The sequence below is a fragment of the Phragmites australis genome, chromosome 16 (genome assembly GCF_958298935.1).
Source record: "Phragmites australis chromosome 16, lpPhrAust1.1, whole genome shotgun sequence".
Classification (NCBI taxonomy): Eukaryota; Viridiplantae; Streptophyta; class Magnoliopsida; order Poales; family Poaceae; genus Phragmites; species Phragmites australis.
The window spans coordinates 13,804,049-13,876,137 of NC_084936.1; the positions used below are offsets into that span (position 1 = coordinate 13,804,049).

At 41.9% G+C, this 72,089-nt stretch overlaps 2 protein-coding genes and 1 long non-coding RNA gene across 5 annotated transcripts in view; all 3 read right to left on the bottom strand.

Annotated features, from left to right (window-relative positions):
* LOC133896095 (protein EMSY-LIKE 3-like) overlaps positions 1–4,769 on the bottom strand; it is a 7,828-nt gene extending 3,059 nt beyond the window's left edge. Inside the window, exons 1-4 of one of the 3 annotated variants that reach the window (XM_062336610.1) lie at positions 4,385–4,769; positions 606–817; positions 396–505; positions 57–306 (exon numbers count right to left, since the gene is read on the bottom strand). In XM_062336610.1, the coding sequence (XP_062192594.1) occupies positions 57–306; positions 396–505; positions 606–817; positions 4,385–4,418 (606 nt within the window). In that variant the 5' untranslated portion in view covers positions 4,419–4,769. Of the gene's footprint in view, positions 1–56; positions 307–395; positions 506–605; positions 924–4,384 lie in introns of all 3 variants that reach the window. The other 2 variants (XM_062336611.1, XM_062336612.1) reach the window with 2 other exon arrangements.
* A 7,097-nt stretch (positions 4,770–11,866) lies between these two features.
* On the bottom strand, positions 11,867–13,738 carry LOC133895073 (protein FAR1-RELATED SEQUENCE 5-like). The gene has a single exon (XM_062335273.1). It carries the CDS (start codon positions 13,736–13,738, stop codon positions 11,867–11,869), a length of 1,872 nt encoding a protein of 623 aa, XP_062191257.1.
* Positions 13,739–32,312: 18,574 nt separating this feature from the next.
* On the bottom strand, positions 32,313–35,798 carry LOC133895997 (uncharacterized). The gene is made up of 3 exons (XR_009905679.1): positions 35,562–35,798; positions 34,232–35,412; positions 32,313–32,696 (listed from the first exon to the last, which is right to left on the bottom strand). It is a non-coding gene; the product is annotated as an uncharacterized LOC133895997 (long non-coding RNA).
* Between the last annotated feature and the right edge of the window lie 36,291 nt (positions 35,799–72,089).

Genomic DNA, 72,089 nt, shown 5'->3' on the forward strand with positions numbered 1-72,089 from the left:
ACATTACAAACATTAAAACTGCGAAAATATCTGCAGATGTTTCAACCATCACTTACTGGTTTGGTCTTTTTCCCTTTCGTGCCAGGTGGAGCTGCCTTTTTTGCTCCTGAAGATGACGGTTGCATTGGCGCAGTTAAGGGTTGTGAATGCAAAACAGATGGTGCAGGTACAGATGCAGAAGGAATGGGTTGAGATATCTTCTGCCTCTTGCGAGCAGAGGTGGTCGGACTGGGCATGGGGTCATGCGAATGCTGAGCATTATTAACCAAATTCATTTGAAGCCCACCTGTTGACTCTCTCCATTCCCTTAATAGAAGACACCAGAGAGTGAGAGAGAAGGGGGGAGGGTGGTATATTGCATAGTTAAGATGTATTCAGATCTGTCCATATAATACCTTATTCTTTGGATAATATCATCATTATTCACCCTGTTTAGCAACTCCCGGTGTTCCTTGTCAGATACTCTTAGCTCCTTCCTAAGCTCAGTAATGAGACCTTCCTTTTCCTGAGACAATATATTCAAACTTTTCTAAGGTCAATTCTATGAAATGCAAGCCAGACAGTCAATTAATAATGTGAAGAGTGGCAGAGATAAGTGTGTATACCCATGTGATAGCATCAGACTGAGCCTTGAACGCTCGAAGAACTGAACAATATGCTTCTTGTTCAAGTTGATGTATTTGTGTTTCCATATCTGTCTGAGGTTGAACTCTAGTATATGGACCAGCACCAACTTCTCTTCCATTACCACTGATACGTCCACTACCTTTCATACCTCTGCTGTTCTGATATGGTGGTGGAAGATCATCATCGGTTCCTGTAACCAATGCCAAGTTTGTGAGCATAACACTTCAAATGTTGTTACCTGACTTGGTTCAAACCGGCCGGCAGGTACCAATTCCCAGCCTGTCACCGGCAGGAACCTGTGCGAAAAAATATATTCTCAACGTACGAAAAATTTTGTTCATAAAGGTAATCATCTGAAATAATAATGCGATAACAATATATTCTTGCTAATGCACAAAATCCTCAATTTTGATTTTTTATGCTCCACTCTCCTAGCAGAGTGACCAATCCACTTCCCAGCTTCAAAAACATAAGGAGGCTCATGACCAATATTGCAAAACTACCTACCAACAAATAATAATCCACATCGGCCTTTCTTCTCCTTTCACCAAGTGTGCAGACAGTAGTAACCGATTAATCCTATTTTAATGCTACCGCAACACTATTTTTTCAGGACAGCGCCATCTGATGTGCAGATCCAAGACCAGTTATATTTGCTGGCACCAATACTGCCATTACCATCGCCTATGGACACCACATGCGCAAATGCAACAACTATTCAGAATTAGATGTACATGGCCGAACTCCATGGTCTAGTTGAGCCACTAGCAGTAACACATGCTAAGAATACCTGATCATTCGAAGGTAATAGTGCATGTCTGAATTCTTTGGTTTGGTAGAGGCACTATAAAGTCTGCAAGTCCATCAAAGGCCAACAGACCAAGGAAGACCAGTGGAGCTAGCATCTTACACCTCAGAGATGTCCCACAGCAATGATATTGCAAGCTAGAGAGAGATGATGAGACAACACCATAGACATTTCAAGTTACTATCATGCGCGCTCTAAATCACCAATTGCAACCATTTGGGGGTAATCACCAAGCTCCAACTAACTCGATCCGCAACAACAGGTGAAACTATTCAGTCCATGAAAACAGTAGGGGAAGCGGTGGCAACCCAAGGGCTTGCAAACATGATATAAGATTCTTGAGATTTCAATAGTAGAGTTAATTATACATTTGTTATTTCTCTTAACCCCATGGATTCTGTCCTTGTTGCTAACAAATTCTAAAATTTACAAAGAAAGCAAGAGAATGCTACAATCCTTTGGGATCATGTAGCTTTTAAACTGCATAGTATTTTAAGTCACATGCTTTTTCAGTATGTGTATAATTTTACAAATTAGACCTGACAGTTGAATGGAATATTCAATTTTGAACTTGACAATACATAAATTAGTTGTATTAAACATACAAGTCCAAGTTTGAAGCATTATTGAGTTAAGGTAATTTCAAACATAGCAAATGCTGAAATCAGCTGGAAGAAAAAAAATCATATAGTGTTGATACACTATAAATTTGATTTGCATAAGGAGAAAGGAATGGAGACAAAACCACCTAAGTTTCACACAGTAAGGCTCGGTAAAATCCAGTGTTATAACAGCGTCGCCTAGTTGCCAAATAGGCATCCAGGCAGCTAGAGCGGGATGCTAGGCCTCCACACAGTAGCACTTAGGTGGGCACTTGGCATGTGTCACCTAGGTCACTTCCAGCAAGAAACTGGATGGGTGGGAACCCCTGATTAAGTAAGGGCCAGCGAAAATCGAGAGAGTGCTCACTTAGGAGTTCCACAGCCGAAATAGAGAAACGGAGAAAGGGGATGGACGTATCCTAGGTTCCTCCACGGCTACCAAATTTTGTTGTTGCCGCCACTACCTAGAGCACGAGCACCCCTCTCTGGTTCACCCCTCTTCTCCACTTGAGCTACAGATATACTGTCAGCTGCCTGCTTGGGGCAAGACAAGGATATGAGGTGGGGTCTGGGGTCCAATTTGGGCCAGATTGATCCACTTCTAAGGCCAACTAGTGAGGGGCGCATGAGGAACAGGTGAACCTAGCTACTAGCTGGAGTATGAGGTATATCTATTAAATTTCCTTCTATATGAGGTATAATCTACTTTTAATTCCATTGTCTAACTGTAGCTTAGGTGACCCATATTGGCACTATGAGGGCACATAGAACCAGCCGAAGTGCCACAATAACTGAGTAATAAGCTATAACTATAAAAACTATCTATTCTGCAATTTTTTCGCAGCCTAACCTGAAACCCTAAAACATCCACAAAACACCAAGAGGAAAGCTGTAAGGAGCAGTATGTGTGAAAACCTAAATATAATCTTTCAGTCAAATACACCATAGGTAACCCAAAAATACATAGTAATGACATCTCTCAAGAAAATGTATACAAGTACCGAGACATGACTCTGAGCTGATAGGCACTCATTTTCAACATCTTTTCAGTGTACTATCATAATAAAAAAGCCAAAGGCATACATGAGTAATCAGCATTCATTCCCTACCATAATGCAGCGGGAAATTTTAGGTATACCAGTTTTACATAACCTGATTTAGCATCTACTGACTAAAGCTAAAAAACTCTAATACTGTGAACATAAAATGAAAGAAAAAGTCCTAATATAAGGCTGTAGACCACCATATCTTATTTATAAGGCTGTAGGCCACCATATCTTAGCCACTTGCTCACAGTATCACTACATCTAGTACCTTTTAACCAAACCAAACTTTAATGACAGATTATGCTTTACATCACAATTCCAGCACAAAAAATCAACATGACAAAAAACCTTTTAAGTTATTAGGAAGTTAGACCAAGACTCGAGCGAAGGCCCCATCCCACAGGTTAGGTGCTATTGATCTGAGAGTGTTGACAGTGTTGGGCCATTACTGACTTACAAATTATCAATTTTCTCAATAACAACATCAACACAGAACAAGGTCACAAGGATACTGTAAGTTATCTTGTAGTAATTATTTTTTCTTGTTTGTTTCACCATTTATGTTTTCTTGGGGTAAGCACATGATTAATAATTGAGAGAACTTTTCCATATGCCTGCTCATGTTGCCTATGACCCTACTAGCAAGAGGGAAGTTTTCACGTTTCAAAGCTATTGCCCAAACTATAACTCACCTATGCAACCTTCCGCACAATAACTGACAAAAATTTGACAGATAAAGGCAGGAACCTTACATTTTACGTCAAACTTCTTAAAGAAATAACATATTTTTCCATCTCATACCTAGGATTCGACAGCAGCATTGCATCAAACTTCTAGAGAACAACAACGGCAGCTTTGTATATCTTGGACTTAATGTTCAATGCTTAAAAGATACAAAAGTAAGCACCGAACCTAAACCTTTACAGACATTTGACTTTGCATCCAACTGAAGGAATACCTCCAACACTTAAATAGAATCACAAACCCAATATGACAAAAGTTTGGGTTCGCTACCCGAACTAGCTGCATAACTTAAGGGTAACCCAAATTCGCGGCGAGAGAGAACTGCCATGACCAATCGAACCACTAATTTCAGCCAATTACGTGAACAAAGCAACACAAATCTAAAAGAAATGGCGTGCAAGGCCCTACATTAACCGAAATCTGAAAGAAACGATATCTTCGCTCCACAACTAACAAAAATTTCCAACCAGTTCCGCCGAAAATCTATATCCAATCCCCGAAAACCAACAAATTGCACAACAAACCCTAACCCTAGCGGTCGAATCAACCACACTCACCGCTACTGTCCGCGGTCCCGTACTCCATGTCCATCCCGCAGCTCGGCTCGGCAGACTACGAATCCCTTCGGAATCACACCTCCGAATCCCCGACCACCGCCACCACCAACGCGACGAGACGCTCCCCCGCCGACCCGCCTCCAAGGACCCTCCACAGATCCGCCGCCCCCCCGGACGGACCGACCCCTTCCTCCGATGGGAGCCTACGGAGCCACGGGCTCCGGGGGCGAATACAGGCGAGACGCGGCGGATTCCGGCGAGATCTGGGCGGATTCGGGAGGCGACAAAGGGGAGAGGAGGGGGGACGGTGGGAGAGGGGGAAGAGGCGTGCGTGCGAAGGCGAGACGACGACGGGTGGTGCGGAAATTATTGGAGGGGCAAAAAAGGTATTTCATTGGAACCATAAGGGGTTTTATAGGCGCCTGGTGTCTGCATCCAGCCGATCAGGTGCTTCCGGGCTCCGTCGAGGGCTGTCAAATAAAAAGCTGTCTCAAGAGCTACTCGAACTTATATTTTATTTATCCCAATGATTAAATTTCGAGCGTGCATACCCACATCGCTCAGCATACACGTTCGGATCGTCGTTCGTTCTTCATCTGAGCGTGCATGCACGACTCATACGACGACTGAGACACGCGCGTCTGTCTCGCCCCCGTATACCGGATCCACGCGTCAGCGAAGCTTAGTCGCGGAACCGTCGAGGCGAGTCCTTTTTCAAACATCGGGAACCGTGCTAGTTCATTTTGTCGCTCTCGTCGTCTATCTCCAGGTTCGTCGCTGTCGCAACCAAAAACACCAAGCTGCGTGCTGTCGTTTTTCTGATTCACACGTTTTTGTTGATCCAGTGCAAATCGGTAGCGCGGCGGAGATGAGGGTTGCACAGGAGGTGAGTTTTCCCCCAAATCTGTTTGAATGTGCTGTGTTTTTTGCTTCTCTCGTGCAATTTAGGGTTTTCTGATTCGCGTTTTTTGTTGATCCAGTGCAAATCAGTAGCGTGGCGGGGAGGAGGGTTGCACAGAAAGTGAGTTTCCCCCAAATCCGTCTGAATGTGCTGTGTTTTTCGCTTCTCGCACATATTTAGCTGTTCGGGAATACGTATGATCCAGTGCAAATCGCTTGTAGCCGCTCGTGGATTCTTTTGAGTGTGCACATATTTGGTTCTCTCGCATGCGATTTTTTCTCTCCAATCTTATGACCTAGAGTTTCTTGATTCATGATTTTGCATAGATCCATTGCAAATCAGTTGTGCAAAGGGACGGGGGGTTGAGGATTGCACATCAAGGTCAGGTTCTCCCCAAAATTCGTTCTACATTTTCTCTTCTATCACATATAATTTTTGCTCGGGGAACCTGTCTGATCCAGTGCAAATCGTTGATAGCCTCGCATGCATGCCTCTGAATGTGCACATTCGATTCTCTCAATGCAATTTTTCTCCCCAAATTAGTCTAACGTAAGGGGTGGGGTTTCCGATTCCTGTTTAGGGTTTAGGAAGTCTAGTTTCTTCGCGCGCAGAGCCTGTTTTTGCATTTTTTATTTCGTCTGCTGCTTCAAAATTGATTTGGGATTTTTTTTTTCGTATTTGTGCCCCCCTCTCTTCGAGTTTGATTTGGGGATTTATACGGTTTCAAAATATCATTTCAGGGTTTGATTCATTTTGGTGTCCTTCTTTAAAACGCAGCGGAGCGTGAAGCTGTGGTGGGGGGTTGATGCTCATGCATTGAGGTGAGCGCATGTTTTCGTCCTAGTTTTTTGAGTTGTTTATCTAATCGCGCACTGTGGTGGGGATGGCTAGGTCCTTAGCATTGCTTAAATTCTAAACGTTTTCGGCATTGAAATTCCTGAAATGCAAACTAGGCCATCCCAGGTGCTAAACTAAACTGCATACAAATGCTTGGAAAGTGTGCACAAAATTGCCTAAAACACAACATAGTTATAGCTTGATCCATTCACTCTTCATACAAGGGTTTTATGTTCACTTTTTTTTGCGCCTTTATGTTCACTTTTTTTTGCATACATATATACAAGGTTTTTTAAGGTCAACAAACATTGGATGAGTATTTTTTTTTCATCTTTCATTCTTTTTTTAGGCAAAAAATGGTTATGGATGAAATTCATATGACAAGGCATGTTATGCGCTAGTTGGGTATCTTGGCTACAAATATCCGGCGTAATAGTTTGTTCAATGCTTGTTTTGTAGCTAACTATGTCCTAGGGCACAACCTGTTCACAGTTACTATTGATATGAGTGGATTTACATTCATACATATATACAAGGTTTTTTTCTTTATGTCATTTATGTATTATTGTCGAATGGTTAAAAAAAACTTTGTTATGTATTTACTGGGTCATCACATATATATAATCCGTGTGGTTCCTTTTTTTATTCGACATCTCCCCTGATGCTATGTTTTATCATTGTTTTTTTAACACTTACTGCGAGGACAATTTATTTATGTATTATAAGCATTTTAATGCTTTTACTGTGTAGCCTAAATTGCTTATGGTATGATAAGCAAATTACTTTTTTTATTAGCAAATTTGTTTAAGCAGGTAAGTAACATTCCACACGGATACACGCTGATCTTCTTTTTTAATTATTCATCTTTTTTCTTCTTCTATTGTTTTTCACACAACTCCTCTGATCTCCATATGTCTATTTTTGTTTGTAATTTTTTCATAGGTAATGACAAGGGGAAAAACAAAAGAGGATGTGGCTTCTACATCATGTAGCAAGCATCGTCGGCAGTGTGGGGTGCGTATAACAAAATTCATTTTATTTTTTTGTTTTACTTCAGTAGGCCCATGGTCTCTATAATTTTGCGCTATGTGATCTGACTTTTTTGTTCATCTAGTTTTTGGTGTGATGGCGTCACACTCCATTTGTAAAGATTCACTTTTAGAGTAGTTCTATGATAAGCGTTGATGCTGATCAAGTACTGGTTCAAATAGGAAAAGCCTGAATTTCTATCTGAACAATGTTAACTTGCTTTTCTACTTTTGAAAGAGGATACAACATGGAAATCATGCCTATTTCGACTGCTATAAGTAATAATTTTTTAAGGGGAGTATTGTGTTGCAGTGTTTTTTTAGTTTTTCTATAGCGTGGCATTTTGTATAGCTTTTTTTTTTAAATGATGCCATGCCCCATACTCAGGGTGCCAGGAACAGAGCTTCACCATCAAGATTGGTTAAGTTGTACAAATGCATGTTAGATGTACAGTGTGACATGATTACAAAAGTTGGTTTTGGAGGGTTGCTCAGTATAGGGACAAGTACATTACCATCTGACCTTACCAAGTGGGTGATAAGGAATTTCAATGCTGAATCCAGTGAGATTGTGATCCCGGGGAGGAGGAGGATCAGTGTCACAGCTGAATCAGTTCATATGATTCTTGGCTTGTCAAAGAAGGGAGACAAGATGTTGTATGACTTCAATGTAAAAGCCATCAACTTTATACATGAGAAATATGATACTGAGAATGCACCGAAGATTGGTTCAATAGTGAAGAGACTGAAAGCTAACAAGAATGCTGATGAAGATTACCTAAGGACATGGCTTATGTTGGTTGTTTCATCATTTCTGTGCCCAACCACCTGCCTTGGCATCAGTCTGAAATGTTATCCTGCACTTGTCAACTTATCTAAGGTTAATAAGTTGAATTGGTGTCAGTTTATTGTAGATTCGTTGAGACAATCTGCACATCAAATACACAAAAGGAACTCTATGAAGGGTTGCTTATTTTTCCTTGTGGTAAGCCTATCCTGCAGTTTCTTTTTCTTTTCTTTTTTCATCTTTGAACTCCACAAGATAATTTCTTTTCTGTCAGTTTGTGATTTTTTAATTCCTTTTTATATGTAGAGCTCTTGTATCTAGACTCTTTGATCATTGACGGATATGAAATTCCTGATTGCATTCCAAGAATTGGGGCATGGAAGAGGACAATCATCGATAAAGTCATCAAGCTTGACAAAAACAGAAATGGGTCATTTGGAAGCTTAAGAGTGCGTGAACTTTATTCTCAAATCTTTTTTTAGTTCAGATTAATATGTACAAGTTTTTATCCTGCAAGAGGGTTCACAAAATCTCACTTTTCTTTCGTGTTGTTTTGTCTCCTTTTTTTTCAGCTTAAAAGTGCATGCCACTCAGTTATCCAGGAGTCACTTCTGGGACATATGGATGATATTGAAAGCTTTGTTTCATCTAAGGTCACTCCAGGTTTATCAACTGAGGTCTGTCCCATATTCTTGCTATGCACCTTATTAATTGAAAGCATTTCACTTTTGTCCTCTCAAGCACTTTAATGTTAAATCTCAAGCTACACCTACTCTTTTACAACAACCATGAATATGGCACTAGAAGTATTGGATCAAAGCTACATATCCGATGATAGGCAAAATCATAATGAAATTTTTTTGTCTCAATACTCCAATCTGCATCCAGCAATTTTGTAGTAACTGTAAAAGCAATTTACCAGGTGTATAAAAGCAATTTACCTTGATGGGAGCTCAACCTATACTTCTTTTTTCTATTTACCAGATGTAAAAAGTAATTTTGTTAGTAACTTTAAGCAATTTTAATGTGTTCTAAAAGCATTTACTAACTTTGGAGAAGCATTTTCTGGTGGTGTTGCTAAAAAGTTAAGTTTCAACTTTTGCTATTTGTTGGAATCGACATTGTTTCAAACCTTATCCTGTATTAGGGTGTAACAATCATGTCGAAGTTTTATGGTATTCTGTTATGGTGAATGAATGTCACATCAAAGTATACTCATTCTGTCACTTTTACGTTTTTTACCTGATAATCATCAAGTGATTTCTACACATTTTTAGTACAACATATCTTGCAATTTAGTCAGCCCTTCACTCATGCCTTGTGTTGAACTGATTGTTTAAGCAATTTTGTTAGTAACTTTAAGCAATTTTAATGTGTTTGAAAAATATTTTAGTAACTTGGAGAAGCTTTTTTACATGAATTCAATGCAGAAAAAGAGGAAGCTCTCTGAAACCGTCAGCAAAGTATGCATTGGCATCACACAAATGATGGGCACCTTTTTAGGAGTGGTATCTGAAATCATGGGGGAACACCAACCTGCTGTGTACCATGATCAACCAAGTCAAAGGAAATCCAACACGGTGTGCAGAGCCACTGGAAGGACTACAAGGTCAAGCCAAAGTTCCAATGAGACAGAGTATGTATTTCTCTATTGCTTATTCATCACCATTCTTTTTTCATACCCTGTTCTTTTTTATCAGCTGCTCAGCATTAATATTGCAATTTTGTATAAGCATTTCTTCTTTTTTTAGCATAAAAAGTAATTTACCAAACACAGAGAAAAAAAAACATGGTTAAACAAGTTATGATTAAACAAGTAATTAATTATGATTAAGCAAGTTTGTGATTATATTTTAAGCAAATTACTTATCATTATTATGCAAGTTAGTGATTAATTTTTACTAAGTTACTTATCTGTACTAGGTGTATAAAAGCAATTATTTTAGAAACTGTAAGCAATTGTAATGGGTTTGAAAAAGCAATTTTAGTAACTTGGAGAAGCATTTCTGTTGTCTATCTACAAGCTAATGCATGCATTTTGGACAAGCAAGTTTTTCATACTTGTACAACAAATTCTATACAAGTCAACACAAATTTTTGGAATTTTCAATTAATAAGCAAAATGACAATAAACTAAAAGCAAGTTGTTCCATGCTCATAAGCAAATCCATACAACTGATAAGTATTTTTGTCCATGTTCTTGAGCATCTGACCTTACCAAGTGGGTCTTTTTTTGACTAAGTTAAGCCTTTCTTCTTTTGTTCTAATGTTCATGCAGTGATATTATAATCAATGTATGGGACTTTTGGGTCACCTTAAATCATCTCTTAAAGTCAGTCAAACCAGGGGGGAAGTTAATCAACACTGTAGCTGAAATTGGGATTCATCTGTTGAACGAACCTGATAATACAAGCCCTGCTAAACGTGTACTGCCACTAAGGGTTGCTGTGAGTATTCTTTTTTTTTTTGCCTCTATACATACCCAGGAAAAGACACAACATGGGTTTCTAAATGTTTTTAAATTCCTCCCTGTATTCTTTTCTATGTGTAGCATCGACTCCTGAGGGGCGAAATGGATCATGGGGATATCAAAGAGGGCATTCATGAGAGGCTTGACCCATCTTGACAGATCTAAATTGGTAACATTCTTTCTTACTTTTTTCATTTTTTTCTTTTTTCCCTCACATTTTTGGCATTTCTTAGACACAATATGTTTTTCTCCATTTTTTCCAAGTAATGTTCCCTGTACTTCAAATGTGGGAGGTCGAGGGTCTCCACGAAGAAGTTGGGCACTACTTTCTATTGTCCTTGAACTTACGGGAACAACGGTTTGAGGTACTTTTCTAAAGTCATTATGTTCATTATCAATAAGGTCTTCTATTCATATTCAGCACAGGTAACTTGTATCATTTTTGTGCTTTTGAGGTACTTGACTCAATGAGGTCCCTACATGATAACAAGCTGAAAAGTTGCTGCAGTACTTTGGTATCTGCAATCAAGCATCTGTGGATCACATATTATACGCAATCGAAGAAGAAGATAGATAGCTATCGACTAATAGACATCGAGGTTCCGTTGCAGAGCAATATGTAAGTTATCATAATGCTTTTTGCAACTTTGTTTGATGTTTTTATTGGCAATGTGTAAATATTTTTTTCACAGATATGACTGCGGTTTTCATATGCTTATGCATTGTGAACACTGGGACGGTCGTAAGCTACCCATATTCAAGGAAAAAGATATGCCAAACATACGCAAACTACTGACATACAAATGGCTAAGTCACCCTGAAAACATGACGCGCTGGAAGACAAAGCTCAACATTATTTAGGTAACATCTATCTTCTTTTTTTCCTACCCGATGCTGAAATGTAGTTGACTCTGAAAATATATATTACCTGTTAAGAAAGCAAAATTGAAAATACATTTTACCTATGTGCTATTTTACCTATGTATCCAGCGAACTAGATGACTCTTGAGCTTGCTATATGTACTCATTTTGGTTGATTGATCTGAGTGATTGAGTGTTCTAGATTGTTGTGTTAACACAATAGTGCAATAAAAAAGAAGTAATATAATCCTCTAATAAAAGCACTTTAATAGTATGTAGAAAGCACTTTTAGTAGACTGCAGAAAGCAGTTTTACTACTCTAAAAAAACTGATTAACACAAACTTTTTTAAGCAAAGTCCACTGCATACATTCCTCCTACCATAAACCTAAACAAAAGTAGTTTACTAGTCTGAAAAAACAAATAAACATGACCTTTTTAATAAAAAAAAAAGTAACATAATCCTTTCATAAAAGCACTTTTACTAGACTGCAGAAAACAGTTTACTACTCTGCACAAAGCAGATTAACACAAACTTTTAAGAAAACTCCACTGCATACATTCCTCCTGCCATAAACCTAAAATGAAGCATACTAATGTCATGTGAATAGTTGCATCTCCTTGCTTGAAATTCTTTTAGTTATTTTTCCAGGACATTTTGCAGCATTGTGATTCTCAGAGTGACAAATGCTGCATTTGTTCTTTCTCTTTGGTTGCACATTCTTCCCATTAGACAACCTTTCTGACTTCTTCCTCCCTTTAGTTACTGATCTTGACAGATTCCTTACTAATCTTGAACTATCAGGATATGAAGCATCTTGAAAATCTGTAGGAGCAGGCACATTTGGGTTAGGAGTAGACATAGTAGCTATAGTGCCATGACCAGGAGGTGAAGTTGTCGTAGCTGCATTAGAAAGAGGCTGAGATAAATTTGCAACAGCAAAGTCATTGCTAGGAACAACAGTTGTCTTCTTCTTCTTACTCTTACTCTTCCTCTTCTTTAGATCTACAAGTTCAGATTGCATCATTTCGATGTGCTTAGTAACAATAGAATGAGCATCATCTGAGTTTGAACCTTCACGTGCAAATTTTGCAAGTGCAGAAGCAAGGTTGCTGAATCTCAGTGTTTTCTTGTTCTGCAAAGACATACCACTAGCCGCAATATCAACAGAAATGTTTGCATCAGCAGATATATCTGTGTCAATAGGAATTGCTTGTTGTGTCCATCTTTTCAATATGTATCTTTCAGGCAGGGTCTTCACACCAAATCTGATCAAAATCTTCATGATGTGGCAGCAAATTATCCCATCCCTATCAAACTTGCTGCACTCACAATAGTAACTTGTTTCTTCTTCAATTGCTGTCACAATATATGACCTAGTCCCATAATCTTCAACAAATTTGTCATTCGGTACTAGCTTGTATTGGTAGGGCACTTCATGCTCCTGCACATCATATTCTGCAGTCTTTTCAAATTCCTTTGAGAATTTATAGAAAATACCTTTTGTGTACACAATTGAAGCATATTTCTCAATAGGGTACTTTGACCATGTGTGCCATTCATTATCATCAGTCCTAAAGTCCTGACCATCCTGAGCAACAAGGTACTTTTGCTGAATTTTCTCATACTGTTTCACAAATAACAATATTGATAAGTTTGGATTCACATATCTCTTCAGCACTGCATTAAACCCTTCACTTCTCTGAGTTGATTGGAGGAAAGGATAGAAACAATGCATATAGTATGTTTGAACAAAACTCTTTCTGATGCTATACAAATGCTGAAAATGTTGTATGTCCCCCAGGCCATACTTATTAATCATAGCATCCCATTTCGCCTCAAATTCTTCAGGTGTTACACTGTAGTTAATACAATCTGTAAACTCATCCTTCAATTCTTGATTAAATGAAATGTATGGACCAATTGTTCCAGAAGCTTTATCCATTATATGCCACTGGTAGTTTCGATGATTTGTATTAGGGAAGACAAGCTCAATTGCCCGCCTCATAGCCCCATCCTGATTTGTTATTATATTAAGGGGAGCCTTGCCTTTCATCGTTTCAAGGCATGCTTTGAAAAGCCAAACAAAGCTATCTGTCTTCTCATCCCTTAGGAATGCGCATCCTAGCTGGAACGATTGAGCATGTCTATTTATTCCAATGAAGGGGGCAAAGGGCATGCCATACATATTAGTCATGTATGTCGTATCGAATGAAACACAGTCACCATATGCCTCATACGCCTTCCTTGCTGAACCATCCACCCAGAATAGGTTATGAATCTTATAATCTTTGTCCAACTTGAACTTGTAGAAGAAATTAGGGCCATCTTGCACTTTCAACTCTTCAAAGTAGTCTAGTGTTTCTTGCATGTCTTTGTACTTTTTAGTGGTACGAAGTGTGGACCGGAAGTTACTGACATCTTTGCCTATGTATGGTACTAGTTCAATGGAGCCATAGAACTCAGCCATTAGCTGCATAATACGCCCTGTGGTCATGTTACAGCCATGCAGCATAGTGATGAAAGCCTTTTCTTCCTTAGATATGCCTTTGTGTGATCTAAGCCATTTTGTTAGTGAGGGCTTCGTAATGAGTGGATGATTGTGCTCAGCTATGAAATAAATTACATGCCACCTAGCACCAATTAGCTTCACAGTCATCCTTGCTTTGCATTGCGTATACTTCATTTTCTCCCTTTTCCTTTTCTTGCCACCATGTCCCCCCACCCTGTTTAATGGCTCACTCATGCGGTAGATCAACATCATCTTGTTCAGAATCATCTTCATCTGAATCATCTGTAGGCTCCTCAGTATTTTCATCAGTTTTGCTTTTCTTCCCTTTCCCTTCTTTGTTGTAGACAAACTGGATTTTTTCCAGCACTTTTATAATTCCTGATCTGTGCGAGGTATTTGTCCTTATTGAGAAACCAATTCTCTTAGCATATGCATTGTAGTATCCCCTTGCTTCTACTACATTGCCAAATGTCATACCAGTATAGGGGACTTGCGGCGTAGACCACGCCTACCCTCTTCATGCAAAACTTGTCCAGTAATATCTGAAACAACAATATCCCCTACAGCAACCAATGTGTTATCGGCATTTTCTTGCTGAATATCTTGTAAATGTGTTTCTTCCAAAGAGAGTCTAACATCAGCAATGCTTGGGGAGTCTTGCTGGATAGGGGGAGGCTGAGTGCAATTTTTTGGATTGCTCTCAATTGCATCTTCAATATGTCTTGAGATGAAATCATAGTCAAAGTCAGGTGGCAGCTAGTTTAGATCCATCTCTTTGAAACCTATATAAATACATAAATGTTTTTTCAGTAGTGCACATCTTCATAAGCAAGAAAATCATGCATGGTTTTGCTTTTTTTTTTTACGTAGTACAATCATGCATGCTGAATCAGGTTTTGTGTTTTGCAGCACAAGTAAATTGTATCATTGGAGAATTCATATACATACATCTGGAAGCAGATCAGGAAGCAAATCTAGGGTATGTCCTTTTTTTGAAGTACAATTTTTGTTCTTTTTTCTACGGTCATTAACCATCTGAGAAGCAAATATGCACAAACTATATTGTGTTCATTCAGTGAAGCAAAACATGCAAAAAAAACCCTGACAGGGTTGAACAAATTTTAGAAGATATAACTTTTTAAGATAGATACAAGTTTCTTTAAGTAGATACAAGCTATTTTGATGACCTGTAAAGGCAGATCTAATGTCTTCAGTAACATTTAACCAGTTCAGAGAAGCAAAATAGCCAGATTCTTTTGAGCTTAAACTTTCTTCCTTTCTGTTTAATTTGTTTTGTAATTTACATCAAATAGGAACAGGGACAGCTCATTCTCATATGCAGTTTTTCCCCAATTTGTAGGTCTGTGTAGTCAGTTGCATCAGGTACAATAAGAAGGTACCAACAGGATGACAAAAGCAAGTTTGTGTGCTCTTTTTTTCCTTGTGCAGGCAAGTTATGATACAATTTCAATCATACAGGCTAAATGTTGTTTCCAGGAAGCAAACATGTAGATTTTAGGTAGAGGAAATCCATGCAAACTTTTCAGTGTCACAAGAATCCTCCGTCGGTTGAGACAATCTGTGTGTTCCCTTCTTTTTTTTTTTTGCAAAAACGATGTAAAGCTGATCAAAGATCACAGAATCTGGGAAAACATATATAGCTACTAAAGCATACCTGATTTTTTTAGGTAAATCTGTTTAGCTTGTGCTGCTCCAATGGAGATTTTTTTTCCTTTTTTCGCCGGAACCCTAGCTTTGCCTTCGCGATAGCTTTTTTTGCATGCTGGCGGCGGCGCGTGGTTTGGGCAAGCCAGGTCCCAGTTGCCTCCGATCGATTTCGGTGGGCCCAGCAGTTGTCAGGAGCGCTCCGTGCACAAATGCGCTCCCGCGCGGGAGGGAATAAAGGCCTGGGCCATACGCGCGCTCCGCGCGCGGCAAAAGAAAGCTTCCTTTTTTGTGTGTGCGGACAGGATGCTAATAGCATGCGCGGCCGTGCATTAGTCACGTCCTTTATTTATTTTAGTTTTTATGGTAAAAAGTAGTTTATAGATTATAGATAGTAAAACGTTGAATTATGAAAATTATACTGTAAAAATTGGTGAAAGATGGATTGCTGGATTGTTATAATCTGGAAGCAAATTATAAAATCTAGTTTTTACAATTTAACATGTTTATTTCAGCATATAGATTATAATCACAATCTATAATCTGAAAGCTGAAACAAATAGACTCTTACTCGCTATAGACTCGATTCGAGTTTGGTTTGAAACCTTAACAAGTCAAATTCAATCCTAGCCATAAGCACGTGAGTCTGTCGAGCTCGAGCTCGATAGGCTCATCAAAAGCACAGTTAACTCTAACTACTGTCTGTTGAGGCAAAGTTGGTGTCTATTCACTTTAGCCAAATTCATTTTTTAACTTCACCATACAACCCAAAGTCCAATCACAACCTCAAGCTACATGATTACATACATATGTGGTTCATAGATAGGGCTATTAAAAAACTCGAGTCTTATGTGCTACTCGAACTCAACTCGCTCTAAACTCAAAACTCTAACAAGCCAAGTTTAAGTTTGATTATAGGCTCGATCAGATCTTTAGCTCAGATCAAGTTCAGCTCGAGTTTCTATCAAATTCAAGCTTAAAACGACGAGCTAGCTCAGCTCGCTGACAGCCGTGCTCGAAGCTAAGGATGATGGTGTGAGTTTTTTTACTCTAAACTAAAACATCGAATCTTATCAAACCGAATGTTTCCATTGGAATTTTTCAGTTTCACAGAAATTTCCGAAAACCCGAACAGCCCAAATTAAGAATTTATTCAAGCCTAGGTAACCCAACCACCGGTGTAATGGCACAAATCACGTAAAGGCTCAATTAGCCTAAAGTCCATTACATTATTTATAAACTTTCATCTATTCAGATATCCTAGCCAATTAGTACATGTACAGAAATCAACCCTTGCTGCAAGTCAAGTGAGTGAATGGTAAGGATGAGTAGTGAGAACTGAATCAAGGAATAATGGGACAGAAAAAAAAAACCATAATGACATGACATATAAGAGTTTTGGCACTTGGTTAGGGCATTAGAGGAGGGGTAGCTGAGGGTGGGGGAGGAAGAGGCCAGAGGCTCCAATGGTGCGATACATGCACGAGTCATAAAGGAAGAAGGGGCTGCAAAGGCCAGGAGCAGGCCAAGAGTAACTTTGCGGTGGAGCTGGGGAGCAACACATCAGCCAACTCCAAGGTTGGATTGTTCTCGGTCTTGCAAACTAATTTGACCCAATTGCAATATATATATTTTGGCTAAATTAGTGATGAGTTTATAGATATCAAAATGTTTTGAACCCGAAAAATTGTACTCCATTCGATCAGAAATACATATTATTTTGAATAAGACACGGTCTCCAATGCATAGCTTTGACTATTATTTTCTATTATAATATATTTATAAAATCTATTGAATTTGTGATATAATAAAAATATTTTTTAAGACAAATATATACATATGATTTTTGTTGGTAATATGCACTAGAGGAGGCAATTATAGAGATGATTGTATCCGGTTTATGTTTATGTACTTTTAAATAATGTGTTATTATGTTCTATGGATAATTTTTATTTACATTGATTGACAAGTATGTGACTTGTTTTAAAGCTCTTTGTTTTATTATGATGTTATTCTAAATAATCTCTAGTCTTATATCATTATATGGGACAATAATAATTCACAGCCTAGCACATGTGTTGATTGATGATTATATTTAATGGAACATAGATATAGAGATATCAAATCAATAATGTGGACACATATTAAAGAATATGGTGTCGGATAGACCCACCTTAAGATATTGCTAGGATAGTTATATGATGTGTAATCAGTTGTAATATCAAATTGTGTACCTGTAAGATTCTTAGATCTGAGATTATCATTTATTCCTAGGATGTGTAATGGTATACTTTGGAGTTGTCATCTTCGTAACTAGATAGTCATAAAAGTAGATTTTAGGTTTGCTATTAAACATGTCATGAGTTGTGAGCAATCAAGATAGAATTGGTCCTTCCTATATAACGGGAGAGATATCTCTATACCCTTCAACGTGGTTGGATTAGAAAGTGCATGGGCATGCTTAATATGATTACAGAGTTAATCACGAGTTTAGAAATCCACTACAAGATTGAGTGAATGGTCGAGCTATCACAAGAATGGCACTTGTCTCGTCTTGACATTGATTGGTATCATGAGACAAAGGGATTGGTGCATGTGTATATCAAGGTTCAAACCGATATGATCTTTGTGTATACTCGGGAATCAATATGTTCTGCTAGGGGCCGCTGATGATTTTGGTTTAGAAAAAGGGTTTCCGAGTTGTGTCATTTATACGTGAACCTAATAGATCACGCACTTAATGAGTTGAAACAATATATACGGATTGAATTCGTTAGTGGGTTTAGTTAGATTGTGATCCATGAGAGATTAGAGTTCTAATGGGCCACCAACCTAGAAGCCCATTAGTGGCCTCTATATAAGCGGAGTTGTGAGGTAAGGGCGTGTATGGTTCAGCAACTCAAAACCCTAGCTGCGTCCCTCCACTCGACCTCCCAAAACCCTAGTCATGTGCGTGGTGTTAGCACACCGACGCACAACGTTTCACCTCAGGACATGTGGTTGCCATAGAGACGCTACTATAACTGCAACGCTAATCGGCTTGGTTACTAGAACTCGAAGCTACATCTGATTCGACTCCCGATCGTGTTCAACTCAAAAATCGGATCACTCCCGACTGGGAAGTCAAAACGCATTCGACTAGGAAATCGATTGCCCATATGTACTAGAAGATGGCATCGCATGGAAGGGACTATGACGTTGGATTGGTTTGGTCCAACTCTTTTTCTACTGCATTGCACGTCTAATAGTAATGATCCATGATTCCTTACTCGAATCATTAAATTGTCATGTCATTTGGATTCTATCATAGAGCTATCCTTATCTTGTTGCTTAACGCTTTAACTGGTTAAAATTTATTCTTTAACTTCTGACTCTTAAAAGTATTGGTGTGCTTTGAGAATAAGTGTTGCCATGGATCCACACTAATGCCTCTCATGCTCCTGGATTCTCAGGGTCATGGTTAGTTCCTCCTTCTCCTTATCTAGCTTGAAAGAGCATTGAGAAGACTGAACATGGGCGTCTACAAGCTTTTGGGTCACTTCTTGTTCTCAGAGGCTTCTGAAGTATAAGTTGTCATTAGCAGAGTGAGTAACCCCCCTCTCAAACAGCCAATGCTTCACATGTGTGACACCACTATTAGTTCTTCTTCATGTCTATCTTATTGTGATATCTTATTCAAGTACCCACATGTGCTGAGTATGTGGGGGTAAATGTTCTTATCTAAGTTGGACTTGTTTACCTCACTTAACTTCAGAGATTCCTCAGGGCGCCTTGTGATGTTCCTTTTTTTGGTGCATCTGGTTCTAGCGTAACCGATGGTCCCTTCTTCCCATCGTGCACCTGATTTTTGCACCACAAAATGACGTTTAGTACATGACAACTTTGACTACTTCATCCTTGGTATCACCCTCTTCCTAGATGACTAACCGATTGTGTCACCATCTTCTTATTGGCACATTTCCGTGCCCACGACTCCCTATGCGTCTGCAATCAACATCAGCTACCCTCACATTGCTCCCTCCTTCATGGCTATGATCATAATCACCTCGCTTTGGCTACTTCACCATTGGCAACAAAAGGCCTATCATCAGTTTGAGCAAATTTGTTTCCTTCCACTCCAGGCTGAGTGTACGCGATGCTCCTATTATGACTACGTGGATGTTAGAGTGTATGTTAGGATCTAAGTGTTATAATATGATACGATTTGTTAAGAATGAACGATTATGATCTCTTTGATATGATTACATCCTATGTCTTGGATTGCTTGTGATCCAAACTATTATTTACTCTATATAACTGTCCATGGGACTCAATACAAATCACCAACAATTATCACAATATATTTCATCCTCTCACACAACAACACTCTCCCTTAGGGGATATTTGGAACGGTCCAATCCACAAGGGTGGGCTGGGAATTTTGCCGAGATTGTTTGGAACAGTCCAAACAAGGCCTTTAAGGGAAAAATAATAACAGAAGCACATAAATATAGGCTTCTAGAGGGAAATAACAAAAATACTAGAGAGTGTGATGTCGTGATGGTCCAAAGTATAAGGTGTGTGACCAAAAGTAGGAACAAATTAATATGTTGATTGTATTGATGTATGATGAATATACCAGTCCTGAAAAAGGTTACTAGATCTTCAGCTATTTTCATTAGGTAATCCCACATTTATTTTTTAATGAAAAGATATAAAGGAGTCAAAAATACATGAGGACCAAAATAAGAGGATTTCTTTTAATACGTGTATGTTTATCAAAGACGAGTAAATTCTTTTATGCGTGATGTATATACATGAGTCATAACCAGAACCTGTGATTAGCTAGCTACATGTAGATCTTCTCTTTGTCAACCATGAGTCCATGATTGTTATTCCTAGTTGGTTAAGTTAAACATAATTTTCTTGTACATCGTTTTTATTTCACTTTCATTTTAGTTCAAATGAAGTTATTTATCTACATAGACAATTTATGTTCCAGGAGCCATCGAAACTATATGCTAGGGAGACATGAGTTTAACAAAATAAAACCATACATATTCGCATTAACAGTATTACATTTTTCGATGGAAAAATTAACATTGGATCACCGTCACGCGGACTCTTTATTACTTTTCAATACAATCAGTGCTATCATGAATAATCTAATATTCAGAAACGTGCAAACTCACATGGCTCGGTTGATAGCAGGTGCACTTGAGCGCCTCGTCCACTTGTACTAGGAACCACACATATGTTACACACGTGTCTTTATTAATTACATACGTGTTACACGTGTCTTGGATCTAGCGATTCCCATACTTTCTTCCACCTAGATCTTTCCTTTTCCGCTTCTGTCCAACACTCCTCCACTTAACACTGCCAAGGCCTCTCCACAACACCCTTGTCCCAAAGCATTGATGTGCCCAATGCCTCTCTACCGCACTGAGCCCAAAGCAGTGTTGATGTGCTTGTTCAGCATCAGGAAGTACACTACATATGAAATACGAGAATATGTGATAATTGCATATGGTCTTCTTAAAATAAGGATGCACCGCATCAGATCTTCTAAAAATAAAGATGCACTACATTAGCCAAGTATATGGGATGAATTTCTACTAAGTTGTTCTTCGACAATGGCTATTTCTCATGTGAATGATATTATGCCTCAAAATCAAATTGTTGCTAATTATGCTGGCAAGGTGCAGCCTCGAAAGAAATATGCTTTACTACATTAGCTAGTCAAAATAACTTACCAATAAGCATATCACTAGTTCACCAAACTAATCCAAAACTACACAACAAATCCAAAGCTTCCATAAAAAAAAGAAATTAAACGAAATATTTCTATCATTGGAAGATGAACATAACATTACGTACATATTTCAACAAACCTCGCAAGCTTGTTTAGGCATGCGTATTGCTAGAAAAGGTGAGCAACAATGAGCATGTGACTTTTTAAGGCCTTCCTAAAAAAAAAGCATTTCTTTCATGTGATCACAAAACCATCATGTTCGAATAGTACTGCCTGAGAAATGTTGCACATGTTTTAACATGGAGCAAAATGGTGTGATCTAATACCTAGTTGCATCCTGTAACCCGGCACTATACGCAAATAGTTTTGTGGTGTCCTTCCTTTTTGCCTCGTTGCTCTTCGCTCTGAGCAGTAAGCTCACCCTTACCAATCCTTTGCAACACGACTTCACCTAAACACGAACCAAACACAAATTAGATTGTTCAAAATTTTAGATGGAGATAAAAAAAGTCATGATTTTTAACTCCAAGATCAAAACCTCGGCTGCTTAAGGAAAAGCTTCCAAAGATATATTGAAGTCACCAAGTATCAACCTGCGTAATAGAATAGGAAATCAAACAGTGATATCAGTAAAACATATTTAAAAACTGAATTATAACATGATTCCTTTATACAAACAGAACTATAAATATCTCCTATTATATTAGTAAACACTTGATACTTGGATGAATAATCGTATGAAGCTGAAAATCAGACAGTGAACAAACAAATCAATAACCCCTCATCTCAAATGAGAAAAAAAGAAAACATTAGCAACAGTTCGCAGTTCAATCCGAAGAAAACACATTTTCTTCACTAGAAACTTTTGTCAAGTGCCTAGCATGCATACATAGAGGTGTTCCTTAAAGTGCGTGGTTCACCGGTGGCACCACCATGAGCACAACAGCATGGTGGTTCCAGAGATGATTGATGGCCGCAAGGCAATCCATCGTGTTGGACCAACGATGGTGTAAGGATGTGCCGACACACACAGCCATGAGGAATGCAATGGATGTGGTCGCGGTTGTGAGGAACCATCTAAATAATATTCTAATTAATCAACAGGAGGATCATTATTCATAATCACAACCTCGATAATTAACCAAAATATCATTCCGGTAGTCCCGGCACGTGTTTTATGCCTAAGATCGAAACACATGCCTTCCCAACATGTACATCACAACATAGCTTAATAAAGAGCAAGTAATAAATATTTATATTACAAATATTAAGCATGCAATAAGTTAGCACAATTTACAGCAAAAGAGAGCTAGGAGAAGACTAAAACCTGCTCAACTCCTAACCAGCAAAAGAACTAAGCAGCGGAATACTAAAAGCTATACAACAAAAGGATATGGAGCCACATGCCCTTAGGCTTCATACCAGAATACTGAGTTCGGAGTAGAGTGTGCTACTCCTGCCCGCCACCCTGATCAGCAGGCACAAAGTAGCCAAATACCGCCTCTTCCTCACCAGCAGCACCTAAAATACAGGCATGAGTACGAAGGGTACTCTTAAGACTTAAATCATATAGAGCACATAAACATAACTCGACTCCAAGGATTATGCATTGAGCCATTAACAAGGATAAAAGCCACATGGTTATGTTAAACAAAAGCGGTAAGCAATCTAGACATCTACGTGTGAGCAACTAACTTAACCAACAACATAACTCTACCCTGCATATACCAACTGAGCATAAAGGTAACCGTAACCAACATAAACATAATACTAGAACCAACATGAGCATATATGTAACCAAGAACCAACTCGTCCATCTCCCACATAACCAACCACAACCACAATCAAAACTCTACGACCGGGTGCAAATGAAATAATAGCATACTCATGATCGAGAGCTCGGCATTTCGAAATGTTTATACATCTTGCAGGGGATACTCCTGGACCCACATGACACGAGGACCATACGGCTTGTGCCACCCGCTAAAGTGCGCACAAGGGGGTACTCGTGACAACCTTTCCCAACTAGCCCCAACCGTGTGGGGCATGCATCGCTCAGCGTGGCGATACTAGAACTACTCCCGGAGCAAACTAGTACCGCTTACAAGTCTGCCCGCTCACACCATCGATGTCCACGCCCACAAAGCCACAACTGCGAAGGTATTCGGCTCGTCTTACCATTAGATCGGCATGTGGTGAGTAAGGTAAGTGCTAAAGCCAACTACCCCGATGATCGGTCTTAAATGATGCAAGCGGTATACGGTGTCTGGGTTCCCTTCCCGAACTACCCCTGGACTTTCCTTGAGGGCAGATGACACCCCTAACACCGCCCACATCTTGTCTCATACTCACCACCCAACCAACCATCATCAACCCATATCCAACATTGTGATCATAACAAAAGTAAATAACACCTATGCTCGCGAACGATGAAACCATTAACCGCTCAACTTTTACTGAAAAACCTATACATTGCTAAGTATTTCGATTAATTTGTAATCTAGACAACAACATATTCAAGGCGACAAGGGTATGGATAAACAACATCTCAAGGTAGAGGATATGCAATTCAACATAGGATTTACCCATTTATACCCAACAATGACTCACTAAACATGCAAACATACACAAGCATAATTTATCAATTTTAGACTTCATTCAATTCGATTAAACGGGTGCAATATGCAAACATAATAGGTTGCTTGCCTTGATGCACTGGTTCACAAATGTGCGGTGCCTCGGGATCGACCTCGGTCTCCGGGATCGATGGATTGGCGTGCTCTAAGAAGCATAACACGTGCAATGATAAGTATAAATGAAATGCAACAATGTAAGCCACAAGGTGCAAATGATGAAATACTATAAAAATATGCTCTAAAATATAGAAAACCATTTTTACTAGCTAGAACAAGTCATAAGAAGACTAGCAAAATTGGTTTCATCCATTGTGGACTTGTAAAGAATTAATGGTGAATTAATGAAGCTTAAGCCTAATTAATTAGCCTAAAAACGTTAATTAATTATTTTCAGGATGGAGATATTTTTAAAAGGTAGAGGATGTTACAATGAAACCAACAAAATTGGTTTCATGATTTTTGGAATTCGTATGAATTAATTATGAATTTTACAAGTCATCAGCAGAGGAGAAAAATCCTTTGATGAACAGTGCACCCGGATACTCCAGTCTAGGCCGGATACTCCGGCACCCGGAGACTCCGGGTGATTCTCCGGCAGTGCCTCTCTGTTAGTTCTGACTGGGGCTCGCTCGTAGACTCCGGACTAGTCCGGAAACTCCGGGTTAGGCCCAGAAACGCCCATTTTGAGCCAAAAAATGCCCAGTTTGATTTTTGATCTTCTCCAATCCAAAAGGGAACATGTTTGAGCTAGTTTAAGGGTTCTAGAACTCACTTAAAAACCTAGCAACTCCATTCCTAACTCAAATTCACCCAATTCTTCAATTTAGAGTTAAACTCACAAAAACTCATGAATTTCACTCTTTTGCGAAATCGATCAATCGAATCACGAATTCCTACCATATGGAGTCTAAGTGAATTACTCACGGCACTTGTGAAGGTTAGTGGCTGCCGGGTGATGAAGAAAATGGTGGAAAATCGAAGAATTCCGGCGTTCTTCACTTTTCAACCCTAACACCAAAAGACATCCAAATCGGCTCAAATCCTTCGGGAATGAGCAAACAAATTGGAGGAATGAAATGATTGTGAGCTTGTGATCGTAATGGTACCACATACTCACCTCGAATCCTTCTCTTGAGCTCGGATTTTGGGAGAGAACGAGAGAGGATGTGAGAGGGAGAGAAAGCTCTTGCTCCCTTTTCCTTGGCTAGTGGGGAGCACGGGTGGGAGTGAGGAGGAGAGAGAGAGAGGAGCAGGTGGGGCTGCTCCAAGGGAGTGAGTGGGGTGGTTGACCCACATGTGGGGCCCACGTATTAGGGAAGAAGTCCGTTTTGACTGCGAATTCAATTATTTTCTCTCCCGAATTCGATTTTCTTATCCGATTGACATGAAACGAATTGCGTTAGAGTTATAAAACAAAATTACACAAAATTAAACATAATGCTTAAGAAGCATAATTATACTTTTATACTTAATTATATGATTATGGAATTTGGGACGTGATAGCGGTCATGCCGGCATCGTTGCCCACACGGTCGAGGAAATCCATGTCTTCCTCGAGCGCAACACGCTTGTGCAGGTCTTCTTTGGGCTCGAGAGGGACTACCCTGTCACAGAGAACATCGCCGAGAAGCGGGGCAACCTGTGGGGAAGGTGCGGGGGCATTTGTCAAAGCTCTACAACGGCACAGGTCCTATGCGATCGCAGGACGACGGAGATGGAGGGGCCAACACAAGCAGTGGTGGAGGCACTCTCGACCGCAAAGGGAGCCGCCTCGGCGAGGATCTATGGAGGGATTTATATGTAGATAAAGCCTATTCCGGGAAAACTTTGCGATAAGAAAGCCAAATGAACGGAAAAACATACATCCATACAGGCATATAGGTGAAAGAAAGATGCACATGGTTTATTGCTTTTCCATTCACATTACTTTGCGAGTAATAATCTGTATCGTCAGATCGGATGCGCATATAGAGTACAATAACCGCAAGTAGTATAAGGTTGGAAAAGAGATTACGTAATAGTAATGGCCCTTAATACTGCTTATTCGTCTCTCAACAAAAGGAAAACCATTTTGGCTGCCTCTTGCAGGTTGCAATTGAACAACTCCTACTGATCAATTTTAGATCTGTAGCCACCGCTCCGCAAGATTTACATTACCGATCGGAGCTCAGTTACCAAGCTCCGGCGGTAACCGGAAAAGCGCGATTACCGCGGTAACCGCTCGATTTTTCAAAAAAAATTAGACAAAATTTATTTGAATAAATTTGAAATTTGGGGAGAAAATCGCAATTTTAGCCGCTCGGTAACCGAGCGGTTTTTGCGGTAAATCGCGTGTTTTCTTCGGTAACCGAGAGCCCAAAAACCGACCGATTTGCTACGAAAACCGAACTATTTTGAACGATTACCGAGCGGTATGGATGCGTTATCAATAATTGTATAGGAATCATTAAAAACAAAAAAAATCACCAATAAATCATGGAAAAAATACTATAATATCATGGTATGTTTTGTAACATCAGTAATTTTTTTGACATGACCTTTGCTATATTTTGGAAGTTTCCAAGGCAACAAACATATAGTAATAGCAATATGAGCACGAACATATAATTGTTACTTCGAATATATGTGTACATTACATATGCAGCGCCTGAAATTAATAAATATATATCGAATTGTCCGTAGTAAAGCTAAAAATGCAATTACATCCCATCCATCAGTACTTACCATGGTATCCACGCTACGTGCAACCTACGAGATGGAAAAAATTAGTATAATAACATAGTATGGAAATAAAGTAGTTGCAAAAAGTAAATTTTCATCACCTTTAGAACCACCAGCTTAGGGGGCGATTAAATTCGGTCATATTGTACTCCTCGGTGGACATTAGCATTATCCATTGTGTCGATAGCAACTCTGCCTTAAACTCAGCCCATGTTTGCCCTGTCCATGCAGAAGTGGTTGACCATTGTCCTTGCAAAATGGCATAAAACTCAGGATCTTGCCATTCATAGACCCACTGAATAGGAGACTCTGACTGAGCATCGGGGACATGATAGTGGTACGGATACGATCCAGAACTACTCTCCATGCCATAGCTGCTGGAATAGCTCCCACTATCTTGTGGTCCATCGTGGCCACCCTGTATTATATGCCTTGGTGAGGATGGGGCACCGTGGTCCTGATCCTGTGTGGCATGCGAAAACTGACTATCACCAGTGAATTGCACGAGAGGAACAAGAGAGGATTGGCATGGAGGAACATCACCGCCCTGACCATCATCATCACCGCTGTCTGTCTTTGAGTTGCTGTCATTCAATTCTTGGTAAGTTGGGCTCTTTGGGTCACTATCCGTACTCTCATCGCTTTGCATTTGTCTTTTGCCCTTACCCTTAGTCTTCTTGCTCTTCTTTGTATGCGTCATTTGCTTCTTCCTCTATCCCATGTGTGTGTGTCACCAACCACTGTAGCCATCTACAGACTTGTGAAAAAACATACGACCATTGCAATATAAGAGAAAATTAATAATACTTATGTGTGTCGGTCCCGTCCACGAATCGCACATTATGGTAACACCATACTCTGGCCATTTTAGCTTCCACTTGTCAAATATTTTCTTCAATGCACTTTCATTCTCGTTCAGATACTTACCATCTATATCCTGACCAGTTGGAGATGGTACACCCTCCCCTGTTACGGAACAAAGGGTCAGACATCAAAAAGAAAGAAATATGACAACAATAAATTCATTACAAACTTAATCACTCACCCCATTTCTGTGTTTCTTTCACTGCAACGACAAAGAATGCCCTTCTACCAGGAATGCCTGAAGTGTGGAAAAATTTGGACCATACCAAACCAATAGCTTCCTTCGCTTTCTTTCCCTTCACACTCCATGACCCGGTGTTAATCCTCGGCTACACAGGGGCTTTTGCTAAAGCAACATTGTAATCTCTAACACTTGGTGGTGGCTCCCTTGTTGAAGATGCTCTCCTAAGCATCATCTTTAACACAGAGCCCCCTCTGTCACTACCACTACCACCTCCATGCTCGTAGGACTCGCCTGCCCTCCTCCTGAACTCTTCCTCGTCCCTCGACTGAGCCATGGCACACTGCACCTATTCCTCTTCTGTGTCCTCATTGTCGCTCGTCAAATCTACTTGAACTCTTGCTGATTCTTGCCTCCGAACCCTCTCCTCACATTTACCTTCCTCTTATCTCTTGTCCTATCTAGCTCACATATGAAATAATTACGCACATCTAGAGGCACCCTATCACAATGTATAACATTCGATCTGCGCCTTGCCAAATGTTCTTTCAACCTTGTGGCACCATCGCCTCTCTTTTTCTTATTGCAGTAATTGCACCTAAACCCTGGGGCCAAATTGTCCCTGTGCTGCCACACCAAACTTTTATCCGTCATCGATTAATTTGCAATTTCTCTGTTGGAAGAAGAAAACTCAATGGTTAGCCTACTAATAAATATCTTCATACATGTTCAAATCGTTAGTCAACTCAATTGAACGAAAATTATCAATGATTAGCCTACTAATAAACTTAATTGAACGAATATTAGCAACATTTGCACCTAAAATCGATAGTAAATGACCGATTATCTTGCACGAATATTACCAACATTCTCATGTATACGGACAATTCGATGTAATAAGGTCCATAACCGAGTGAATCAACTGCTACACGTTCCTAATAGACTACACAATGAAATGCTGCCCTTCTAACACCGCTTACCGACCATAATACACGAAAGAACACTACTAAACGCTTACCGACCGAGAAACATGCAAAATCGAAGAATTTTAGCGGTTACTGAAGCTTCTTCGTCAGTTACCAAATTGCGGCGGTGAGGTTCGATGAGCACAGTGCAGACGGTCGGTTACCGCTCAGATGCGGTCGGCAACCGAGCTCCACCACTTGATAACCGCGCCTGCGACGCCAGATTTCCTCCGGAGAGCGCCGGGTTCGATCAGGCGGTCGCCGGCACTGCGTCTGCGGCTACGAAAAATGGGGTGGGGATTTTCTATAGTGCACAGCACCCTCCATATCGACGCAAGCTTATCAATTGAACGTGGGCCGAAACGGGCCGCACAGTACTGTTCATTTGGCCCAATTAACAAAACAACCCATTTAAATGAATTTCGAACTTTGCTCGCCAATTTGGAGCTATAAACGAGATTTGTTTCGAATTTTGTTTGCACATATACTCTTAAAATTAGCTCTAGTTTTTTATCGATTTTTTTTATTTTTTGAATTTTTTTAAAATCGGTTTGAATTTTTTAATTCAAATTCGGTTACCACTCGACTTTTGAAACCGAGCCGGAGCGAGAAGGCCGGTAATCGCGATTTTTGCTCGGTTACTGTCGGTGAATCAGGAACCAGGGGTCCCCGAATCCCGAGGCCAGGTCAGCAATTCGCCACGTGGCACCTTCCCGCAGGGTTCACCTCCGCGAGGTACGAAAAGACTAAAGTCCCGGGAGAGAGCGCTCGGGGCCACAAACAGTGGTCCCCGAGTACCCGGGTTCCCTGATGATCTGCGAAGACTAAGTAACCAGGAAGAGAGTGCTCGGGGAGGTGAACAGTGACCCTCGAGCACCCAAGTCCCCCGACGACCAGGAAAGCCAAATACCGGGAAGGGTGTGCCCGGGGCTGCGAACAGTGGCCCCCGGACACCCGAGTACCCCGAGGACCCAAGGAAGGTAGTTCCGGGAGAGAGTGCTCGGGGCTGCGAACAGTGGCCTCTGAGCACTCGGTTCCCCGAAGACCCGAACAGTCAATTCCGGGAGAGAGTGCTCGGGGCCGTAGACAGTGGTCCCCTAGCACTCGGTACCCCGATGACCAAGAAAGGGCGTTCCCGGGAGAGAGTGCTCGGGGAGGTGAACAGTGACCCTCGAGCACTCGGTTCCCGACGGCCCAAGGAGTCTTCCGTCGGTGGCCCCCACAGAGGTCCAGCGATGAGGTGTCAGCTAGTGAAAGGCCCGATGCCGCATTTAAGGGCGCGCGTGGCCTGTCACCTCCAACTGCTCCCGCCACGCTCGGTGTCAGTCCCTGCCATATTCTGGCAGAAGGGCGTGGGGACGTTTAATGCGCGGGTCCCATCCCGCGTCATCTGGCTCGCCTCGGGATAGCTTCGCAAGGCCCGAGGCGCCCCATCTACCGCCCTGCTGTGGCAGGCGTACAAGACAGAACGGGCACGCCAGGCCGCTCTGCGGCTGCCCGGTGGGCCCTCTCCACGGTGCCTGTTGCCAGCGCCATGATGACGATCGAAGACCGGGCGAGGGGCGCGTTTTCAACCCCCCGTCACTTTGCACAGAGGCCATGATGACGCCCTTTCCATTTATGGCATCTTGGAACTCGTGCCTTTCCTTTCGGGGCACGCTACCGCCAGCGGGTATTTAAAGCAGCCGGCAGGCACGGACAAAGGAAATCGAATCCCAGACAAGGTGAATCTCAGTGAACCAAGAACAGAGAAGAACATCTTCGTACAAGCATAGAAGCTGAGACCACCAAGAACAAGGAGCCCGAAGCTCTAGGATAGATAGACATTCTTGCAACCGGCACATTCCTGAGAGACATTCTCAGGGCATTTATAGCATCCATACAGGAGTAGGGTATTACGCTCAGTGCGGCCCGAACCTGTCTAAAAATCCCTCCAGTGCATTTACTGCGTTCTGCATTAGATCATTCCACCACCATCTGCCATTGTATTCATATCCATTTATTTCTCCAGCAAACATATTCAGAATCATCTCTCCGATCGAATCTCAAAAAGGGGTCCCTCAGGATCCTTACGATAGGAGTTAACCCTCCGACAGTTACCGTCACATTTTTAAACCGTGCCGCTCCGACCCAACCTACCTACTTGTGCAGACGGTCTTTGATCCAGATTTGGATTGGATTAGGCGCTCCAATCGAACACGAACAATTTTTTACAGAAATGAAGAGCCCCATCCATAGAAGGAACCGGCTTGGAAAAATATTTGCCACTTGCGGCTGCTTCACTTGCAACAACCGGCACGTTTGGGTGCCTTCCACAGTACAACTGCGAGGTTGGAGAATATTATTTTTCTTGAGAGCATATGCAAGATGACAGTTCAACTACCTCACCCAGATTTCACAAGAATTGATCTTTTTTATATATAAAATGGCTAGTTGGAGGAATTTAAGTTTTGCAACGCCCGAAGCTAAGTCTGAAGTATCTAACAAAAAAAAAAATCGTATGTAAGCTCCCAAAATGTAGCCTTTCACAGATAAAAATAGCAATCGTTCTGAAGTGAAACACTTTTTTCTCAAAATAAAATCAGTTTGTATGGTTCCAATTTAAAATTTCAAACGATTAAGAGTTGGATATATATGGTGCCTCGAATTTGCTCTCCAGTGACAGTTTAGACACAAGAACAAGAATTAAGAGTAGAAGCATTAGACTGCCGTGATCTATCATGGCAAATTCGATGACGGGTGAAACATCAAAATAAACAAAAAAGAATCAGAATTGGATGTTAATCCGTTGTTTTGTTTGTTTTTACTTCTCCTAAAAGTAACACTGTACTACATAATTTTCCCCTCTATTTCGCGTGATACACATACCTCACTCACTTCGCAGTGCAGAATACCAACCCAAAAAGTAGTAAAATCTAAGAGAATTAACTTTGCACGTAGACTCTCCTCAAAGAAAAAAAAAATCCAAAAATGGCCAATTGTCACACTGCGGCGGTGGCCACGAGGAGGAGGAGGAGGAGGAGCAGGTTGTCCTTGCCGACGAACACCAACGGGAGCCGTTGCAGCAGGGCGTAGTGTGCCTTGATGGGTCGCACGACCTTGAATGCGGACCGGAAGTTGACGTCCATCAAAACACGCTTCGAGAGCGTCGCGCAGTGGACGAGAGGGACGACAGCAACAGACTGGTCGGGTGGCTGGTGGAGATCATCTTAATCTTCTATAACTGGTAAAATTATATAGGAGTATAGATCCAAATCTGATTACATGCCTCCTTTCTTTAGGTTAGTGACAGATCATTTGGCCTATTTTGAAAAAAGGAAACATATCTGCACTTCAATGGTCAATAAGAAAGAAAGATGAATCCTTTGCCCGACCCACCCGCTTCCATGCTTCATTCCCACTTGCACATTGACTCAGTTACGAATTGTCATGCTCAGATTGCCTGTGAACCACGGCACAAACCTAGACATCCTACTCCATCAGATAAAAAATACTTGAAGTTTTAGACAACACTATCTCCAATGTGTGCCTTTAGTCACTATTTTTTATTAGAATATATTTATAATATCAAATAAATTTACGATACTATGAAAGTATCTTTTTAAAAAAATCTACACCTGTGAATTTCATGTTATTGATAGTCAAAGATTCAAAAGTTCAATCACATGCCCAAAACGTCAAATATTTGACCCAAGGAAGTGCATGATAACTTGTGCCAAGCATTACTGATTACAATAAGAGCACTGCCTGTGAGACAAACTGAAGGAAGCTAAAGATTTGTATCAAAGAATAATCATCACAACATATGTCTTTTAGCTATTCTTTGCCATGTCCAGCAGAGCCAGAAGGTACACAATGCGGAAAAAGAAAAATGTAAGAATATAAAAATAGTTCCACAAAAAGTTTTACAAACGTGTGCAGAAATATCAATGTGAACATGAGAACTGCCAGGACAGTTATAGACTGCATCTCTCTGCAATATATAACATACTGACCAAGCGATTTTAACCCAGCTGCTTATCTCCTGAGCACGTTCGCCTCCCAGAATCTCTCAAGAGTCAAGACATCAGCTGGGAACTCATTTGCATGGTTAACTGGCATCTTAGGTGTAGGCAAGTGTACGCTCTCGCTGTGCAGCATTAGAAGAACACTAGAAAAATAGCATGCCGTTAGCGTGCTATATGACCCATGAGCAACATAAGATAATATTTTTAATAAGCATAAAACGAAACTACATAAATATGGTATGGTAGATAGTATAAAGACATAATAGCATATGTGCTTTGTACTATAAAGTTGAGAGAGATATAGTAGTTGAATCAGTATATACTTGTTGATTAATTAAGTACAAGGCATAAACTAAAACAGCAATGTATTAAAAGAGTCTTTGTCTAATCTCAACCTCTTCTCCAATCTGCAAGGACGTTGAATAAAAAATACATATTAAAAAGATTGTTAATGCTTGGATCAGCAACCCCATCGATACGAAGAATAGGAACTATGTCAACCTTTGAAGTGGTCAAGTGCAGTAAAACCTGTTTGCGTCATTATGCTTCAGTAGCAGTCAACGCATCACAAGTTAGAAACATTCTGTGCAAACGTGTAAACTGCCATGACAGCCTTGTTAAGGAATTTTTAAAGTTGCCATCAGCTATATGAACTAAACTTCATTTTGTAGTACCGAGTGTGGTGGTGTGCAACTTCCAAAAAATTGTCTCTGGTCAATAATTGGAATATAAAAAAATTCCCCAACTACTATCTTTCACTGACAGTATTTGATTACTGAACTTTTCATATTAGCAAAGAAATCAAAGAGGAGATATTTTTGCATCTCCTTGCATCTTGATGATTCAAATGCATACAATTGATCCATACAAGTACAGTGCCATGAAATCTTCATTCTAACCTGTGGTTTCTTTAGTGCCCTTAGCATCAATAGTAATCCGTGACATTCGGGCAGAAGTAAATACTATTTATTTCAGCTATGAATGTGATGAAAACCTTGCATTATTTGAGACTGAACTTGACCAAATTACTAGTTTTGTTCCTGAATATATTTCTTGTAAATCATGAATATGCTATGCTAGTTATGGAATCATATCAGATTCAGATGACTTATATCTTCCCTTTCAGGCTCACAAGGACAAAAAGATATATACCATATGCTCCAAATCTATAAAGATCAGGCCTGCATGAGTCCTCTCTCTTAATTTGGTACTACTGGAGTGAATAAAGAGTGGTTATGTACCATATGCTCTAAATCTATAAATATCAGGCCTGCACCTCTCTCTTAATTTGGTCCTACTGGAGTGAATAATGCATCACTAAGAATTACCAGTTTTAGCACATAAAGGGAGAAGGATGGTCATATAGTAAACTTTGAAACTAATTCCAATGCACAAACAGCTAGCCTCGTTAAATATGTCTGGAGGATTGGGGGCAAGTTAGATCGAATTAGCAGTCTCCACACTGTAAGACAATCCAATCAAATGCTACTACAGGATCATATCAGACTAATAAATCAGAACCCCTTTCCCTAGCCCCAGATAGGCATGAATTCAGTGTTCAGAACTAAATTGGTTCCTCATCTGCTGATTTGCCACTGAGGTCATGAAGGGCCTTACAAAATCAAACGAAAAAAAAAGGGAAACGGAAACCATGCCCGGGTGGGTGCAGGAGGTGTACCGAGATCTTGTCGACTTCGATCTTGACGAAGATGGCGTTGGTCAAGCAGGAGGCCATCTCCTTGAAGGCCGGCTCGATGAAGCGGCACAGCTCAAACCAGGATGCCAAGAAGTCGATGACCAGCTGCAACACGACAAACAAGCAAGAAGAGTTCAGATGCAGCCCATGCTTCAACACGAGAAGTGCACAAATATCTTTTTTTGTAAAGAATGTTCTCAACGAAAGAGATATTAGTAATTTTTATGTTTCAAATGTAGATTTTCATGTGACATTAACACAAAACTGAAATCAATTTTGCATGCAAGATACTGAATATAATTTGCAGCTTTGGAAGGAGTAATTGACATGAGTTAAACCAAGCAGCCAATAGCTTTTGATACTATAATATATGTATCCTATTCTTTGAAGTTCAGTGATATACTGCCACAATTTAGGAAATTACAAGTAATTAGCGACCTTATATAGATGTGCCACTTGCTTGTTCTAACATAATGCAAATTATACCTACTTTCCTTTGTGTTCCATCTGGTAGATTAGAGGATTAGTAATGTATGCATGAAAGACATATTTAAAATTTTCTCTCAAACAAGCATCTAAATGAGGTTAATGGATAGTGAGCATTCCCACCAGGCCTGCTCTGTCATTCAACAAATGGCAGTCCTCTGAAAAAATCATGTCTATACATTAGTATTAGAAATGAGTAATCTTCTGGTATGTGGCAACTATTGTATAATAAGAAAACTGATAATATGTTCGTTGTCCCCATCGTAGTTTGCCCAGCTGGAATTTTGACATCGGCTGTGCATTCCCTGCACTCCTCCACCAACTGGGCTGCATCTCTTGCTGTCCTCATTCTCCAAGAGATGGTGGCGTCCATGAGAAGGGAATAAAGTCACAGTTCTCAACTGTCAAACATTGACTAATTACCTTCTTACTCTACAATTGAACTTTGTCGTTATTTCAAATGAATAATTAGTTTCTTTCATCTTGCTTTGATCTGATTTTAGAGCATGGAAGCATTTTTGGGTCCTGACTCCTCAGAGAAGATACATTTCTGCATGGCTGCTTGGAACAGCTACTGCTCTGTCTTTTCCTTGCTCGTCTTTCCTCTTCGTCATGCTCTGCTGTTGCCACCACCACGATGTCGTCGCTGCTTGGCTGCTACTACCCATTCTCGAGCGCTGCAGCAGCAGACATATCAAATAACAGCGGTCCATCGCATATTGTTTCAGCTTTAAGAAAAGAGTAATGCTAACCAATTACAACTATGTTCACATTTCTTGAAACAATTTAGGGGCATGAAGGCAAAAGGAGGAAAATGTAACCTTACATTGGCACTTCGATCAGGGCTTGCTTGCCCAATCCATGCAATTCCTGCACCGTGTTGTCCAGCGCCATGAGTCTTTGTGGAGGTTGAACCGATGGTGGAGACCTGGAGCCAGAAGCGAGAGGGACCTGGGAAAATCAGAAGCGATGGCCGAGACGACGGTGCTGCAGGAAGCGGTTCGCGGCACGCAGCTATGACGCCGGCCAAGGGCACCGCTGGCTCCGGCGGATGGCGCGGGAGCCACGGTGTTGGGGATCATCTTCCGTCATCCCCGCACCGAAGACAATTGCAAGGTTAGTTGGAGGTGCTGCATGATAGCTGTCGTGCTGGCTGCATCTTCTTCTCACCGGATTGGCGCATGCAAAGTGTCCGAGTATTTTCTTCTCACCAGATTGGTGCATGCGAAGGCTGTCCAATCTCGATTGTCGGGCGAAGCCCCGATTCGCGTCCCGCGTCCTTCGGACCATGCGAAGACAAGACCAGATCTTCGCCAGGAGGCGGCGAAGGCGGCTCGTCAGGAGGTCGGACGAAGAGGGCTTCGATATCCTTCGGTTGGACGACCAGCTCGACAGTGGGCCCAGTTGTCCTGGGCACGGTTGTAATTATGGGATCATGCTCATTTGTACCATATTACCTCCGGATATTCTGGGAATGTAGTAGGTTAGGGGGTAATACATGTAAACCGGGCCCGTGATCGCCGGGTATGGGCTATAAATAGAGCCACAGTGTAACCGTAAAAACTAATCGAAAACTGTTTCGCTTCCAGTACACGTCACTATAAGGGACCTTCGCTACCTCCGCCCCTGAAGCCCCTCCTTGTCTGGGACTTCGATCCAACAGTTGGCGTCATCCGCGGGATCGAACCCATGAAGGCATGCCACCCAAGAAGAAAGCGAAGCCACATGGAGGAGCGGATGCGCTACTAGAACTCCCAACCACAGTCGGACCTTCGGCCGACAGAACCACTCCAACAGTACCAGAATCAGGCAATGCCTCGACCGGAGGGGCTTCGGCCGCACAAGAGCAGCATTGCGAAGTTGACACAGCGCCACAACAAACAGCCGATGGCCGACATGACAACGCACTTCGGGCGGACACGGAGCAAATGCCGATCATGGAGCCAATAGATCGCATTCGCTTCCATCTTTCAAGAAAAAGAAGGCGAAAGAGGGCGAAGCGAAGAATGGGAGGAACTAGGCGACTTCGCGGAGTTGGAACATGATGAAGAAACAAACGAAGAACGAAATGCTAGGCTAGAAGCTGAGGAGTTGGAAAGGCAGATTGCGCACAAAAAGCGCATGTTGGATGGCCTAGCAGCGACCCGGAAAGCTGCGGAGTACCACCGGTGGGCAGACGAAGCAAGAAAAACGTTGGAAAGGATCCAGGAGGAAATCGATATACTCCAGGCAGAAGGCATGTCTCGCCGGCCGACACCACCGGGAGATTTGATACGAGCCTCGCAAGAAGTTCGGCGAAGATCTTCCACGGGAGATCCTGAGTCACCCCTAGCAATGGACCTGCAAAATCAGCCATGGCCGCTAGGATTCAAAATGCCCAGAGTGGTTATGTTCAATGGAGAATCGGATCCGAGAGAATTTGTCATGAGCTTCGAGGCAGCTGTAGAGTCAGCTGGTGGAGACGGTGTAACCTTGGCGAAGGCTTTCGTATTGGCGATCAAGGGAATAGCAAGGTCGTGGTACTCCGCTCTACCCCCGGGATCCATATATTCATGGGAACATCTACGCACTGCCCTGTACAGCAACTTCCAAGGGAACCGGGCGGATAACATCACCGCAACCGACCTCTTCACGCTGAAGCAACAACCGACAGAAACTTTACAGAGCTATATGCGCCGATTCGTACACATACGTTGTCAGGCGAAGGGATTGAGCGAAGATACAATCATCGATGCTGCAATACAGGGCATCAGAGGGGGCCTTTTGGCAGGAAAGCTCACCAGAAAAAGACCCACAAGCGTCCAGGAGCTACTAAACAAGATGGAAGAATCCTCAAGATCTGAACTCGATCATCTACGAAGGAAAAACGAGTTTACGGCCTCAAGAGTAAAGCATGCACCACCTAAGGAGGCAGTTGGTGGCAATTAGAGAGACAGACCTCAGTGTCCAAGAAAACCCGAAGGTCCTGATTACCCAAGCCAAAAAGAAATCAACCAGATCAACCCCGACCCGCCCGAAGTAGTCCAAGGCTTGTGCGAAGCCTACAACTCGTCCAATAGAGGAGGCCGGGCGGGTAGGGGAAGAGGCCGCGGAGGTAGAGGAGGACAACCTTCGCATGACCCGGCAACCTTTTACTGTGAGCTGCACGGCGAAGGAGCAGGCCACCGGACTAAACATTGCCTGCAAGTCGTGGCCATGAAAGAAAGTATAGCGAAGCAGTCGGTAGATAACAGAAGGACAGTTCACCACGCAACAAGCTTCGCAAGAAGCTAAGGGTGGCAAAACCACAATCAGATGTGGTGTTTCCGAACCAATGGCATCAAATTCCAGCACCACAATTTGCACCCGCACCTTCAGCCCAATTTGATCAAACCAGGCAACTGAATATTCGAGGCGATCTACCCCTGCCTCCGCCAAGACCGGCAATCGAGGCACCACCAGAAAGTAGCAAATCAGTTAATACCACAAACAATGGGTACAATGTGGTGCTGGCTATTTCAGGGGGGGTCCAGCCAGCAAACAGAATCCAAGAGACAACGAAAAGAATACGTACGAAGGGTTAACCACGTCGGAGTGGGACCAACGTACATCAATTCAAGATGGTCTAACATTCCCATTACATTCTCGCAAGAGGATATGAGGGTATTAGATTATCCGCACACAGATGCCCTAGTCATTACCGCGAACATCTCGGGAAACGAAGTACACAGGATATTGATCGATGGAGGAAGTTCTGCGGACATTATCTTCGCTGATGCCTTTGATAAGATGGGGCTGCAAAGAAGTGACTTGAAACAAGCCAGGTCGCCGTTGCTAGGCTTCGGCGGAAACACAATCAACGCTCTGGGAAAATTAACAATCCCAGTGTCGTTTGGTGAATAGATGAATTTCCGCACAGAGGAAATTACCTTCGACGTGGTGGACATTAGTTACCCATACAATGCGATATTTGGGAGGGGGTTCCTCAATAAATTCGGAGCAATACCGCACCACGCTTATTTGTGCATGAAGATGCCTGGCCTAGAAGGAGTCATAAAGGTGTTGGGAGATCAGCGAGTTGCTAGGCGAATCAAAGTAGGGATAGCCCCAGGAAGAAGAAATGTCCACAACATCGCAGACCCTTTGACAGGTGCCGAAGCAGGCCACAGTAGGCAAACCATAGAGAAATATGCGAAGGCTGCACCAGAAGGACCTACCAGAATAGTACTGCTAAATCACGAAGAAGAAGATAAGAAGGTTACAATAGGGGCAGAGGCTCTGGCATAAGATCAGCAACAACTTGTAATGTTCCTTCGCAGAAACAACGATGTCTTCGCGTGGTCCCCTAGAGACCTGCAAGGAGTGAGTCGAAGCATCATTTAGCACAAGCTAAATGTGGACCCCAAAGCGAAGCCAAGGAAACAGAAGCTTAGAAAAGCTTCGGGGGAAAGAGAAGAAGCAGCAAAGGTCGAGTAGTAGAAAAACTGCTCGATGCCGGAGTAATACGAGAGGTTATGCACTCGAAATGGCTGGCCAACCCAGTATTAGTAAGGAAAAGCAATGGAAAGTGGAGAAATGTGCATCGATTTCACATATTTAAACAAAGCTTGCCCCAAAGATGACTTTCCACTGCCTAGAATTGACCAGCTCATAGACTCCGCAGCCGGCTGAGAGATGCTAAGCTTCCTAGATGCTTATGCTGGGTACCATCAAATATGGATGGCAAAGGAAGACGAAGACAAAACGAGTTTCAGAACCTCTTTCGGAACATACTGTTTCGTAAGAATGCCTTTTGGACTCCGGAATGCTGGAGCAACCTTTACAAGATTGGTACAGGCAGCGTTAAAGACGCAGCTGGGACAAAATGTATTGGCCTATGTTGATGACATAGTAGTAAAAAGTACCAGGAGAAGCCAACACATCGAAGACCTCCGGGAAACCTTCGATAATCTGCGAAGAGCAGGTTTAAAATTAAACCCAGAGAAATGCGTCTTCGGAGTGCAATCCGGAAGACTCCTGGGGTTTCTAGTGTCGAAAAGAGGAATCGAAGCGGATCCTTAGAAGATACAAGCAATTTTGGATATGAAACTGCCACATAACAGAAAACAATCCCAACGCTTGACAGGAAGACTAGCAGCATTGAACAGGTTCATTGCGAAGTCCGCCGAGCGAAGCCTACCACTCTTCAAGGTGTTAAGAAGTTCTGACCCTTTCAAATGGGGTGCCGAGCAGCAGGCTTCCTTCGATGAGTTAAAAGTATACTTGATGAAGCTTACAGCATTGACCAGCTCGGATCCAGGCGCAGATTTGCTGTTATACATAGCGGCATCCCCATTAGCAGTCAGCGCTGTTCTCGTGCAGGAAAAACCCGAAGATAACAGGCTACGCCAAGTGCCAGTGTATTATGTATCCGAAGTACTAGCAGGCCCAAAGAAGTCATACACAGAGTTGAAAAAAGTAGCGTATGCACTAGTAATGGCATCCCGCAAGCTCCGTCACTATTTCACTTCTCACAAGATAATAGTGCCAACTTCCCTACCCCTTCGCGACATGTTCAAAAACAAAGCAGCTATCGGAAGAATAGCGAAGTGGGCAACGGAGATAGCTCCATTCATGATTGTCTTCGTGGCACGAACATCATTAAAATCGCAAGCGCTGGCAGATTTCGTGGCGGAGTGGACACCTTCATTTGAGGCTTTGGACGATGAAGCAGCAGAACCTATCTGGACCGCGTACTGCGATGGAGCCTGGGGAGCTGCAGGAGCAGGAGTCTCGGCAGTAATATTTTCACCTTCGGGGACGAAGCTGCGATACGCCGCCAGGTTAGAATTCCGATCCACAAACAATACGGCGGAATACAAAGCTGTACTCCTGGCACTTCGCAAGGCGAAGGCTTTGGGAGCTCGACGGATACTTGTCAAAACAGACTCAAAGGTTGTAGCAATCCAGATTGAAAAAACATTCCAGGCAAAGGAACCAGAGCTGATCAAGTACAGAGCAGCAGTGCAAAGAATGAAAAAAAACTTCATCGGATTCACGGTCAAAAGTGTATCAAGGAATGATAACAACGAAGCAGATGAGCTAGCAAAAACAGCTTCGTAGAACATGCCCATGCCTCCAGATGTCTTCTATCAGAAACTAACTGAACCGGCCCTCGATGACAGTTCAAACCAAACGCGCCTGGTCGCAACAATTGAGAGCGAAGACTGGCGTTTTCCGATAATGGCATATCTGCGGGGCCAAAGGGATATCGAAGATTAGGTCTATGAAAAGCGCATGGCTCAAGGGGTAAGAAATTATAAAGTTAAGACAAAAATCTGTACAAAGCAGGAGTCTGCGCACCATTTTTGCGATGCATATCTCAGAAAGAAGGCCAACAACTGTTAAGTGAAATTCACAGCGGGTTGTGCGGCTCACATATCAGAACAAGGGCTTTGGTAGGAAAAGCATACAGACAGGGCTTTTATTGGCCAACGGCTGTAAGTGATGCGGACCAGCTGGTAAGAAGTTGCCAACAGTGCCAATTCTGGGCAAAGGGATCAAACAGACCGACAACGAAGACACAACTTATTTCGCCGATCTGGCCATTGCGGTGATGGGGAATCGATATTGTCGGGCAGCTGCTGCCAACCCCAGGAAATTTGCGATATGCGGTGGTGGCGGTAGAGTACTTTTCAAAATGGGTAGAAGCAATGCCACTTGTGAGCATAACGTCAAAAAACATACAAAAATTCCTATGGCAGAATATTGTGTGCCGCTTCGGGGTTCGAAGCGAAGTAACCGTGGACAATGGTACTCAGTTCGATAGCGCGGGGTTTAGAGATTTCTGTAATGGTCTGGGCATAAATGTTTGCATCAGTTTACCACCCACAATCTAATGGCGCAGTTGAGAGAGCAAATGGCATCATCTTTGTAGGGGTTGCGAAGCGTCTTCAAGGATTGCCAAAAGGAAAGTGGGTCGAAGAATTGCCCAAGGTACTATGGTCATTAAGAACAACGGTTGCAAAACCAACAGGATACACGCCATTTCGCCTACTATTTGGTGAAGAGGCCATGACCCCAGAGGAATGCAAAATGAAATCATTCAGGGTCGGGAATGAACTAGAACAATGTGAGGAATTTTCATCGAAAGATGCCCTCGGAGAAGTAAGATTGCAAGCCGCAAAAAACCTGGCCACCTACCAAAAAGGGACAAGAAAATGGAGAGATAGGAATGTATCTGAAAAGACCTTCGCACCCGGAGACTTGGTGTTGTGAAGATTTGGTACAGTGGGATCGTTTGGCAAACTTCAGAGTAAATGGGATGGCCCCTTCATAGTTAAAAGATCTCTGAGACCTAGTTCTTATCATCTAGCCAATATGGAAGGTGAAGAGCTTCCACACACCTGGAATGCAGACAACCTTCGCAAGTTCTATGCCTGAAGATCGGCAACTAGAGTCCGAGACTCCAATGTAATTTTTAATTTTCATAGTAGTTCTTGTAATCGCATTGTAAGGGTATTGTACTCTTCTCCTCACAGGGGGACCCCTTCGCCAGGGGGTGAGGTTTTTAACGAGGCAGGAACCCATGTAAACAATGATAGTGTCACCCCAAAAAAAAAATTCTTGTCTTGAGTAGTGGTACTTTTCGTCGAAGTGCGCTAGCCTAAAGAGATTGGCGCACCAATCGACGACTAGAAAGCGGTGCGAAGTGTAGGAAAGCAAGCATACACTTGCAACCTTCGTGGAATTATAAAAACCATTAGGGGGCTAAGAGTGCCTGCCCCCGCACCGAAGGGAAAAACAAACCTTTGCGATAGAAAAAATGAAGTATCGCCGAGCCAAAGAAATGGCAACGGACTTTGCCGAAAGTCGGGGGCTAAGAGTGCCTGCCCCGCACCGAAGGGAAAAACAAACCTTCACGATAGAAAAAATGAAGTATCGCCGAGCCAAAGAAATGGCAATGAACTTCGCCGAAAGTCGGGGGCTAAGAGTGCCTGCCCCCGCACCGAAGGGAAAAACAAACCTTCGCAATAGAAAAAATGAAGTATCGCCGAGCCAAAGAAATGGCAACGAACTTCGCCGAAAGTCGTGGGCTAAGAGTGCCTGCCCCCGCACCGAAGGGAAAAATAAACCTTCGCGATAGAAAAAACGAAGTATCGCCGAGCCAAAGAAATGGCAACGAACTTCGCTGAAAGTCGGGGGCTAAGAGTGCCTGCCCCCGCACCGAAGGGAAAAACAAACCTTCGCGATAGAAAAGACGAAGTATCATCGAGCCAAAGAAATGGCAACGAACTTCGCCGAAAGTCGGGGGCTAAGAGCGCCTGCCCCCGCACCGAAGGGAAAAACAAACCTTCGGGACAAAAAACGAAGTGTCCCTAAGCCAACTAAAAGGCAGCACACTTCGTCAAGGGCAGGGGGCTAGGAGTGCCTGCCCAAAAATCAACCGTCCAATGAGTTGAAGCCAAAAACCTTCAAAGCTAGACGTTAGAGGCCAAGATCGCTTGCCCCCCAAGCTGAGGTTACCTGCGAGTAAAAGTCGGGGGGGGGGGGACGGTGTTTCACAAAAATAACAATGATAATAAGAAAAATATCAGCCCAGTACAATCGCAGGAAACTGCGGTGAAAATCGGGGGATGGTCTTCGTCAAGAAAATCTAACCCAAAGAATCCAACAAAGGTTCAGAGCGCATCGCACCAAATAAAAAAAAAGCTTCGCGCGTCATGCCGGTAAAGGTGTAACAAAAGAACAAATCACAACACAAACCCAATTTATTCCGCATCAAAATCAATATCTGGATCAACAAAATCCTTATACAAACGACTGAAAGAAAATTGATAATCGATGCCTTCGGTGGCATGGAAACGCGACGATGGGGCCGAATGGGCCCCAACTTGATTACAATAAGACGGCGACATAGGAGTTTCGCCATCACTACCACTTCGCCTAGCTACTTGCGAAGAGGGATCACGCCGATAGCACAATTGGGGTCTGTGCGAAAGCGGCTCCTCGTCTTGAGGTTCAATCTTCGGCTCAACGAGCACCGATGTGCCGTCAACGTCCCCTCTCGCCGCACGGCGCAAATTTCGTTCAGCTCGTCGACTAACTAGCGTCGAAGGACTAACAGATTTCCAAAACACTTTTTTCCTAGCATTCATATCGTCATACGATCTACACTTCGCATGCCAGTACCGCTCCAAATCGATATTAGCATGGCGTCGGTGAAATGATTCCCAGCAGGACTAGGACACATAAAAATTATCCCTCATCATAGTCAAAGGCACAGCTTCTTCGGCTACCTGCGCAGTGTCCGAAGCAAGGACCTGCGCAGGGAGCGCAAAAAGGTCAATAACACTTCGATATGAATATATAATGTATTACACAACCAGTGTGCCACATCGCTAATTACAAAAACAAAAGCAAAAACAACACGATCCTTCGCGCCAATTCATCCCACCTTCCCAGTATCTTCGGCTGCCATAGTCGTCGGTTTCGACGAGGTGTCATCCCTCGCCTTGGCCTAATAAAAATTCAATAACAATAAATACATTATTGCAACATATAACCACTTTCATAACCTTCGACAAGAGAAAACAAAAGTTAAGTAGCCGTACCCTCTGCCGGTTCAATTCGGTCTCTCGAAGAGCGAGCTCGCGGCTATGCTTGCACCAGTAATTGGTGGTAAATGATCGAGCAGTGCTCTTCGATGCTTTTGTAACGGCCGAAGTTGACAGATCCGAAGGATACTGAAAGGAAGGTCGTTGGAGAGCAGTGTGATGGTCGTAACCCGTCATCTCCACAGATTGCACGAGACTTCGGGCGGCAACCATGGCACAGAAGTCGCCGTAAAGTTGTGCAGCTGGAAGGAGGCTACTACTGGTCTCATTGATCCAACCGATAAGCCCACCCAGTCCGACGAGTTCAAGTGATGGGGGAGTCACCGAGGCACCTATACCTTCGAAGGTACGGCCGATTGCTTCGCAAGTGGCAACCGCCTTTGGTTCAAGCTCCCCAATGACATTAAGGGCATCGTCATTGTAAGCCTTTGCTTCGCTTAGTTCAATCTGTAGCCGCTCAGCTTTCTCTTTCTCCGACGCGCAAAGTGCTTGCAATTCGCAAACTTGCGCTTCGGAGGACTGCAGATTCTGCCGAAGGCAATTCACTTCGCTGTCCGTGATCCCCTTCACAGAGCGAAGGGCGTCGACCTCCATTTCAAGCCGCTCCAATCCTAACTCAACATCCTTCGCACGCTGCGACATCTCGCGCTTCTGGCCCTCAGCGTTTTCCGCCCGTTTTTGTAGCAAGTCAATCTAGGCCTGAGCGCTTCGGGCACGGGCTTCGGACTTTTCCGCTTGCTTACGTTGAGCTCGGGAGAGAAGCAAAAACCTGAAATGTCAAATACAAGTTAGTAAAATACCAAGTTTTCTTTCTATCAATGTAAGAAAATATTCGATATACCTTCGTTATAGCCACGTCGGATGCATCGATCAATTCGCTTGAAGATTTCTGAGCAAGCAGGATTTCGAGCTCAGGAAGAACGAAGGTTCCAAAAATCTTTCTCGCATCGCTGACCTCCCCGACACTCGGTTCAAAGGCGGCGGGCCGCAAAGCCTCGGGCGCAACGGCCTTCGCGTCGAGCAACCCGCCGAGCCCCATCAAGCCCATCCCTCTGCGGCAGGGCGCACTTGGCGTGGAATCTTCGGTCTCGGAAGATGAGCTCGAAGGTGAGGAGGGCGACGAGTACGCCGCCACCTCTACGTCGTCGCCACCTTCGGCCACATGCTCCTCTGGAACGCCGGGCTCGGATACTGCACCCGTCTCCATCAATTCTTCGTCGTCGCTCAGAATCAACGTCGGAAGATCGACGCGCGAGCAAAACAGGGATTTCGGCGCCTGGGCCTCCTGCGCTCCTTCGAAACTCTCCCGATGGGTCATGTCGCGCGAAGCAGCAGAGCCCTCCGGAGACGTTTCTGCGTGAGACTCGGGCACGGCTTCACGTGGTTTTTTACGGAGGGCAACAGCTTTTTTGGTACGGCCCGCTTTTGGCGATCGCTCTGAGAGCTTCCTCTTCATCGGAGGGCCAATAGCGGGTTCTTCGCCCGCTTCCGCTGCTGGGGATCCTCTCGCATTACTTTGCAGCACAGCACCAATCTTCGACCGTTCATCATACGACAGACCATGATAGTCGAAGATTCTGTTCAACCTACGGTTAAGTCCCTGGTTGGTGCACAGTTGTGCTTCGCCGGGGGTAATCTTGCCAACTAGCATCACAGCCTTCGCCTCCACTTCGGCGACTGACAAATCTAAAAAAAATATTAATTAACAACTGTTAGACGAGAAGATTTAAATTAAGTAAGAATGAATGCACGACCAAGAGGGTACCTGCGAAGCCTTCCACAGTAGGGTGAGGACGGCAAAGCCCTTCGGGTCCTTTCTCCCTGAAGGCCGGAATAGCCCAGCCATGGCTAAGAGACCAGACCCCGGCCGCCAAAAACTCCTCCACCAAATCACGAGTTGAGAGATGCTTCGCACACCGGGCGAAGGCTTCAAGCGCGGTTTGCTGCGATGGTTTCAACCGCACATCTGGTGCATGGTTTCTCTTGACCTCTTCGCATTTCGATTCAAGGTAGTCTTTGGCTTCCACCTTGTGGTAAAACCACCATTGAGTCCAATCGCTGGGCCACTTATTCTTGTATACTACCACGGGAGTAGACAGGCCGACGCGATAGGCGAAGTTTAGACAAATGTAGTGTGCTTCGCTCTGGACCCCGTGGACAAAGATCGGCTTTGGTTGATGATGCAGACGGTGCGCGGCGGAGAAGGCCCTTGCGGAAGCCTTAACCCCCTCCGATCGAGCGGCCCAGGCGAAAAGACTCATTCTAACTATGGCGTTAGACGTCAACTGATGCAAATATACCTCGAAGAGTTTTAACACCTTGATCACCATTTCGTCACAGGGAAGCCGAAGGCCAGCCCTAAAATAATGCACAAACACGATAGCTTCATCGTCAGCAGGCTCTGGTGTCTCTTGTTTCCCGGGAAGCCGGACCTTCGAGACATCACTAATCAGCCCTTCCCTGACAAGGCCAGCTAGAACTTCGCCATCTACCTTGGACTGCCCAATCCAGTAAGTCTTCGGTCGGGACGACCTGTGTTTCGGAGCCATCTAGTTCAAGGAAATCCTCCTGCAGCGCGAAGGCAATCGGGGGCTTCGTCTAGAGCGTCCGAAGAACTATAACTTACTTCGTATGAGAGCGACAACTTTAAACGAGGGCACGGTAAATTTTTTTTTTTGACAGCATCTGGTATTTATAGGGGGAGTTGGACGCCGTTACAACTTCCAGCATCGAAAATTGAACCGACACCGGAAACCGTGCTCGGATAACTACCATGAACATTAAATGCAGGTAGTTATAGCTATCGTTGCGGCCGCGAAAAAAAAATCACAAAACAAATAAATTTTTTAACAGCGTGCATTGGGTCCAACTAACTTCGACAGGCCGAAGGGGGACGGCGTTTAGAGATCTTGAAGACTACAGGCTCGGCCTATCGAAGATAAACCTGGCCAGTAGGGGGCTACTGTTGGGGATCATCTCCCGCCATCCCCGCACCCGAAGACAACTGCGAGGTTAGTTGGAGGTGCTGCGTGATAGCTGTCGTGCTGGTTGCATCTTCTTCTCACCAGATTGGCGCATGCGAAGTGTTCGAGCATCTTCTTCTCACCGGATTGGCGCATGCGCAGGCTGTCCAATCTCGATTGTCAGGCGAAGCCCCGATTCGCGTCCCGCGTCCTTCGGACCATGCGAAGACAAGATCAGGTCTTCACCAGGAGGCGGCGAAGTCGGCTCGTTAGGAGGTCGGACAAAGAGGGCTTCGATATCCTTCGGTTGGACGACCAGCTCGACAGTGGGCCCAGTTGTCCTGGGCACGGTTGTAATTATGGGATCATGCTCATTTGTACCATATTACCCCCGGATATTCTGGGAATGTAGCAGGTTAGGGGGTAATACATGTAAACCGGGCCCGTGATCGCCGAGTATGGGCTATAAATAGAGCCACAGTGTAACCGTAAAAACTAATCGAAAACTGTTTCACTTCCAGTACACGTCACTATAAGGGACCTTCGCTACCTCCACCCCCGAAGGCCCTCCTTGTCTGGGACTTCGATCCCAACACACGGCCTAGGTCGGTGCGGTGTAAGCGCCCATGGCTGCACTGAAGGCCTAGGTTGTTGTAGGTGGCCTTGGAGTGGGCGATCATGATGGCGGAGTCAGAGTCGTCGGCGGTGGCGCAGTGGGAGGGGGGGGGGGGGTGGACCGTCGCGCCCTCATGCTGTCTGGCTCACTGCTGCGGCGCCCTTCTTTCCCCCGACACAGCAAAATGCCGCGGCTGAGCAGCGGCGCGGCGCACAGGACCCACTAGGTAGCGGTCAGGCCCAGCCTTTCGGCTTGGCACAGCCTATCCCCCCACGGCTTGGGCACAGGGCCCACAAGGTAGTATTGTGTCATTTATAATATATAAATTATAATATTTAATATAAAACTAAGTATTATAATTAGAGTACTAATTTTATATAAAATCTTATTTTAATTTAATTTATTTAAAAATGATCTTATATTTCTCTAAAAATCATTAAAAAATTTGTACATGTTCCATAATCCATATGCAATCTATTTTAATTGTATTCACCCAAAAACATGTATAGAATTTAAACTAAAATTCTCTAAAAAGATTACTTTTATAACTCCTAACAATTATTATGGTCTCAAATAAAATCCTAAAAATTTGAAAACATTTACAAATATTTTTCTTATATGATGAACTAATTTCTCAAATTATTTTCAGCCCTAAATCATATAGTGAAAAAGCAAGTTCCTTGTAAGTATATAAATAGAGCATATAAATGGAACATTATAAAGGAAATCACATTTTCACCATATAACATAAGGATGAAAATAATTTTAGAAATTAGTACATCATATAATAAAAATATTAGTGATTTTTTTCTAAATTTTTAGGATTTTATTTGAGGCACTAACAATTATTATGAGTTATAAAAGTAGTCCTTTTAGAGAATTTTAGTTTAAATTCAACACATATTTTTAGGTGAATCCAACTAAAATAGGTTGCACATGGATTATAAAACATGTACAAAAAGTTCTATAATTTTTGGAGAAATATAAGACCATTTTTTGAATGAATCCAATTGAAATTGATGCACAATACTTATAATCGAGTTTTGTGTTACTAGTCACAGTACTCGTAGTTTTGTGTTACAAATAACATAATACTTATAATATTGTGTAATTAACTTATAAAAATAAAAGCTACAGATCAGTCCCTGGTCTTCAAATTTTACCTTGAAGTAAAACCAAATATATTTCACTAAAAAATTTACAATACCACTCAAATTTTACCATGAATTATAAAATTAGATATATTTCACCCTGAACTTTACAATACTACTCAAATAACACTCTAGCCGGTTTTAGAGGGTGGTTTTACCTATGTCCCACTCATCGGCGGTTTTGGAGGGTAGTTTTTGATTGGTATTATAAAATTCAGAGTGAAATGTATCTGATTTCATAGTTTATGGTGAAATTTGAAGATCAGATCAAAGTGCACTGAGTGATCTGTAGTTTTTCCTTAAAAAATTATGGATTTTTTACCTTTCCTCGTTTGAGGAGCGCAAGCTCAGATGCTGCTGCCATAAAAGCTTCCTAAGGATTCCCTTCGCGGACGAGAATCACTTCGTGAAGGGATTTTTATTCCCATTAGCGCTGCAACGGCTTCTGTTCATGATTCCCGTCACGAAGGGATTTTTAACATCATTCTCACGGGATTCTCTATCCTTTTTTTTCGAAAGAAAGCTGTTGAAGATGAGAGAAAATAAATAGAATGAGAATGGAGAAAGGAAAAGAAAAAAACAAAATGAAGTGAATATAGTTAGGATACTCTAAGACACCATAGACCTCACACACCACCGCCATGCAAAACCCTTGGTTTAGGGGGCGCCGCAGAACGGCGTAATCTCGGGCGCCGTGGCCCAAGCGAAGCCATCTCAACTTCCGACTGGAGTGGCTTCGACCATTGTCGTAGCTTTGCTCGCCTTGGATTTCAATTGCTTCGCCTTCGGATTCAAATAGTCTTTAACAATCTTGCTCGTGGATCCGCGATTGAACAGAGAATACTTGGAGTTGCGCCTGGTTCTTTGAAAAAGGACACTCATAGTTGGATTTCTTATCCCTTCACGAGAGTGAGAACGGAAACAAACTGTCTAGAGGGAGACCGTTCGCGACAGGAAGAATCCAGAGCGTCGTCCCTGACGTGCGATCCCAAACATTGCTAAGAGATCCGACGGTAGAGGTTTATTAAGCTGATGTGGACGCACTGAGACGCAGCGAACGTGACGCAGTTTCGATTGTAAGAGATCCGGCATGGTAGGCCGATGAGTGGGACAGTCTTAAATACACAATAGAGCCACTGAATGTATCTGATTGTTAGGAAACTTGGAGTTCTACAGTTAATTGTGGATCAATTTTGATTTTTTTAAAGATTCGATTCTATTTTTTTATATTTTTGATACTATATATATGGGGGCAGAATCATTCATTATAAACATAGATGAATAAAGAAAAGAAAAGAAAATTATACTCCTACATTATGTCTCTTTTGTGATTGTTCATCGTTAGAATCTCTGGACTACACCTGTAGCAGAAGTTTCTCAACATGTTATCAGCACTAAGCTAGCAGAAAGAATATGCCTATGACCAATCAGCATTACATCGACATTGTCGTCAAGCGGGTAGGTCATGACCTAGACTATATGCCCTACGCGGTACGAATCTATTCACAAGAATTGAAAGGTACGAGATCGGTCTGATACAATTTTCTTGCTACTACTTTTTTGCGTAAAAATAGATCTGTGAATCACATGAACAGTAGCGTGAATGCATGAACAATATCATAAAGAGCATTGCAATGAACATGGCATAGAACTGGTGGGGCCCGCAGCCGCCACCACGCCATCGGATGGAATCCGGCGGCCGTCTCTCTACATAAGAACACGGTGGCTCGAAGGTCGTCGTCACATATCGAGAAAAAAAGGAGGAGGCCACCCAAAGTAGCACCACCGCTTCGCCGCACCGCGGGACCACTCGCGCTATTGCCTCTGCGCTGCCCGGAGTGGCACCGCCACCCGATGCCGAGCCGCCTGAAGTGGCACCACCGTGTGTAGCCACCTGATGTTGAGTCGTCGGGCCACTCACCACCATCCCTTGGCTGCATCAGAAGCGCATCTGCATCGTGTGCCGGCCGATGGACATTGCATCGACGCTTGACCTGCCAAGCAACACCCTGCTAGAAGCCAGCGGCCCGCCACCGCCGGTGCTGTTGTTCGCCTCCACTCCTACCACCGCACACCACTCGAAGCTGGCCGCCTGCCACCGCCTTGCTTGCTGTGCATCCAAAGCCACCCGAAGCATGCGGCGCTGCAGCCCCGTCGGAGCACCGCGCCATCATCGGAATCATGCCAGCACAAGCCACTGCAGGCCTCTGCGAGCCACGCCGGCGTTGCCACTCATTTGAATTGGGAGGCGGCTAGCGTTTCCAAACCCTAGCCGCCACATATATGTGTGGCGAGCGGGCCAAATGGGTTCGGCTGGCTCAAGCTAGTAGGACAACCCAATAAGAAATAAAACCGGTGGAAATAAGAAAAAAGAAAAAACAGGATAAAGTAAAATTCCGAAATTTTACTTTTAGCCCCCTGATTTCTTTTAATTGAATGCAGCCTATGTATTTTTTTGCATTTAGGGTTGTTTTAAAAATTATCTAGAGCTTCTATTTTGGCACAGAAGCACCTTCAAAATTTGAACTTTGCATCTATTTTAGAAATTATGCAGTATTTAATTTTGTTATTATTATTTGTATACTATTAATTATTATTGTTACTATTTAAATTGCTTGTTATGCATTTAATTCAGTAAAATTTGAATAATAGCATAGAAAATATTAAAAAAATTGCAATAATCCGATTTAGCAACATGATACAATTTTACTAAGTAGTAATACTTTCATCATTTAAATATGTAGATGGCTGGCATCACGAACAAGGAGTTCGCTGAGCTTAGTGTAGGTGGTGAAAGTGCATCTAGTCCTTATGTGTGATTTTGGTAATTAATGATAACACCTATAGACTAACAATAGTGTTGAGTTTATTAGTAGGTTAGTCTATAGGTAATACATTGAGAGATATGCATGAGCTCTAGGTAAATGAGGAGATTGAAAATGTATCAAGATGAATGAGCTCTAAGTGATGCTCGGGAGATGAATAAGTGATGAATCATGGATTTTCTGATAAATGCCATTAGAACAAAAGAAATGCATCGTTGTCATTGAGTACTTAGTGATGCTCATAAGGAGAAGGAAAAGCTCAATAAGATTGACAATAAACTTGAAGACTAAGTTACTTATGGAGATCAAGTAACTAAAGGTATGACATTGCCAATAGAGTTTTATGGACTAACCCGTGTATTATGTGCTTAAGAATGAGTGAGGTTGGGTTCTATATGAAGATTGATAATATACATGAAGGCTAATAAGTTACGTGTGGAGATCAAGTAACTTAACGTACAAAAGTTGTCAATTAGGTTTTATGGACTAACCCATGTGTTTTGTGATTGAGAATGAGGTGGGGTTAGGATCCATAAGAAGTTATAGGTTGAATTGAAATCATATATGCCAAAAGTAAAGAACAAGAGTGTACTTCACATTTGATAAAGTTAATTCCTTAAAGATGTCGAATACAAAGTGGTTTTTGATGGCAAGATGGTGAAGGGCAAGCAGGACTCGGCTGCGATGGACCATCCGGTGGTGAAGGGCAAGCAAATAGCTTGGCGCCGAAGGATTAAGGCGGTGGTGAAGAGCGAGTGAAAGCTTTACACCAATGAACCGTGTGAGGCCATGAGAAGCTATAAGTGATTCACATCAATTATATGAAGAATCAAGAAAAGATGGAGTGAAGAATATATGAAAGTTGGCAACCCTCAAGGTTTGAATGAAAGAAGCGGTACTTGAAAGTTATTCAAAGGTTTAAAGTGGTTTAAATGAGTTTTATCTTTGAATTTGAGTATAGGTATGCCGCACTATTAAGAGGAATGCAATGTAGAGCTAACTGTCGTGTCTCAGTACTCAAGAGTTTCTAACCAAACCCAAGTGAGAGTTCCTTTTAGAAATCCCGGTGTATGAAGTATGGAAGTGTCCGAATTGGGTTTTAAAGTTTTCCTAATTTGATCCAATGTGTAGGTCATGAATTTAGTTGGGATGTGTAGACCACTGAATAAGCTTTCCATAGAGTCAAAAATCATAGAAATCGGATTTCAGGGTCAAAAGTTATCGCCATTTTTCGAAGGTCAGCTGTACTGAATCCGGATATTCCGGGTTGTCCGGAGTCTCCGGGTGAGGTTCCGGGGAGAGGTCTTGGTTTGCGCCTTTTTATTTGACCCGAATACTCTAGGTTTCAGATACTCCAGGTGAGGTTCCGAGTCTGGGTACTCGGTTTGCCTTCTTTAGCTTACCCAGATACTCCGGGTCACAGTTAGTAAAAAAGTGTTGTAACGGTTAGTTTTTGGGGGTTGGGTATTTATACCCCTCACCCCCATCCTTTGGGGCTCCTGCAAGGGCACGGAAGAAAAATATTTTAGAGCTAAAAGAACTCCTTCCCACTCCATTTTAGTGTGAGATTTGAGAAGAAAAGTGAGTTGGATTGTGAGATTGGAAGATTGAGTGCAAGTGAGCTAAATCCAATCTTAAGCATTTGAGTTTATCGGCAAGAAGTTCGTGAAGCATTTGTTACTCTTGGAGGTGAAGCCTCCTAGCCGGCTTGGTGTTGCCCAGTGAGCTCCCGCGCTCGTGGTGAGCCACGAGAAAGTTTGTCAAGGTCGATCTCGCTTCCGCAAGGGAAGAGATAAAGTTAGTGGATCGAGGAAAGCGGTTGAAAGAGACCCGTCTCGTTGGAGCTTCCTCAATAGAGACGTAGGATTCATGGTGGTGAAGTCAAACTTTGGTAAACAAATATTTGTGTCTCCACTTCAGTTGTTTACATTTGAGTTCTTGCTCAATATTTGTGCATATTGCCCGATCTACTTGTTTGTGTGTATTTGATTGTAGGTTCTCCATGAATCTACTTGGAATCATCACTTGGAACACACGACTTCATTTGATTTGAGCTAGAACTCTTTAGGCGCTGTTTATTTTAGTTTCGGGCTAGTTTCTGTACAGGTCCCGGAGGTTCCGGAACTGTACAACTCGGAGTATCCGGATTAACCTGGATACTCCGGTGAACAATGTTTTTAGGATTTTTCAATTAATATTTTCTTGCATATCTTTTACTAGAATTGAACAATTTTGTCACCTTAGGATTGTAACTTTCACACTTATTTAGGGTGATTGTGCACTAGTTGAGCCTAGCATATTTAGGTTTCACTTGTAAAAAATTTGTTAGTTTATATTCCGCTGCAAGTTTAGGCCAACGGTAAAAGGGGACGAATTATCGGAAAAAAGCCTATTCATCCCCTCTCAGTGACATCATTGTCCTTTCAATTGGTATCAGAGCCAAGTCTCTCTTGTTGGGTTTTACCGCCTAGAGAGTAAAGATGTTGACTATTGGATTAGTGCACGTAGAGCCACTCTTATTAGATGGTTCTAATTATTTTGATTGGAGTACTCGCTTGCTTGATATTTTAGGGACTATGGGTCCTCATATAGAGCGAGTTATAGATATACGTATTTCTCCTCCTAGTGACATTTTGCTATCACCCGAAGGGGAAGATAAATGCATATATCTCAATGCTCAAGCTACTAATGTCTTATTTAATGCCATGAGCATAGATGTTGTTGAATCCATCTTGCCGCTTGAAGATGCTCATCTTATTTGGGCAACTCTTAAAGAAAGATATGATAAGCACAAATATGATGAAGAAGAACTTCTTTCGGAGACGCCATTTGAGGATTGCTCTACTTCATCATCACACCATAAAGAGCATCAAATGAATATCTCATTTGTCCAAGAGGATGTCACACCGTCATCCACTTCACCAACATTTAACAACAAGCAAGTAATAAAATGGTGAGTGTGATAAGTGAATTTCCAATCTCTCTTTTGGATTTTAACAACACTTGCAATGAGCTTTCTATTTCTAGTAGTGTTGTTAACCCTTGCATATCATCTAGTGCAAGAATACCCATTTATTATGATGATATAGTTAATTGTCCGCATTGTAATGAATCTATTTCCATTAGTACTTGTGAGACTAATATTTTGAAGGAAATAGAAGTTTATGGGAGAAAAAGACTATGTGGAGAAGCTACAACAAATAACAATAAGAAAGCTTCATCTAGGAGAATATCAAGGACAAGTCAAGCTTGCTACATTTATCACCAATATGAACATTATAGCATGGATTGTCCTCAACTTGGAAGTGAAGCATCCACTTCTCCAAGGTGCTCATCCCCTCACATCGATTCTCCATTGTGCCTTATGGTAAAAGGTAAAATGAAATCGGTAAGTGAGATTAATAATGCCGATGCTAGTTCTAGTGCTAGTGATAGTGATGAGCTCGGGTTTGTTCTTTTGAGCAAAAAAGATATGTCTAAAATGATCAAACTCATGCACATAATACAAGGCCATAAGGAAAGCCTCGAGAGGCAAGAGGAATTTCTCATTGAGAAAATAGAAGAGTTTAAGGCCTTAAATGTGAAATATGAAAAACTTCAAGAATCCCATAATTCTTTATCTAATCTTTATGAGGATCTTAAAGTTAAGCATATTTCTTTGATTGATAAATTAGATGCTACGCCTCTAGTAGATTTAGAAAAATCATGTCCTAATTGTAATATTTTATCCAAGGACAAATTCACTATTTCTCCTATTGATAATGCTTGTACTACTAACTCTAATTATTATGTAGCATCTTTGGAGAAAGAAAATATTGAGCTAAAAGCTCAAATTGAAGAGCTCACGAGCAAGCATGTGGCTTTGCAAGAAAATCATGATGAGCTTGTGTGCTCTCATGAAAATCTTGTGGACTCACATGTCATGCTAGAAATAGCTCATGAGGTTGTGGTAACAACAATAAAATCCTACCGACCTTACATGTACAAATGCACATGCTCACTAGTTCATATTGAATTGCCATGTGCTAACCCTTGTTGTTCTCAAGCAAATGTTTCCCCGAGCACTACATGTGACTTGTATCATGTAGGTAAAAATGGGAAGCACAAGGATCATGAACTTGAAGCAAAATCTAACAAGAAGAGCAAGTCCAACAATACCAAGATTAAGGAGCAAGAACAAAAGAAGAACAATGCTCTCATCACTTGCTTCAAGTGCAAAAAGGAGAGTCACCATGTGAGAGATTGCTCCTTGAAGAAAGAAGAGAAGGACATGAGCAAGAGCCAAGATAAGAAGATGGCTCATATCAGATGCTTCAAGTGCTCAAGTATGGGACACTATACCTCTATGTGTTCCAACAAGGTTGATGACAAGAACACACTTCCAAAGAAGAAAACAAGAAGAAGCAAAAGAAAGTGCTATGGATGCAATGAGAAGGGACATAAAATTGCATCATGCCCCTACATGAAGAATGAAGGCCTTATGTCATCAAGGAAGAAGCTCACTAGCAAAGAAGCAAGCAAGAAGCAAGATGAGAAGACATATTGCAAGGACATGCACCGCATTTGTTACACTTACCGGGCCAAGGGATATATTGGTAAGAATTGTCCTATTGGTAACATTCTTGTGCCTAACGCTTCAATTGACAATGATTTATCGCTTAGTAACGCTAAAAGTGGAACTTGTGCTACTAAGGTGATTAGTTCATCATTTGCAAGCACAAAGGCCATTTGGATGCCTAAGTCTCTCGTGACTAACTTTAAAGGACCCAACATAGTTTGGGTACCACAAAGTGCCTAATTTGTTAAATAGGTACTTGGAGATGCATTGAAGACTTGGCTCACTTGAGAAGAATTTTCTTGCACATCTCATATCAAGTCTCCTTTCAAGCTATTTTTCTCATCTTTTATGGAAAGGGTGCCAAGTATGAAGATTATTGATTTATTTCAATCTTCAATGACATCTCGGTAACAAGTATCTAACTTGAGCTATCTAGCTCCTTATTTTAGCATATGTGCTAATGCTCACAATTTTTTTATGTGAGCACTTGAAGGTGGCTAGGTAAAATTTGAGAAAAATTCATACTTGGTGTAATATGATGCTTTTAACGGCTCTTTAGTAGAGCAAGATTTTGTTAATAATATAGATGATGGATACTTGGTGATAGCTATGGAAAATAAACTCAATCACATCACAAAAAATGAAGTGTGAAGAATCAAGCTCAAGTCAGATAAAGACACACTTCATTCAAATACAAGAGCTTATACCCAATTAAGTTTCTCACATAATAGATTTCCAAGCAAATTCACATCTTATGGTAATCTACATTATCTCATGGTTGTAAGTTTATTTTTGGCACAAGTATTTCCATTGTAAATTCCTTTTTGCATTAACTCAAAATATAGGGTAAACTCCTATAGATTTTTGAATGAACTAAGTGCACGTTACAAGTAATTCAAGTACTTGGATGCACATATATATGGGGAGCTCATCCTATGTTTTGTGATTTGAAACTAATATTATTTCAAGTGAAATTTGTATTTAGTCTCTTGGTGAAATGAACATCCTCAAGGATGTCAATGAGAGTCTGTAGTGGAGACTTGGCTAAAATTTTGAAGAGCCATCTAATTGATTAAAGAGCCAAGTTTTACTGAATTATACATATTATTATTATTCATTGTCACTCTATGAAGATAACTCTCTATCACAATATCTTTAAATTGATAGTTTACATCCTTGTGATAGATTCTTTGTTCAACACTTTTTCTGGAATGCTCCAGAACCCGGATGTTCTGGGTCAGGCTGGAATGTCCGAGTGCTCCAGAATCGGGAGTATCCGGGTCAGTCCGGAGTATTCGGGTTTGACAGAAACCGGAAGCTCCGGGTTGTATCCAGAAATTTCGGATTCTGGAAGTTTCTAGCTCTTTGCATGTGTAGATTATGTATCTATGCTTGTTTAGAGTTTATGTCTATCCTAGCGTGTGTAGACTTTATTGGAATCTTGTCATGTCTATTTTATATATCTATACATGTCTTGATTGCTTGCTAAGTGTGCTATCTAAGTGCATCTAGCTTTTCCTGCCAACTAGTATGTGTAAGTCATATAACTAGTATGTTTAGTATGCATTACACTTTCATATGTTGATTGTGGTTTTGAGCCTTATTTGAGTTTACTCGTTTCATTGAATTTTCTTTGGCTCCTTTGGAGATATTAATGGATTATCACATTATGAGGGTGTATTATGCTTTGTGCATCATAAACACCCATAAATCGTGAACATTTGAGCAATACTATTTAGAATTGATATTATTGCTTATCTATTATATATGTGGTATGTCAAGCTCCTATAAAGCTCAATTTTGCAACAATCCGTAATTAATCCATATTTGGTTCCAAATTGAAACTTGAGATTCTTGGTGATTCTTTAGTGATCTCTTAATCTCAAGATTTTAATTTGAATCATTTCTCATTCGAATCAAATCAACTATGGTATTTATGTGTTTACTTGTAGTAGTTGACTTTGTAAAGAATGTGTTTGAAGTATGATGTTTAATTTCTAAAATCTTTCTTCTCATGCTTCTTGAAAGAAAGTTGATCCATGCCTTATTGCAATTACCAACTTATGAAATCTTCATATACCATTGTTTTCTTACAACTGGTAGTAATATAAGTGGTAATCCTTGTTGATAATCTTTTTTTAAACTTTTGCTTCCAAGTGATTTCCTTCTTTGTGAAAGACCTTATTTAACTCCTATGATTGGGAATATTGGTTTGTTTAAGGAAACTTTCCTTCTTGGAGTTTTTGGAAGCTTGCTATCTCAATGTTTGTATCTTGTTCAATATAATTGCTTGAGATAAGTTTTTGAGCATGTTTATAACTTCTTCATGTCTCTATATGCTTAAATATCTTACTTAGTTCATTTGTTGAACTTTGTGAGTGATCATTTATTGATCTTTTGGTCTTAGATGTAATTTGGACATTATTATTGATATTTTGTCTTTCATTTGGTACCTTCAAGTCTTATATGTGATTGTTGTCCAAATTATATCTTTTTGGATCTTGAAAGTGACGAGCATGCTTGTTTGACTTAAATGTTAAAATCTATGACATGTTTGCTTTCTTTGATCCTACATTTAGAGTAAGTCTCTCTCAAGTATTTTTATTGTCTAAAAGGTGCACAGAGCTTTCATTTGATTTCAATTGGTATATACCTTCATTCGGTATATATTTTTAATTAGTATCTATCTATTAGTATGAACTTGAACTGTTATCATTTTCATACCAATATGCACATATCTATGAGAGAGCATGCTCTATGTGGTGAGTTTTACTAACCTCTTCGGACCCAATGAGTTTGGGGACCAAATTGTACTTGAATAAGTTAAGGTCCAATGAAGATGTATTGGATGCTTGGATTAATTATAATGAAAATCCTTTCAAGTAGAATATTATTTCAATTAAAATTCATGAAGATGATTAAAATTCATGAAGATGATCTTTATCTTTCAATTGGTATCTATAAAGAAGATCACCTCCTTTAACTTCAATTGGAATCAAAAGGAAGTATCATAATCAAAATAATGCCAAGCAAGGATGAACAAGTTAACGAGATGAACGAGCTACCAAGATCAAGTAATTTGTTCTAATTCATGCATTTAATTTCAAAGATTCAATCTTGTGTAGATTGCATCATAGCATAAAAATGACTTGCAAAAATGTGTTTTTCTTGCAAGTGATTAAAAATCTCTTTATTGCAAATATGAGCAATTTGAAGTAGCGAATTTTTTGGGAACTCTATAATCATGTTTATGATTCATCCAATCCCATATGCAAAAGATTTCATATCAAATGCTGGAGTTGCTCCTATATGCAATATTGATGAAAATTGTAAAATCTTTTGCTTGAGGTTTGTAGTCCGTTTTAAATTGCTTTATTGAACATATAAGCTTATGAGATGTTAACACTTCGTGATAAATGTGAAATTTATTAATTGTCAACTATTTTGCTATGTTCATCTTTGAGCCTAATCCATTGCATTTGTGCTTTGGATATTTATTTCGGACTCATGCTTGATTTGCCTTCAATTGAATTTGTTTCGATTGATATCTATGTCAATTGGAATTGATATCTCTTTTAAATAGAATGCTTTGTATCTTCAATTGGTATTCTTTTAAAATCTAATTTGGCATATCTTTGGACCCCCTTTGATCTATTGTATAGCTTACTCTCCTCACATAGTTCATAATTGGATAAGTGTATTTGGTTTAACTCAAATTATGAGAAATACACATATCATGAGGAGTTTATACTATATATGGTCTTGCACTAGCTTTCGATGATTCCTTTTGTGGGATAGAGCTAGCGTGCTTTGGAGAAAATTTCTCTTTTAGCAAGTCCTCCATAATTCTTACCAATTTGACGTTAATTGCAGGAGAATTCATTTCGATGATTCCATTTTGGCATTGATGTCAATTGGGGGAGAATTTGGACTAGATGTTATATTTTGTAAGAGGGCTTTGCTTATGGGTGAGAATTATTTGTTCATGGGGGAGAATTTGTAATCCCTTCGGATTATATGTATACTTAGAACTTTAATTTTTTTCAAATATAATCATCTAGTGAGATTGTCAGAAATTACCAAAATCGAGGAGATTAAAAGTCCATCTAGCCCTTATGTGTGGTTTTGGTAATTAATGACAATACCTATGGACTAACAATGGTGTTGAGTTTGTTAGTAGGTTATTCTATAAGCAATGCATTAAGAGATATGCATGAGCTCTGGGTGAATAGGGAGATTGAAAATGCATCAAGATGAATAAGCTCTAAGTGATACTCGGGAGATGCATAAGTGATGAATCATGGATTTCCTGAGAAATGCCATTAGAACAAAAGAAATGCATTGTTATCATTGAGCTCTTAGTGATGCTCATAAGGAGAAGGAAAAGCTCAATAAGATTGACAATAAACTTGAAGACTAAGTTACTTGTGGAGATCAAGTAACTAAAGATATGACATTGTCAATAGAGTTTTATGGACTAACCTGTGTGCTATGTGCTTAAGAATGAGTGGGGTTGAGTTCTATATAAAGATTGATAATATGCATGAAGGCTAATAAGTTACGTGTGGAGATCAAGTAACTTAAGGTACAAAAGTTGTCAATTAGGTTTTATGGACTAACCCATGTATTTTGTGATTGAGAATGAGGTCGGGTTAGGATCCATAAGATGGTATAAGTTGAATTTAAATCATATATGCCAAAAGTAAAGAACAAGAGTGGACTCCACATTTGATAAAGTTAATTCCTTGAAGATGTCGAATACAAAGTGGTTTTCGATAGCAAGACGGTGAAAGGCAAGCAAGACTCGGCTACGATGAACCATCCGATGGTGAAGGGCAAGCAAATGGCTTGGCGCCGAAGGATCAAGGCGGTGGTAAAGAGCGAGTGAAAGCTTTGCGCCAATGGACCGTGTGAGGCCATGAGAAGGTATGAGTGATTCACATCAATCATATGAAGAATCAAGAAAACTTGGAGTGAAGAATATATGAAAGTTGGTAACCCTCATGGTTTGAATGAAAGAAACGGTACTTGGAAGTTATTCAAAGGCTCAAAGTGGTTTAAACGAGTTTTATCTTTGAATTTGAGTATAGGTATGTTGCACTATTAAGAGAGATGCAATGTAGAGCTTATTGTCGTGTCTTAGTGCTCAAGAGTTTCTAACCAAACCCAAGTGAGAGTTCCTTTTAGAAATCTCGGTGTGGGAAGTGTGGAAGTGTCCGAATTGGGTTTCGAAGTGTTCCTTATTTGATCCAATATGTTTGAGGTCATGAATTCAGTTGGGATATGTAGCCCACTGAACGAGCTTTCTATAGACTCCAAAATCGTCAAAATCGGACTTCGGGATCAAAAGTTATCGCCGTTTTTCAAAGGTTAGTTGTACTGAATTCGGATATTCCGGGTTAACCCGGATTATCCGGGTTGTCCGGAGTCTCCGGATGAGGTTTCGGGGAGAGGTCTCGGTTTGTGCCTTTTTAGTTGACTCGAATGCTTAGGGTTCCAGATACTCCGGGTGAGGTTCCGAGTCTGGGTGCTCGGTTTTGCCTTCTTTAGCTTACCCGGATACTTTGGATTGACTCGGAGATTCCGGGTCAGTACAAAAAAGTGCTGTAACTGCTAGTTTTGGGGGGTTGGATATTTATACCCCCTCACCCCCATCCTTTGGGGCTGCTTCAAGGGCACGAAAAAAAAATATTTTAGAGCTAAAAGAACTCATTCTCACTCCATTTTAGTGTGAGATTTGAGAAGAAAAGTGAGTTAGATTGTGAGATTGGAAGATTGAGTACAAGTGAGCTAAATCCAATCTTGAGCACTTGAGTTCATTGGCAAGAAGTTCGTGAAGCATTTGTTACTCTTGGAGGTGAAGCCTCCTAGCCGACTAGGTGTTGCCCGGCGAGCTTTCGCGCGTGTGGTGAGCCACGGAAAAGTTTGTGAAGGTCGATCTCGTCTCTGCAAGGGAAGAGATAAAGTTAGTGGATCAAGGAAAGCAGTTGACAGAGACCCGGCTCGTTGGAGCTTCCTCAATGGAGATGTAGGATTTATGGTGGTGAATCCGAACTTTGGAAAACAAATATTTGTGTCTCCACTTCGGTTGTTTACATTTGAGTTCTTGCTCAATATTTGTGCATATTGCTCGATCTACTTGTTTATGTGTATTTGATTGTAGGTTCTCCGTGAATCTACTTGGAATCATCACTTGGAACACACGACTTCATTTGATTTGAGCTAGAACTCTTTAGGCGCTGTTTATTTTTAGTTTCGGGCTAGTTTCTGTACAAGTCCCGGAGATTCCGGATTTACCCGGAGGTTCCGGAACTGTACAACTCGGAGTATCCGGATTAACACGGATACTTCGGTGAATAGTGTTTTCAGAATTTTTCAATTAATGTTTTCTTGCATGTCTTTTGCTAGAATTGAATATTTTTGTCACTTTAGGATTTTAACTTTCACACTTATTTAGGCTGATTGTGCACTAGTTGAGCCTAGCATATTTAGGTTTTTAACTTGTAAAAATCCGTGAGTTTATATTCCACTGAGGGTTTAGGCCAATGGTAAAAGGGACGAATTTTCAGAAAAACACCTATTCATCCCCCCTCTATGCGACATCATTGTCCTTTCAAGTGGTCGTAACTATCTCACTTGGGCGTCGGATGTCCGGATTGTACTTAGGGCGAAAAGGCTCCGCACTGCTATTAGCTGTGGAACAAGTTGTGCAATGGTTCTCACGAAGGATGAGGATGATCTGGCACTTCATTTTCTCCGTCACCATCCCCCCCTCCCACACTTTGAAGGATGAATACATGACAATGACCAGTGCTAAGGCACTATAGGACGCGCTGTAGGAGCGTTTTGAGCTCCTTAAATACACGATCAAGCCTCTTGCAGAGCAAGAATGATTCTGGATCCATTTATGTGACTATAAACATGTTAGAGAGTACAACTTCGCACTGCACCACATTTGCACACTTCTATGTCTCTGTGGGAAAGAGATCACAGAAGAGGAGAAAATTGAGAAGACTCTCTCCCCTTTCCACCCTAATGTGCAGAATCCGCATGTAATCACCGTCAATCAAAATACAAGAAGTATTTTGAACTGATTGACGTGTTGCAGCTTCATGAAGTTCATGATAAAGTCATAAATAAGAACTTCTTATCCCAGCCACAAGGAAAGAGTAGTGACCTAGAAGTTAATCACAGCTCTTTCAAAGCACACAAGAACAGCAATAAGAAGCAGGGTAAGGGAGGAAGGAAAGTGGTGGTAGAGAAGGTCAAGCCTGGTGATGATATTGGCAAGACAAAGAAAGAAGTTGTCATATGGTGAGCAGAACCAGACATGCTATAAGTGCGGTGTTTGAAGCCATTGGTCTTGAATCTGCAAAGCAACAAAGCATGTTGTAGAAACATACCAGAAGAAGAAAAAGGAGCAGCCAGAAGCACACCCCACGATTGTAGTGGGGATTAAAGTGGACAAAGCAGTAGCAGTTGAAAGGGAAACATCTCACATAGAAGTTTATGATGCTCCCATACTAGCAGTAAAAGACCTCCTATTGAAAGATGTAGAGACCTCTATTTTTCTCTCCTCTACTGCCATAGAAGATGACATGAAGGATGAAGCGAAAAAGAAGGCCATTGAAGATGAAGTGGTTGAATATTTCGTAGACTCTTTCTAAAATTAGAGTAATTTGCCATTTACTTACTTGTTGAATTTAGAATGATTGAATAAATAAATGTAAGATCTAGAAGAGGAAGCTTAGCTACAAATAATATTTTTTGATAGTTAATAAAGCATTTAGTCTTGTTGCTTATTCCTCACATGTGAAGGATTGACTACTTTATTTATAGAATATGTGTGGCACCCGTATGGAGGAAGTGTGTATTATGGACAGTGGAACAACAAACACTATCTTAAGAGAAAAGATGTATTTTCAGTCTATTAACAATAGCTTTGAAAAAGTAATGACTATCACTGTCACACCCGGTTTTAACGGCCAAAACCAAGTGCGGCTTATGTGTGCCCAGGAAGTTTAACACATATAAGGACATCATAGGTGAAGTAACAAAAGCAATACTTTATTTATTTAAACGTTCACCTCTTACAATAAAAGACTTTACCTAAACAAAACTCAAAATTTAACCTAAACGACATCATCTAAACGACGGCAGCGGAAAGAAAGCATTGGCGACCAAGACTCCACAGGCATCGACTGGAAGATACGCTCCTTAGAACACCAGGTCGTCGTCTTGGAAATCCTCAAAGTCTTCCACTGAGCAGCATATGTTTTTGGTAGGAGAAAGCAAGGGTGAGCACATAATGTACTCAGCAAGTGTGGGAAAATAATGACATGCAGGCTTATATCAAGAATAGGCTAACACAAGGTATTATTTGCGTAAATGCGAGTAATGAAAAATAACACATTTGGACTCAAAAGCATTAGACATATATTAAACGAATGTAACCTGACAATCCATCAACTAGCATACAAGGCTCCCCACCCTGCATATCACATCTGTCTTGTGCTCCCCGCACTAAGACCAAGACCACAACATCTAGTACTCCCTGTACCAGAGTCAAAACCAAACCACCATCTAATCATGTGAGGATCCAAGTCTCTCATATCCGTGAGCACGGCTGTTATAACAGTTTTACACTCTGCAGAGGTTGTCCAACTTTACCCACGAGTCAGTGAATTCCATGTTGCCGTGTTTGCAAGACACTTAACACACGCCAGTGGTGTGTCGCCAAGAATCACTGTATGACACTTTCCACTAACCAGAGACTAATCCAGTGCATGTCTGCCCACTAGGTTTCACCGCCAGGCTTTACGCAAGCAACAGCTCCTACCCAGAAGCCCCCTTTTGTGCTGACCCAACGCACACTGGACAGACTCTAATCAGTATGTCACACTTTACCCATATCAGCCTCGTGGTTGGTACGTTACTTCTTGGGTTGTCGCTCCACGAACCGGTCCTTACTTAGGTTACTTGAGCAAACACCTAAGCAATGTCATAACCATGACAACCATCACCAACATCCCTATGCTCAAGGCCTAAGGTTCCATGTTGCTAAAACATTATCATATTAACCATCATTACTGCATATGTTCATTAGTCAAAATTATGACACTTCCCAATATCCCAAAAGCATGGCTAAGCAATCTACCCATAAAAAGACTACTAACCATAAACCATCTAGGTTCCAAGGGATGATAAGGGAAAATCTAGGGAAAACCCTAACATAGGTGACTACCCATCATATTGATAGACATTGCATGCAGTTTTGTAAAACAAAACATTTAAAAACATAGGTTCAATATGATCAAGGACACTTGCCTTCTCCTTGCTGCTGCTCAGTGTATTCTTGCTCCTGGTCTTGATGTTCTTCAAATTGATCCGGGATGTTGTCGGCTAATCGCACAATTACCGGCAAACAAGCAAACAAGATACACTAAGAACAAAGCAGAAAACAAAAGAACAACGAGATAAAAACTTGCTAACAAGAAAGAGCACTGAAAAACGAATCCATCGACGCAAGAATCGCTTAAATCGGAGTTACGATGGAAAAGTTAGGGCTAAAACAAGTCTAGGGTTAAATCTGGAAAAAGAAAAAGGACTTAAATTGAATTATCAGAAAGTCCAGGGACCTTTTTGTAAAAACAGAGGGGCCAAAATGTAATTATGAAAAAGTATAAGGACCTAACTGGAAAAAGATAGGGCTCTTTTTGTTATTTCAGAAAAGTTTAGGGGCTAAAATGCAAATTTACCAATTAAAGGAATTAACAGATTTATTTTTATACTGAAAAAGGTTTGAATTACTGACTGGGTAGCTCAGGCTGACGTGGCATGGTGACAAGGGTGACACATCAGCAGAAAGGCTGAGGTGGCGGCTGAGGTGGATGGGTGACATGGCATGACCGTTGACTGTGTTAAGTGACCACACGTGGTAGCTACTGATTGGTTGACCGAAGGGGTACGATTAGATCTAATCTGGGCCGATGAGGTTAGATCCAACGGTTGAGCTCAAAGGGGATGGTCGGCGGAGAGGTTCTCGACGGAGCCGAGCTCGGGCACGGCGGCGACTCACCGGAGACAAGCGCAAACCTCGTCGCCGGCCTCGGATCACGACGATAAGCGGCGGAAAAGCATCAGGAGGGAACGACGATCTCGTTTTGGGGCTTACCGAAGGCTGCGCGGCACGGGAAGGTGGTCGGCGACGGAAGGGGGCGGCGGCGGCTTCGGGAACTCGTCGGAGAAGGCTCTCCGGTGGCGTAGAGATCAAATCGACGATGGGACAAGCTTCTATGGTGACAGGCACTCGCGATGGTGGGCTCGGGATGCTCTATGTTGCTCTGGAACGGCGTGGCGGCGAGCTCGGCAGAAGCGGCGGCGAGGGCGGCGCGGCGACCTCTGAACTCGGTGTCTAAGGCTCGGGTTTTGGCGAATTCTGGTTGAGATGTGTTCGAGGAGGGAGGCTCTACTTATATAGGAGGCTCGGGGTGTCCAGGGCGACGGCGCAACGCGTTTGACTCGGACACAACGGCGGAGGACCAAATCCGAGCTCGGTTTCACCGTTTAAACGCGGAATCCTTAGGGATATGGTAGGTTAGAGATAGAGGGGATCCCAGGGGTTTGATTTGGCATCTCTACAAAAGCTTTCGGTTTTGGTTTGGCCTCGGATTCGAACGGAAATCGGCGGCTGGCGCGTTCCCGTCTCTGCGTCGGAATCCGACTGAGGAGGAAGAAAGGTCTGACGAGTGGGCGGCTTGGCGCGTGGGCTGGCGCGCGCGCGACTGGGCCGAGGCTGGCTTGAGGCCCAGGTGGGAGAGGAAAGCCGGGGCGGCTGGGCCGAGGCCGAGGAGTTGGGCCGAAAAGGAGAAAGGCAGCCCGAAAGAAGTTTTATTCTTTTTTTCCTTTTTCCTATGAATTCAAATCCAATTCCAAATTCAAAAATCCAGACAAAATCTCTTCAAATAAGTTCATCAAGAATTCAAATAAAATACTATTTGCCTAATTCAGCATGAATGCACAATATTCACTTATATCCTATGTCATTTTCCTTTTCTTTCCTATAAAATAGGGTTTTCTCTCTTTAAGAAAAAAAATAATTAAATTCATTTGAACCTTAATAACCATTAAGAACAAAATTTGGAATTAGAGAAAAATTAGGGTGTTACAAACCTACCCCCCTTGGAATGAATCTCGCCCTCGAGATTCACCTGGAACAGAGAAGAGATGAGGAAACTCCGCTTTCAGATCTTCTTCCCTTTCCCAAGTTGCTTCGTCTTCCGAGTGGTGACTCCATTGTACTTTGCACATTGGGATTACTTTGGTTCTGGTTACTCTTTCCGATCTTTCAAGAATCTTCTCAGGGTATTCTATATAGGAGAGATCTTCCTGAACGTCTAATTCTTCCATAGGTAATTGCTCTTCTGGTACTCGAAGACACTTCTTCAACTGGGAGACATGAAAAACATCATGCACATCTGACAGCTGAGGTGGTAATTCTAACTGATAAGCCACTTCTCCCCTTTTATCCAATATCTTGAAAGGTCCGATGAATCTTGGTGATAACTTTCCTTTAATCTTAAATCTTCGGAGACCCCTCATTGGCGAGACCTTAAGATAGACAAAATCCCCAATTTCGAAAACCAATTCTCTTCGTCTATTATCTGCATAGCTTTTCTGTCTGGATTGTGCAATCCTCAGATTTTCCCGAATCACCTGAACTTGTTTTTCTGCATCTCGTAGAACCTCTGGTCCGAAAACCTGACTCTCTCCCGTCTCATTCCAAAACAGCGGTGTTCTACATTTTCTCCCATACAAGGCTTCAAAGGGCGACATTTGGAGGCTTGTCTGGTAGCTGTTGTTATACGAGAACTCGGCATAAGGTAAACTTTTGTCCCAACTTTTTCCATACTTAAGAGCACATGCTCTCAGCATATCTTCCAATATTTGATTTACCCTTTCTGTTTGTCCATCTGTTTGAGGGTGATAAGCAGAACTAAAATTCAACTTCGTATCCATAGACTCATGTAGCTTTTGCCAAAACTTAGAGGTAAACTGAGTTCCTCTATCCGAGACAATCTTCTTTGGTACTCCATGCAGACATACTATTCTTGACATATACAGCTCTGCTAGTTTAGCTCCACTATACGTGGTTTTTACTGGGATGAAATGGGCGACCTTTGTCAAGCGATCAATTACCACCCAAATAGAGTCATATCCACTCTGGGTACGGGGCAATCCAACGATAAAGTCCATTCCAATTTCTTCCCACTTCCACTCAGGTATCTTCAAGGGTTGCAGTAAACCTGCTGGTCTCTGGTGCTCTGCTTTGACCTTTTGACAAGTATCACACAGAGCTACATACTCTGCAACTTCTCTTTTCATTCCATACCACCAATAACGATCCTTAAGATCATGATACATCTTGGTACTCCCAGGGTGAATGGAATAAGCTGACTCGTGAGCTTCTCTCAGAATCGTTTTTTTAATATCTTCCCGGTTAGGTACGCAAATTCTCTTGTTGAACCATATTGTACCTTGACTATCTTCCGTGAAACCTGGAGCTTTATCCTCCTTAATAAGCTGTCTAATTCCCTTGAGTTTCTCGTCCTCCAGTTGACCTTTCCTAATTTCTTGTTCAAGGGTACAATCTAACTCCATGGTGGATGTTTCCATGTCTGCCACAAATCCAAGGTTGAGCTTTTCAAACTCTTTCCACAACCTCAGTTGATTATCTTGAACCATCATAGAATTGCAGTAACCTTTCCGGCTCAAAGCGTCAGCCACAACATTTGCTTTTCCTGGGTGATAGTGTATTCCCACATCGTAATCTTTAATTAACTCCAACCATCTGCGCTGACGAAGGTTTAGATCCGGTTGAGTGAAAATATATTTCAAGCTCTTATGATCCGTGTATATTTCACATCGTTTTCCAATGAGGTAATGCCTCCAAATCTTCAGGGCATGAACCACAGCTGCTAGTTCTAAATCATGTGTGGGGTAGTGTTCTTCATGCTTCCTTAATTGTCTTGACGCATAGGCCACGACTCGACCTTCTTGCATGAGAACACATCCAAGTCCTTATCGCGAAGCATCACAGTAGATGTCAAAGTTCTTGCTAATATCAGGTAGTACTAGCACTGGGGCCGTAGTCAATCTCTTCTTCAACTCCTCAAAACTTGCCTGGCAAGCAGGACTCCATTTAAACGCCACGTTCTTCTGAAGCAAAGAGGTAAGAGGTCGGGCTATCCGAGAGAACCCTTCTATGAAACGGCAATAGTACCCTGCTAATCCAAGGAAGCTTCTGATTTCTGATACGGTGGTTGGTGGTAACCAATTCAGTACATCCTTCACTTTACCAGGGTCTACCGCTACACCTCCGGCGGTTAAAATATGGCCAAGGAACGCGACCTGGTCTAACCAAAAATCACACTTGCTAAGCTTGGCATACAGCTGATGTTCTCTGAGTGTCTGTAGCACAATTCTCAAATGTCCCTCGTGCTCTTCTTTGCTTCTGGAGAAGATTAAAATATCGTCAATGAACACCACCACAAACTTGTCCAAATAATCCATGAATACCTTGTTCATGAGATTCATGAAGTAGGCTGGGGCATTAGTTAGTCCGAATGACATAACTGTATACTCGTATAGCCCATATCGAGTACTGAAAGCCGTCTTTGGTACATCCGACGGTCGAATCTTCAACTGATAGTATCCTGATCTTAGATCAATCTTGGAGAACACCTGGGCTCCTCTCATCTGATCAAACAAATCCTCAATCCGGGGCAACGGATACTTGTTCTTAATGGTTACCTCATTAAGTGCCCTGTAATCTACACACATCCTTCGGCTACCATCCTTCTTATCTACGAAGAGAACTGGGGCTCCCCAAGGTGATGCACTGGGTCTAATAAAACCTTTGCTTAACTGTTCTTGAATTTGCTTCTTTAATTCGACTAGGTCGTTGGCCGACATCCTATATGGCCTTTTTGCTATAGGGGCCGTACCAGGTACCAACTCAATGACAAACTCGACTTCTCGATCAGGTGGCATACCTGGTAATTCATCGGGGAAGACATCGGGAAACTCACAAACTATCTTGATCTGCTCAAGGGTTGTTCCTTCAAGTGAATATAGAGACTGATCCTCTGTTGCTGGTTCCATGGTTACGAACTCCACCTTGGTACCCTCTCCATTGGTTAGGTGAACCGCTCTTCTGGCACATTCTATAACTCCATTAAACTTGGCCAACCAATCTATTCCAAGGATTACGTCTATACCATTGGTTTCCAGAACTATAAGGTTCGCGGGGAATTCTACCCCCCTTATGCTAAGCCTCATCCTAAGACATATATAGTTTGCCTTCATTTTCCCCCCAGGCGAGCTAATAAACATATTATTCTTCATCATAACCATAGGCAATCCATGCTTTGCGACATACTGAATGGTGATAAAAGAATGCGAAGCTCCAGAATCAAACAAAACAGATGCAGGTCGGGAGTTAACGAGGAACATACCGTACACCACATCTTGAGCATCAATAGCCTCTTCTGCTGTGACATGGTTGACCTTTCCATGCACATAGTTCTGTTGTCCACGATTATTCTGGTTGGGGTTCTGACTTCCATTGCGTGACTGGCCTGGGGTTGGAGTTGTCCTTGGTGTGTTGTTGGTTCGGGCTAGATCTTGCGTCTTCTTAGGGCATTTATTCACATAGTGCCCTTCTTCTCCACAATAAAAACATCCTTTGTTCGAGCCTGGAGTTGCTGGGCTGTTCTTGTTTTGGGGCGTGGCCGGTGGGGTTGATCGGGGCGTCTGGTAGTTGGAGCGCTGAACGGAGTTTTGTGTCTGAGCCCGATACTGAACGTTGGAACGAAACATGGGGCCTTGTGGAGACATCTGTGTAGCTCCACGGGATCGTGTGTTGCTTCCTTGTCCTTGGAATGACATCTTCCTCTTCTTCTCTTCCAGCTGGCGGCGCTTGTGCTCAACCATTAAGGCTTTGTTTACCAAAGCTTGGAAATTGGGAAACTCCTGGGGTAGCAAAGCATATTCTATGGCGTCATTCAAGCCTTCCAAGAAACGTTCCTGTTTCTTCTCCTCCGTGTCCACTTCATTTGGTGCGTATCTGGATAACTGAGTGAACTTGGTCAGATACTCCCTTACGGTCATGGGTCCTTGCTTCAAACTCATGAACTCCTTCTTCTTCAGACGTACATCCCCAGAAGAAAGATGATGGGTGCGGAAACTAGCTTTAAACTCCATCCATGTGATAGCTGCAGGGTTTTCATGTGCTGCGCAGTAGGCCTCCCACCAATCTAGGGCTTGACCAGTGAGTTGATGTGAGGCGTAGAGAACCATCTCCCTATCATTACACTGTGCAACGTGTAGCTTCCTATCTATATCCTTCAGCCAATCATCTGCATCCATTGGTTCTACTGCATGACTGAAGACTGGGGGTTGAGTTCGTTTGAATTCTCCAAGCCTTGATGGTTGATGTGATTGAGGAACATGATTTGGTTGTTGTTGTTGCATATGCACCATTGTTTGAGCTAAAGCTTGCAAGATTTGAGTTTGCATAGCCATCTGCTGCTCCAAGGTTGATGGAGGGGGCGGGGGTGGATTCTGGTTGTTGTTGTTGTTCTCCTCTTGAGTGTTAATGCTCCT

What these genes read in the sequence shown, in the direction of transcription:
- LOC133895073 (XM_062335273.1), bottom strand. Translation starts at nt 13,738, where the DNA reads ATGGCTGAGTTCTATGGCTCCATTGAACTAGTACCATACATAGGCAAA.